The sequence below is a fragment of the Vanessa atalanta genome, chromosome 22 (genome assembly GCF_905147765.1).
Source record: "Vanessa atalanta chromosome 22, ilVanAtal1.2, whole genome shotgun sequence".
Taxonomy (NCBI): Eukaryota; Metazoa; Arthropoda; class Insecta; order Lepidoptera; family Nymphalidae; genus Vanessa; species Vanessa atalanta.
This window is the reverse complement of record NC_061892.1, coordinates 2,316,789-2,388,877: the sequence shown is the minus strand read 5'-3', so window position 1 is coordinate 2,388,877 and position 72,089 is coordinate 2,316,789. Positions and strand designations below refer to the sequence as shown.

Sequence of the window (72,089 nt, the reverse complement as noted above, 5' to 3'; positions counted from 1 at the left end):
AGTTTGTTCGAGATAACATTATAATATTCGTAAATTATATTGGGAATTATTGAGCAAGGAATCTGTCAAGGAATTAAATAATCAAAGATTAACCATTTTGCATTATATCTCCACGCAATGGTGGAGAAGTTTTGGCATCTCATCTAGAGGGAATACCAGGTGCAGGATTTCATGTTTTTTTTTAAGGCTAGAGTTTCATTGCAGTAAAATAAATATAACCAAATTATAGCAAACAAAAAGTATACAATAGCTTTTTTTGTATGTTTTGGCTCAATCAGAAATAAGTAATCCGGAGTCTCGCAAAAGAAAAGCAATTAAGAACATACAGAAAGCGTCACCGATTAGTAGGAAAATAAAGGCAATTTCAGGAATAGTTTTTAGTATTTTACCTTCTTTGTGATTAAAAATTGAATCAATCGATCGATTCTCCGCCTTCTGTCAAGTCTTGTAGAATACCTTATGAGTGGGTTATACTTACCTAGACTTGCACAAAGCCACAGGGTACCAAGTTCGTGGTACAATTATGCTGCAAGGAATAGTATAATAATAATTAAATATAATATATATATATATTATATCATATATATATATATATATATATATATATAAAAGTTATCATTCTTTAGAATCTTATGTATCAATCATCATAATTTCTACCTTGAATCACAAGAAGGAACGAATATAACTGTGACAGAATTATCCGTATAATTTTGTCAAAATAATATTCATCAGATTAGTTCTCGTATTCGGATAATTTATTTATGAGTTCATAACAATCAGGAATAGGAGCAATTATTTAAATAACCATAGCATCGTCATTTCCCAATGACAAGGCAATACGTGTAACTGAAATTCAATTATCGGAAACTAATTATACTTTATACGGGCTACTGTTGGTTGTGTGCGGTCAATTGGTGTGAAGTTTTACGGTTTGCGAACTTATTTCATGTTTGTGGAAGTTTTGTGCAATCGTAACATTTTATATGTACATTTATTATATTATATAGCTACTCAAATCAAACCAATCAAAATATACATTATTCAAGTAGGCTTTTACAAGCACTTTTGAATCGTCATTTAACAAACTATTTTAAGTAAAGCTACCACCTGTTCGGAATGTAGATTCTACCGAGTAGAACCTACAAGAAACTCAGTAGTTACTCTTTTTTAACATCTAAAAATACAGTCATGTTAGTTAAATACAATTATATATGTATGTATGTCTCCTCATTCAACGTCAACAATTCAGAAGTCAACAAGCATAGACATGGATCCTTTAAGAAATAATAATAATTTCTCACATCACTTATGCGCCGCCATCTTTTGGAACTAAGATGATATGTTCCTTGTACCTGTCAAACTGGTTATGAATTGTTCTATGGCAATAGAACATATTATGACATGTGGGTGGTGCTTAATCGACCTGACATGCACAATCCCTTCCACCAACTAAAATAAAAGTTTGTGTGGGTGTCTTTAATAAAACTGCACAGAACTTTAAATGATTCTATTGGAGGTTAAATATAGAGTGCGATAATAAGCCCCCTTCTCCCTAATTAACCAAATTACATGAATTCAATTTAATTTTAAATTATCTGTGTATTATAGAATCTCGGTTGCGTTATATAAAATAATGAACTTGTTTACACAATTAATATGTAATTAATAAATCATTATTTATACATATAAATATATCTTTATTTATTATAATTCTTATATATCTCAAGTATCTCTTTTAATTATTGATGAAAATTATGATTGCCATCTAAAATCAATGTTGACTGGATCATATATTATTCTCGGCTACGCTTTCTGAGCCGGTCAGCCAGAGTACAATTCCATGAATATATTACACTTTTATACTGAAGAGCTCAGTGAATAATTACGAGTTCAAATCGAGACAAACATTACACCAATAAATATGTACTTAATTTGTGCTCATAATTAACTTCCCGATGGTCGATGAAAGAAAACATTGTGAGGGATCTGCATGTATGTTTATCCACCAAGGCGTATTGGAGCAGAATGGTTGAGTAAGCTCCAAACCTTCTTCTAAAAGGGAGAAAGAACTAAAGAAAATTCACAGGCAGTTACTACTATTATACTTTTACCAGTATATTGTAACGTTAATATATTTATTTAAACTAGTTATGCTGGTCACCGCTGCTGATATAAATTGTATTATTATCAATACATCAAGTAATTTAGACTTTAAGAGGAACAGTTAAGTTCTGCGGCTTTGCAGGAGATCGAATATATCTCATGTATTGTAATTTAATTTCGAGCACCAAGCACTGTTCAATGTTCCTGCGTACATTGTACTTCATGCTAACAGCTGCATAGATTATGAATATGTATGTATTATTAATATTAGTACAGTATACGCTCATTTTAATTAGAAAGCAGAGATGGATATACTAGTGATAATTAATTGCTCACTTTTGTTCAAAGCATACAATATCAAAGGCTGGGCTTCTTGCGGTTCCTTCTCAGTAGCATACATTTAATCTGTAAAATGATGATTCGATTCATATACGGTTATAAGATCTTGATTAAATTGAGAATATTTTATCGTCGTTGTGTTTATGTCGTTACTTCTGATTTTCCATAACACAAGTGCTTAAGCTACTTACATTAGGATCAGATTAATGTATGTGATGTCCAATATTTATTTATTATTATTATTTAATATCTATGAGCGTTGGTTATTGGTAATGTTTCTTTGGTGTAAACAGCGAGGAAAAAAAACGTAGTAGTTGATACCATATATTTAAGGAAAATATCATTTAACTTTAAGCCTCCGTGGTCGAGTAGTGTGTACACAGGTTTTCATGGGTACGCCACTCTGAGGTCCCGGGTTCGATTCCCGGCCGAGTCGATGTAGAAAAAGTTCATTAGTTTTCTATGTTGTCTTGGGTCTGAGTGTCTGTGGTACCGTCGTTACTTCTGATTTTCCATAACACAAGTGCTTTAGCTACTCACATTGGGATCAGAGTAATGTATGTGATGTTGTCCAATATTTATTATTATTATTATTGCGTGTTAAAATCCAGGCTAGCACCACTGAATTTTCATGTGCTTAATTTGTGTTTATAATTCATCTCCTGCTCAACGGTAAAATAATTGTGAGGAAACCTGCATGTGTCTAATTTCAATGAAATTCTGACACATCCACCAATCCCCATTGGACCAGCGTGGTTGAATAAGCTCCAATCCTTCTCCTCAAAGGAGAGGAGTTCTTAGCCCAGGAGTGGGACATATATAGGCTGTTACTTTTATAAAGTATTAGGTTTAGTTGAAGTATAACATCAATAGAAAAGGATAACCATATACTACCAATAAATAGATTTTTACTAACGAAATAGAATAAAATAATCAAATGATAAGAATCTTTGTTCCGTTTTCACAGAACGTTCTCAATGTTTGAAGACGTTGAAATCTTAGGAACTCCTTCCTTAATGGTGCGGCTTCGGTAATGAAACGCGGGTACCTACACTTTCGGACTTCGATGATAAGACTACGTTTACATGGCAAGTAATTTCCGTCCAATTATTTTGTCGAAGCAAATAATTAAAACTTTGTTTTCAAGCTGAAAACCTTATCAGTTATTTATTATGCAATTCCGCATCGCTTTAGTTTGGATTCAATACATAAGGTGTTCGACAAAGAAAAACATTCCAGAACACATATCAATACAAATTTAATCAAAACTTGTTAAACTAAAAAGACAAATTCAATTACAATAAATTCAACTGATGTATCTATTTACTAGTAATATAAAATAGTTTTTTATATTCATTTATAAGAATTAAATGACGTCACGTGTTCGTTGCTTTATATTGGTAATTCCAAATTTAATTCAATTACATATGTCTTAAAGTAACTATTAATAATAATTATTATTACTTTATAATTAAAAGTAATTATATAAAAACATTCGCTACAATAACTTATGGTTATAATAATTAGTTAAACATTTTAACCTTAAGATTGTGACGTAGATACTTAGAAATTAAACAGTAGACCTTATTGCTTTTCAGGCCGGATATAGCATGATAGTCGTAACTTTGACATAACATCTGGAGTGTTGAAAAGGAACTGCGAAGATTCTAGCCGGTTCTTCACATTAGAATCTACCGATCTGGTGGTAGCTAAATAAACACAGTAATATGGAGTGTTTTGATGAGCCTACTTGAATTATGATTTTGATTTTAAGTATCAATTTATTACATAAATAACCATTACCAATTTAAATTAAACGCATAGGATGAAAATATTTATAAATTCGTGCTGATATAATCTAAATATGTATTTAAAAGCAGATTTAAATGAATGGAAACTTCACGTTTATTTAAATATATTTTTTTATTTATAACATGTGTCGGATATTTAATAGAATTAAACGAAATTTATTTGGAAATAGTAAATTATAAAAATATTTTTCAGTGGAGTTAATGCTTGCTGACTTCCAGGCAGGAGACATAACGTACATATATAATTGTATTTAACTAACATGACTGTATTTTTAGGTATTAAAAAAGAGTAAGTAAGTTTCTTGCCGGTTCTACTCGGTAGAATCTACATTCCGAACCGGTGGTAGCTTTACTTTAAATAGTTTGTTAAATGACGATTCAAAAGTGCTTGTAAAAGCCTACTTGAATAAAGTATATTTTGATTTGATTGAGTAGTAACGTATTTTAGAGTATAACGTACAAATAATATATGAATTTTAATAATTTTATTCAAATGCCTTGAAGAACAGCTCCTTTTTATTTAATTCATAGATGAGCGGTCGAATGTGCCAATGAATATTACATGTCGAGATGTTGAGTGGTCACCACGTATGCCCATAGATATCAGCGCTGCAAAAACTTTTAATGTCTTGTACATCGCCAATGTGGTACCAACCTTGGGAACTGAAATGCGTCTCTTGGTAAACTACGGCATAGTTACATTAACTCATTCATCCTTCAAACTGGAACACATTATACTTACCCTGGTAAGTGCACAACAACCCTAACGCGACTAGATAGACTAGACTAGGTAAACTGGAATATGCTCCACCTCATGAGGTGACATACAAATAAAATTTTAATAAAAATTATCTTAGCTTAGAAGCTATACAAAAATAATTGATTAGATAATACTAACTTTAATTATTGAAATAATTATGACTTCATAATATAAAACATTTAACAACAATTAAATCAAAACTCTGTTACGGTTTATTTCAAGATTTTTATATAAACAAATATCATTTGACGATGACGTTGCCTTGAGAGATTCAGATCGCGGCGATCAATTTTAAGGCATGTTATCCAACTACGCAGGACATATAAATAAATATATTTATATAATAGCATTTTCTATTTCTTCACTTTTATAATCCAAAGGGACAGCAGAGCGAATAACCGGATCAAATTTAGGTGCTCTACTAACAGCGGCGTAGCGTATACTGTCAATTTTCAAACTTTGGATTGTACTTGAACATTTATGAACAGAAAAACCTAGTAACTTTGTAGTGACTTAACTCGAAGATCTCTTATAAGCTAGCCTCTGGACTAACGATGCAGCTAGACTAGGCACGATATTTAAATGTACATTAAGACTTAAACGTCGTAAAAAAACTCCTTCTAAATGAAACAGTCCTAAGAAATTGGAGTCGTTACACCACGAACTCTTAGTTTCAGCCCATTTCGTTGCTACTAACGCGCTCTCTTTGTTTCTAATGTATTTTTTTCTTAGATAACGCTTTGTTTGGAAAGGAAAGTTTTTTTTATTATTTAGAAACACATTTCTTTCTGGAATCATTATTTTTCTGTACAAGGTCTTGGAAGGGTTAGTTAAGGATTCATTTTATTTAACTAGTGACCTAACTCTTTGGTAGATATCATCACATCCAATGTTACAAATGTGCGTTTGTTTAAAACCTACAAAAATAATTATTGTATAACTCAAGAAGTGCAATAAGATTTTTATCACAGCTCTGTTGTTATGACATTGACAAAATCTTCATGGTGTTATTGGTAGTAGGGCTTTTTTGTAAGTCCGTCTCTTTAGGCATTATACTACCCATTAAATAGTCTACCGCTAAATAGCAATACTTAGTCTTGTTGTGTTCCAGTTTGAAGGGTGAGTGAGCCATTGTAACTAGACACAAGAAATGTAACATAATTGTCAAAGTTGGTGGCGCATTGACGTTGTAAGTATTGGTTAATATATCTTACAGTATATGGATAGAGAGGTGACCAAATTTGCCAAGAAAAAAATGAAAATAAAACATTTTAGACTGTTTACTTCCAGAGTAGTAAGATTTTTATGAAATAGGCATAGTTTCTTCATTCCATCCATATTTATCATTATAAATAATATATACCTGTATGTAGTATGGCTATAAAGAAATCCAAATTAAAGCCAACATATATATATGTAAGAAGTTGAAATAACATTGTCATTAGCTACATATTTGTTTATGTGTATGTTATTATGAGCGCATATAATTATCTTACATTATCCATCATGGTAATAATAATAGTATTATTTAAAAAAAAACAAAAACATTATGATTATAGAGAGTGAGATGGTCCAGTGGTTAGAACGCGTGCATCTTAACCGATGTTTTCGGGTTCAAACCCAGGCAGGCACCACTGAATTTTCATGTGCTTAATTTGTGTTTATAATTCATCTCGTGCTCGGCGGTGAAGGAAAACATCGTGAGGAAACCTGCATGTGTCTAATTTCAACGAAATTCTGTCACATGTGTATTCCGCCAACCCGCATTGAAGCAGCGTGGTGGAATATGCTCCAAACCTTCTCCTCAAAGGGAGAGGAGGCCTTTATCCCAGCAGTGGGACATTTACGGGCTGCTAATGCTAATGCTAATTATGATTATTATTTATTAAGTCCTATGTAAATAAATTATCAATGATTGTACCATACAGTTGTAGCTGACTTAGAAGTACGAAACGGGGACACATAATAATAACTTAGAGCATTATAATACGTGGCGGTTAAACTAACTTTATCTTATGAGAATGTTAGGCTATTTGCTATTTAATGGGACCAGTGGGCTTTCTGAATGTAAGTATATTTCAGAGTAAGCTCGTGATTTCGTAAGTTAATTCTTAGAAAACAATATTTATTTAACCATCGTATATTGTGTCTAGTATATGCTGAGATGGCCCAGTGGTTAGAATTATGATTTCATTTTGAACATCGATTAATTTTCTTGCGCTTAATTTGTGTTTATAATTAATCTCGTGCTCGGTGGTGAATGGAATTGTAGCCTTTATGTGGTAGATGAGATTCTACCACGTGTATCTAATCCGCAAAAATTAGGGTAGCGTGGAGTAAGAGAAGGTTTGGCTTATCTATGATCTTTTCATAGACAATCTAATTACGAATTAAACTTAAGGTAATGATGATCTAAATCTTTGAATTAAATACAGTGTTCACACTTAAAGTTCTGTGTACTCTGTGTATGTACAACACAACTACGTATAGACACAAAAGAAAAAATAATGATATCTACTTAATACATTTTTAAGTAACACAGATATACGACGCACTAAGAGAGAATTTTTCAAAATACTTTTTGTATTGGAGTCGAAAGTTTGCATAGAAATTAGTCATATCTGATGTTAGAATATAAAAATTTATGTCTAAGCTTATGTTAAGATGTCAAACAGTTATAAAAGATATTTGGAAATTCATCACACGTGTGTTTAAAATTTATTTAGGTATGTTATGTAGTTGTATGTCATTTATATAAGTGAGAAATATTGATCTCAGTATTTAGACTCTGAATTGTAAGAGACAGTTGTTGGTTGCTGATTAGATATAACATTTTGTACAGAACTTCGTAATTTCTGAAATTAAAATCGGAAATCGACGATGGCTTCTATTTATGAGTTACGGTGTTTTCGATTAGAAATCGGAACACGAATAGTACCCTTATAAATTTTATGTAACTTGGAACTATGACATGGAAGAGTGGGAACTCTGACATGAGTATTTTCCTACACTCGCTAAAAGATCCCTTGTTATTACGTGTTTTTTTTTTTTGATGAAAAATAAAGACCTCTTTAGTTTCATCATTTCAAAGTAGAAGGGTAAAGGTAACATGTTATTATTTCTGCGAAATAGTTATAAGTTGAATAAGGACATGTTCGCTTCTGGGGCCGTGTATGCGTGAGGTGGGGGGCCTCGTGTCTCCTATTTCAGACGGCCCTGAGTGGGATGGCATCTGGGATGACCTCGCGCTGCTGTACACACTAGCAAGGTGTGCGGGGGTGGAGATCACGTTCGCCCCCTTAAGAAGAGCCCCGCCGAGCCAAGAGTGGAGCTCTGCATGGTATTCTGATGCGATAAATGGAAACGATACCGCAGCCTCTCCAATCTATGCCGAGGACGGCCATTGCATTGGTTTAAGTGAGTCTGAATCTCATATAACCCAAGGGGCCCGGGTGCCTTTCCCAAGCTTTCCACTTCATGCAAAAAGAACATGTTCGCTTAGTCGGAGAATCAAATGGAATATCAATTAAAAAAAGAATGTAGCCCGATATCCTAAATCGCTGCTAACTCTAACTACTTACTAAAATATTTATATTTCACTCACGATAATATTTTGACAGAAAAACGCCCATGACTTATATCGGCCCGATATAGGCCTTGAAAGCAGAACCTCGGGATCTGTGGCCTTATATCCAGCAACTACACCAACGAGTCAATCAGGTGCAGCATACTTCATGTATGACATATATGGATAGACTTTATAAAGACTCGACCAATTTAACCGTTATTTTAGACCTAATTTTCATCATATGGTTTGTATGAAAATAAATAAATACACTATGAAACTACGTATATTAAAAAATCTTATGCAATAATTTTTTAGTATGAGTTCTATATTATATTATAAACATATCACTAAAGGATTATGGGTTGGTTCTAGTATTGTTAACCAGATCACCTCTTACCACAATTATCATAATTAATATAAAGCTAATTAAGCTGTCTGAAATTTAATTAATTAATTATTATACCCTCCATTATCAATGACTAATGACCGTTGAAACGGCTAAAATCAATTGTAATGTAATATCGATATTTTCGTGTTATAAAACATTTCGGCTTACATATCATATTTGTTGAATAATATTATTTTAATCGAACTTTGGAAGCAACGTGATCACGTTCAGACCAAATTATGAAACCACAACAAAATTATTATATAAATTATTTATTCTGAGAAGGCAACTGCAAAATATGATTAAAGGTCACTTGCGATCGCCATGTTTATTGTTATTATTTAATAATAAATTATATCAATAACAAAAATAGATAAAAAGTTTATTTAAAACCAAAAAAAACGTATGCGCCTCGAGACGCCCGACAGAAATGATAATAAAAAAAAAAAAGTTAAGTTTAATTAGGCTGTGGGTTAATAGAGGAAGAGCCTATCTACCGCTGCCGTAAGCGTAAGAAAAAGGGTAGCCAGACAGACTGGCGACATAACGCGTTACATAACGAAGCGGTTTAGCCGTTTAGTTTAAGAAGTTATCACTTCAAAAATAAAAAAAATTAACAAAGTACTTAATTTAAAAAAAAAAACAACAATAATGTAAAGAATACCAAAAAATTTTTGATAAGCAATGTCAGCAATCGTGTCTTAAATAGGTGTACTCCTACCATTCATCTTCAAAGTTGATTTCCAAAATCTAACGCTGATTTTCAATGGTACCCTAATTAGCAAAGACGGGTTGTGACAATGTCTTTGTTAATATTCAATGTAAATATTTAAATATCTTAATTTAAATATTTCTTATCTGGTCATCCGTGACGGTTACATTATTTTAAACTTTTGGATGTTATACAAAGAAGTATTTATCCGTCCCGGCTTCGTTCGGTCAGAATAGGGGTGACATAAATTATTTGTATCGTAACACTTTTATAAAACAAACGCGACGAACACCAGTAAAGTCGGCACGATCTTCAACAATAATCTTCATATTTACACAATGCCATATGGATTATACACCTCAACCTTTCTCGTGAATCGATTGGTCCATTGGCGAAAAATTAATGAAAATCCGGTCGGTGGTTTTTGAATGTATCACGTTCGTAGATGACATACACGATACACATAAACTTTTATTCTTATAATTAGCATCAGAAATAAATCATCCTAAACAAAAATATGTTAATAAACATTCTTTGAAATTCAATACTCGTATAAAAACTCATTCCTTTGAAATTCGCTTCACGATTTTTCTCATTTCCTCGTACGTTATAAAAAATGTATGGATTATATCTCAGACTTACACGAGAAAAAAAAAAGTGTAAAGATGAATAATTTCCTTTGCTTGCGAATGCACAAAGACCAAATAAATGATCAGCGGGTGGGCTGGAACACGGCTTATGCGGATATTACACCGAGACGATAAAAAATTGGACGCAAATTTATATGGTTGCTAGCCGACATGTGAGCTGTGTGGAGATGTGGTTAGGAGTACGTGAAATTTAATCGATGGTTGTCAATTCAAACTTTGGTGAAAAGAAAACAAAGCGTGATTGATATATTTGTGATTAAGAAAAAGAGACCGAGGAAACCTGTATATATCGGATGTGAATACCTTTGTGCAAGCCTATCTGGGTAGTAACCACCCACTCATCAGATATTATATACCGCCATGCAGCAGTACTCATCATTGTTGTGTTCCGGTTCCACAAGGGACAATCTTTGTTCTCAAGCTTGGTGTCGCAGTGGTTATGTAAGGAGTGGATAATATTTCTTACAGCGCCATTGTCTATGGGCTGTGTTGACCACTTACCATCAGGTGGCTCATTTGCTCGTCCTCCTATCTATATCAAAAGAAGCGTCTTGTAATAAGCTTCTAACCTTGTCTTCAAATGGAGAACAGGACTTTGCCCAGCTGTGGGACATTTAGAGATTGTTACTTTACTTTTGTATTTTTTACAAAATATTATACCATACTGTTAAATAAATAATTATTTTTTCATTTCTTATGTAGAATAGAATAATATATAATAATAAATAGAAGTGATTACTTTAAATATTCTAAAAAAAATAAATTAAAATTGAATATGTGTCTTTTCAAATATATCGACAATAGTTTTTTTTTTTATCAAATTCGACAATCTTAAAGTTATCTCTTCAATAAAAATACAGTCGTGAGTAATTTGAGTATTGTATGGAAATTTGTTCTTTATTTAAAACTATAAGTAATAATTATATATAAATAAGAACAGACTGACCGAATACCATCCAGACTGACTTAGTAATCTAGAAACCTAAACGAACACCTCTTCATGGACACATTCCAAGGCAAGAATATGTTGTCTAGATTCTACGACTTTTTATGGAATCAGATACTTATATTGACAGACATTTTTATTGCATATAAATACCATATACCAACAACCACCAAAAAATATGATGCAAAAAATATTAATAAAAATACGCAGGCACACAAAAAAAAAAGATACCAAAGGTACGGTTTACATGTCTATAGAGTAAAGATTAAAAAAAAAAAAAAACACACGCTATATATAAATACAAATTAAAAAAAGGTTTCTGTTTTTTATTTATGGCAATTGCCGCTTAAAAAATAAACGCACCGCTGTTTATAACAGTGAAAATTTAAAGTGATATCGGTAGTGAACGCTACGTTCGAATGCATGCTTGTGTTTGACAGCTTTTCATCAAACGTTAAAGTTTGAGAAAGCTATTCAAACTAGGCGTGCAACATACAGTTTGAATAGCTTAGTGCAGCTTGAATTAAATTGAATAGAAAAATGCTGTTTCGAATGATTGAATAGAACTTTTCGTAGGTACAATGCATTTGATATTTATTTATTACCCGTTTCGGGAACGTATTTGCGTTTATTGTAAACACATGATTCAAGATTTCGATGCAGAAAATAATTGCCTTGTATCAAATATGCTGAACGACTTTTTAAATTCTTATTGTTACTTCTATTGGATGTTTTGAATTTTGCCGTGAATATCGTTAACCAGCCCGTACGGTAATGGATTGGAATAAGCTTTAAGTCATCTCCATAAGGTTGAGGAACGCAGAAACAACCCTTTTTGCACAGGAATCATAAAAGTAGCATACATAGCTTGTCATCCTAATTCCGTGTACATCTGTTTGTCGTATAAATATTTAGTGAATTATGGACGACTAGTTTATATTTGCGGGTTCGCCTGTGTTGAACAGCTGAACGGATCTGCACTCAGCAGATTGAGTAACAAACATCCACTAATCCATCCAAATTCACGTAACCTTTTTTTGCGTAACCGTGCCGTAATTTATTCGGTTATTGAAGACTCGATGGTAACTTATCCACAGCACAGTATAAATCAACGTTTATAGAAAAAAGTTGTATTTCATATGGAAAGTAAAAGATAAATTTGTTTAGTGTTATTTATTTAACCCGAGCGAAGCCGGGTTTACATCTAGTAACATATATGCGAGCCGAGATGGCCCAGTGGTTAGAACACGTGCATCTTAACCGATGATTTCGGGTTCAAACCCAGGCAGGAATCACTGAATTTTCATGTGCTTAATTTGTGTTTATAATTCATCTCGTGCTCGGCGTGAGGAAACCTGCATGTGTCTAATTTCAACGAAATTCTGCCACATGTGTATTCCACCAACCCGCATTGGAGCAGCGTGGTGTAATATGCTCCAAACCTTCTCCTCAAAGGGAGAGAAGGGCTTAGCCCAGCAATGGGAAATTTACAGGCTGCTAATGTAATGTAATAAATGTAAAAAATATATGAAGCATTCGTTAGAAGATATAATGAGGATTACGTCAGACTAAAAGGCGCCTGTAAAATTCATCAAACAAAATCACTTGAAACACTCTCTCAAGTTAACCTACTCAACTTTGTTTACCTTATATTACAATATACAAAATGTTTACACTATAAACACTTTAACGTAAAGCCGGTGCTCTTCCGTGAAATCAATTTTCTTTGAAAACATTCCTTCATCCCAAGGTGTTGCCAACGCACAACACATTATATTATATAAGCGATATAAAAACAATAATATAATATACATAAAATATTACAAGAAATATTGTACCATAAACATCCGAGCGCGGTTAACTTCGACGTAAATTCAACGGGAAAAATGAGTGGTACGCTAATGAATGGGAAATTTTCATCTCTCAGTACTTGAAAGGTTTATTTGAAATTAAATTTTAATGCTGTAATTGCATTCCTGTTCATAAACTATGAATAGTGAAGGCTGCTGTTCGGTTCATTTTTTTTTTTGTAGTTATTCTCGAAGCGGTAAAGTTACGGCTGATAAAAAAATCTGTATAGCGTTTTGTTTTCGTAAATACAGTAAAATAAACGACTTAGTTTTTTATCGAACTAGTCAACGCCTGCAGCTTCACTTGCATTTAAGTGGTTGGTCGACAGGACACATCAAAATAGCTTGTCCTTCCTTGGAATTCAAGCTCGCTTTATAATAAACTTCATCAATAGTGGTTTGGCTGTGAATGAGCAACAGACAGACAAATAGTTAGTTACTTTCGCATTTATAATATTAATATACATACATATATGTAGTTACTACACTAAACAGTAAAATAAGCGACTATGTTTTATTTCGAATATTTTGTAAAAGTATTTTTTCTTATATATTTGTGAAATAAATTTAATGTTATATGCAGCTTAATAAATGTCGGCCTAAGTGTGATGGCTTAATTAAAAAATGATTCTCTAACTAAAATGCAAGTGTAATAAATTCTTGTGGAAAATTAGACATTTCTAGCAAGTCGTAGCAGTAAGATTGAAAGTTTATGACGCATGAAAGGGTACCGAGTCACACAACGCTTGAAACTCTCCCGTAGAAAACAAAATAGGAAGTTAAGCAGGCTTAGCATCTACAATACAAATGAATTATACCGAAGTTAAATATAATGGAGAACCTTAACAAGATTTTCTATACGTACATAGGTAACTTTTGTTTGTAAATTTGTGAACGATTAATGTTCAAATCGTCGAATGAATAATACGTTTACCTTTGTAAAACTTATGAAGTAAATTTAAAATACGAAAATGGAATAACGAAATTACTGATATCCTGAATATATTAATTTAATTATATTTATACTAATTAAGATTTTTAAATGGCAATATTTCTTATTTCACGTGAAAATAATGATGGTGTTGCAATTAGCATTAGCAGTAAATTTTCCCATTGCTGGGCTAAAGGCCTCCTCTCCCTTTGATGAGAAGGTTTGGTACATATTCCACCACGCTGCTCCAATGCGGGTTGACGGAATACACATGTGGCAGAATTTCGTTGAAATTAGACACATGCAGGTTTCCTCACGATGTTTTCCTTCACCGTCGAGCACGAGATGAATTATAAACACAAATTAAGTACATGAAAATTCAGTGGTGCCTGCGTGGGTTTGAACCCGAAATCGTCGGTTAAGATGCACGCGTTCTAACCACTGGGCCATCTCAGCTCTACGGTGTTGCAATATTTACTTTATTTAAATAGGTGTTTACAATATCTTCCAAATTATCATGTTGTTATATAATGTTAATTTAAATGTGATAATGCTAGCGCCGGTTCGGAATAAGCATGCTACCAAGAACTAACAAAAAATTGTGTGGTTACTCTTTTTTACATTAAAGTGTAAAACTTACCTATAAAACAACGAATTCTTATTTCAAACTCTTTTATTAACATAGTCTTGTGTTGATTAAAGTGAAAGTTAAGTGATTGTCCACTGCTGGGCAAACCTCTCCTCTCGTCCTCTTTAGGAATTTGTTACACAACGCTGATACAATTTTCATACTATGTTTTCCTTCACCACCGAGAACAATTTATACACATGAATACTCACTGGTGCTTGCCCGGACTTGAACACGCAGTCTTTGGATAAGATTCGTTAATTTTTCTTACCATTGATCTCGACTTCATTTTGTGTTGAGTAATATGCCATTTTTATTAATGATGTTTTAACAAACCACACCTAGATGTCCGAAAATCCACAACAGCGCGACTTTTAAGACATTTTCTCCTTCGCACAACCACTCTGTGAAACCAGCTTTCGCCGGCGGTTTTTCCGAACCGATACGACTTGGACCTTCAAGAAAAGAGCGTACTCTTTCCTGAAAGGCCGGCAACGCACCTGCAAGCCCCCCGGTGTTGCAGATGTCCATGGGCGGTGGTAGTCACTTTCTATGAGGTGAGCCTCCTGCTCGTTTGCCACCTCTGACATAAAAAAAAACAAAATCGACAAAGTTATAAATAAATACTTCATCGATCCTTCAAAGCATTTTCCTTTATTTTTCCATACATTGTGTAACTATAGATTGAAAAACCAGTTCGAATACATAATTCTAAGTTTTAATGATGTTTTCAGCTTGTTCTGTTTTTGTTCATTTCGATCGGCGACCTCGTTAAGGGAAACTTTAAACGATTTTATACTTTATACCTTATGATATAAAGTTATAATTCGGATACTCGTGTAAGAAATATTAGCATTTGTTTCCTGCACTAATACTTTATACTGACCCTGGTTTACTTAGTAAGCATATAATGATCATCATTTTATTATGAGTATTTTTTACACAAAAATATTACGAATATTAGTTTTCGAAAAAAAAATCCGATGAATATTTTTAAATGTTTTTGGGTATTAAAATATATTATGTAGTTCTAGAGCTTTGTGCAAGAATGTCTAAAGAAGTACCACCCTGTATTCTCACTAAGCATTAGTCTACGGCCAAACACCAATACTTAGTATTGGTGTGTTCTGATCTGGTGACTGAATCAGTCTAAATATACAGAAATAAGGGTCATCAAATCTTAGTTCCCAAGGTTGGTGGCGTAACAGCGTTTGGTCAAGTGGGTATTAGCCTGTTCACCTAAATATATCATAGAAAAAAAAAACATTTGAGGTTTAATGCAATTAGTTTAATTATATTATAGATTAAAATAATAATCAATCTATAATCTTTGGATTTAAAATAAAAAAAAAATCATCCAGGTTCATCACATTCGGAAGGATAAATAAAAATAAATCCGTCAATTAACACAAAAATCTTTTTTGACAAGATAATTATCTGTTCATGTCGGGTCGTAGATCGGACGGATCACCGATCGGCCGTTTTTGTATAAAAACTTCAATTTGTGAGTTTTAAAAACTTATCGAACGATTTTGTCGACGAAAATACTACTTCGCCGTTGTTTTAAATATATTTTTAGGAGATATAAAATTATTTATTTAAAAAAAAAAAGACACACCATTGACTTATATTTATTAACAATAAAACAAATTACAAAATTAAAATCAAACAAAAAATAACAACTTAAATTAAACTTTAATTTAAATGCAAAAATGATTGAAACGCTCGTCATGAAACGACGTCTATACGTTACGAAAGCCAAGGAGCAAAAGCCCCTTGAGCGGGTGCAGACAACTATTTTTATAGTTGCTTTTGTATGACGTCACGGCAAAGTATTCAAATTATTGAGGTATGCTGATAATATTTTTTTTTACAATTAATTAATGTCGCATTTGTAATAGAAAGCATTTCGAAATGTAACTATCTGTCAATACTTTAAACTATTAGTCAGCTTTTTGTGAACGGGATCAAATGTGAGATACAGTAATTACAGTTATAATGAACGTAGCTATTTTACCTTAAAGTGCTTTAAGCCAAAATTTAAATGATCATTTAAAGTTTAGGTGAAAAATCAAAGTCAAAAATCAGCCACCGGTTCGGAAGGAAACGTCTTAAACTTGAGAAGAACTCGCGAAGGAAACTTGGCGGAATTGTATATTTAAGAATTGTTTTGTACAATTAAATATTTCTATACCTTTATTTGAATCAGACGAGGCGTAATCGTTCTATGTCAAACGAGTGTTTTCAACAAAAAGTCGATATTTTTTATAGGATTTATCTTTGTAACCTTCCTCTTCAGCGTTTTTTACCTTGTGTCATATAATAAAGATAAGTAATATAGTAACGTGCGACACAATTTCAAGACATAAGTTATTTTTTTGCGAACATTCATCACTGTGGCAATAACAAGTAAAAGAAATAACCTTTACTTGGTGGTAGGTCTTTTTGCAAGTCCGTCTTGGTAGGTACCATCCCTTCATCATAAATATGCTATCACCAAGCAGCAATACTTAGGACTGTTGTGTTTCGGTTTGAAGGATGAGTAAGTCTAACTACAGACACAAGGGATAGTATCTCAGTTATCAAGAGTGGTGGCACATTGTAGATGTAAGGAATTGTTAAAATTTCTTACGGTACCAATTTCTATGGGCAATTTCACATACTTACCATCTACATATACCATCAGTTGGCCGATCTGACAGTCTGCTTACCCATGCTTAAAAAAAACAAAAGAAATAACAATGAAATCCATTGACTTTTTTGTTTTTCATAAAGTATTAGAAACTCACAAAACCGGAGTAAATTTATAATCTGTCTTGGTTTTACCTTTCTGTTAAAAAGATCCAAGTACGAGACATAACAATTTCGTAAATTGTGGCTCTAAACGTTCTACTCGAAGTTTCTAACAGTTGTGTACAATTGTGTGAGCAAATTAACTGAAGCCGAGGTGCGAGGGAAACTGTTCTAGTCTTTGCCGTAATCTGGGTCGACGTAGTTAGAAAGTGGATTGATGGACGTGTGAATGTGGTATGAGCTATCTTGACTGTTAATGAACTTTTTGTTCTTGTATTTTACCACCTCTTTGACTTTAAATGCGCTAGCCATTTTTACTAACAACGAAGTCTTGGCCTTATTAAAAATTAGATGTTTGATAAAATATACCATTATAACCGTAAGGAATGATCGAATCAAACTTTTCTCGGGACGATATTTTTGCCTGTTGATGGAGATTTATATATTTTTATTCAGTAATAAAAAATAATTACAGCTTCAAATACGCCCGTAAAAGTTATTTTATCGAACCAGTCGCAAAAAAACTCCATTCGTTCATAATGTTCCTTCGTTCAAGACTTCATAGCTACCATACCATGTTTCAGAGTAACTAAAATTCAGCGCTACTAATTCGCGAAGGTAGATACCGCTCACATATTATTTATTTTGGTACCAAGCATCAATACTTTGTACATATTTCCTTTCTACAGAAAACAAAAAAAGATCACATATCACAAAATAATATTGCGTAAACTACGTTGTAATATTTACAAGATAATATAGATGATAAAAAAGCGCGGAATTAATGCTTGTTGACTTCCAGGCAGGAGACATAACATACATATATTGTATTTAACTAACATGACTGTATATTTAGATGTTGAAAAAGACTAACTACTGAGTTTCTTGCCGGATCTTCTTGGGAAAATCTACATTTCGAACCGGTGGTAGCTTTACTTAAAATAGTTTGTTAAATGACGATTCAAAAGTGCTTGTAAAAGCCTACTAGAATAAAGTGTATTTTGATTTGATTTGATTAGGCTACTTGAGATGAACGTAACTATTAATATTGTCGTCTGCATATTAAGCTGAAGTGTTGTCTGGTTTCACTTAAGTTATTTATGGAGGAACGCTCGACATATTCCAGGAAGACTACGTTCGCCATCTTATGCTACGAAGTACGAGGCGGATGACGAGTTTTTTAATATTACTTTATGACTTAATTGACCAAAGTCAAAATGAGAAATTCTAATTTCAGTAAGATTGTACTTTAGTAAAACTATCGATTATTTCTTGACAAATTTAAAGGTATAAATATCTAGAAGCGTCATGAATATCAAGAGTAAAGCTGAAATAATGACTGTAAAGTGGACTTGTCACTTTCTCCGAGTATTTTAATGTCGATATAATTCAGTGACCGAGAACAAATTTCAATAATTTTATTAAAAAGATTAACGTTTCGATAATTAAAAGATTCGTTGACACTTTTTTTTTTGTATTTTACACGATTATTGATATTTGCGAGAGATCATCCATCTGAATAAAATTTTAATTTATGTACGCACACGGCTTTGTAAATAGCATTCTCGCTGAACTTACAAAGCATATGGAACCTACGAGTCAAATTATAAGCGATACGCTTAACATCATGACATATTCGATCGAAATTTTATCAACATATTGATATCAAAAATATAAATGAAATAAAAAGGTTTGTAAGTTAATATCCACAAAAAATTTAGAAGGTCGTAAGCATATTTAAGAGCCGAGATGGCCCAGAGGTTAGAACACGTGCATCTTAACCGATGATTTCGAGTGCAAACCCCGGCAAGCACCATGAATTTTCATGTGCTTAATTTGTGTTTATAATTCATCTCGTGCACGTGAAGGAAAACATCGCGAGGAAACCTGCATGTGTCTAATTTCAACGAAATTCTGCCACATGTGTATTCCGCCAATCCGCATTGGTTCAGGGTGGTGGAATATGCTGCAATCCTTCTCTTCAAAGGGAGAAGAGGGCTTAGCCCAACAGTGAGAAATTTATAGGCTGTTAATCTTTATGTAAAGCATATTTTATTAGTTATAATATAGCTGATATATGCTTTGTTTGGCTTGAAAATATGAAACAGGGAGAGTCCGATAGGCTTTAGTTGTACAATAAAAAGTTATTTAAATTAGAAGTTCGGTATTTTTTTTTTATTTATCATAATTATTCATTTACATTTAAACTAGCGTATTATTAATTGATTTACTTGTCGGTACTGTTAGTACAAAATATGGTTTGTATCAATTAAATTAAATGAATATTTAACAACTTCAAATGTTATTGGGTCAGTGGTAAGAACACGAGAATCTTAACTGAAGATAGCAGGGTCACATCAGGGCATAACATGGTATCAAATCATCGACCATACACATTAGCGTAGTAATGACAACCATCCTTAACTTCGCCAATGCGCCGCTAACCTTGGAAGGCTTTATAGCCGAGAGAAAGTTACGTTCGAAAACAACACATACATAAGGAAACGAAATATTTTATCTTAAAATACACTTCCCTTCGCCCTATTAACTACTAGAGCAATAAAAGAGGTCGTAGTTTACGCCCAGTACTTAGAGAGCTCAATATAATTGTTACTAATGACAACATCGTTAGTGGCAAATGTTGCAAGCGTAATGTCGGCCATTTTGGATATCAAACTGCAATTAGGAGTATCTTCTTTGAAATACTGAGTCATAATTGTAAGTGAAATTATAAGTACATTTATTGTTAAGTAATTTTTAATGTAGTTCTATATTATTTTGTTTAATTGTTATATATGTATTTTTGTAGAACGATTCCGAGTTGATTGATGTAAAATAGAGTTTCATACTTTAGAGGTTTTAACTATTTTTAATTACATAGTAATACCAGATGGACCAGTGGTTAGAACGCGTGTATCTTAACCGATGATTGCGGGCTCAAACCCAGGCAAGCACCACTGAATTCTCATGTGCTTAATTTGTGTTTATAATTCATCTCGTGCTCAGTGATAAAGGAAAACTTCGTCAGGAAACCTACATGTGTCTTATTTCAACGATATTCGGCCATTGAAATAAAACTAGTTTTTAACGGATTTAATCGCGTATATTAATTCAGACTGGGCAGGTCTGCCCGTGACCACGAACACTGCAAAGTGCTCGAAACGTCGGGATGTTAAAAAAATTAATATACGCGATTAAATCCGTTAAAAACTAGTTTTATTTCAATGTGTAATAATCGCGAAAATCTAAGACAACATGATATTCGGCCACATGTTAATTCATCAACCCGCATTGGAGCAGGGTGGTGGAATATGCTGCAAACCTTCTCCCAAGGAGAGGAGGCCTAAGCCCAGTGGGAAATTTAGAGGCTGTTAATGTATGTAATGTATGAAGTAAGATGAAAAGAGACGTTAGTCTATTTTCGTCACTAGTATTACAATACACGTTCGTAACTAGTATTGCATTTATTTATTTTTATTATTATTTACATAAATAATGAGCCATTAATATTGGAGCTTAGATGTATGACACTCGTCCCTGTAATTACTTTCGTTCACTCAACCTTTAAATCAGAACACAGGAATACAAATTATTGCTGATTGACGATAGCATAAATAAAAGGTATGTGATCCATACCACCCAGTAAATCAGTGGCGTACCTAGTTAATTTTTTACCCAGGATTGCGTTTCAATGAACAATACTGCTTTTTCATTTATCAAAGATATTAAATATACAAATCACGTGGTGATTACTTATACAGTTTTTGTTTTAGATCTATATAGGTATACTTATTTATATCCTCAACGTTAAGTAATTCTTCTGTTATGTTAGTTTATTTTATTTATAAATATAAATAAATATTGGACAACATCACATACACTACTCTGATCTCAATGTAAGTAGCTAAAGCACTTGTGTTATGGAAATCAGAAGTAACGACGGTACCACAGACACCCAGACCCAAGACAACATAGAAAACTAAATCGAATCGGAATCGAACCCGGGACCTCAGAGTGGCGTACCCATGAAAACCGGTATACACACTACTCGACCACGGAGGTTTAAAGTTAAATGATATTTTCCTTAAATATATGGTATCAACTACTACGTTTTTTTCCCTCGCTGTTTACACCAAAGAAACATTAATTTATTCCGAAACGTGCAAAGGGAACTAAAAAACCTTTAGAAATTAAAATTTAAAATACTTCTTTTATCATGAATATAATATTATTATTACGTATTTATTGGAAAACATTCGGTGCTTTAAATTGCATTTGTAATTAGGGGGCTTCTTGTTTATACTTTAATACAAATTGACCACAGATAATAAATGACAATTAATTATAACAAGCTTTACTATTGTCTATTTATTACAGGGCAAAGCTAACAAAACCAAAGCCAACATTAAAACAATTACGCTCACCTAGGTCATTGAACTTAAATTCGTCGAAATGATGAAATAAATAAACATTTTCAACCGACGTGACGGTTTCGACAATAAATTGCAATTTGCGACGGCATCGCGTTTAATGAGGCTTCATTCAGCGCGGTTGAAACTCAACACTGAAAATTTCAATTTTCGTGGTACCAAGTAACAACTTGTGCAGAACGTTGAATACTATATTTTGCAGCGCTTTCATCCCTGGAAACAGCTGGAACGGCCAAATCGGTTGAATGTGTTTGATAGTTTTGAAAATAGAATACATGTTAGCCTCATTTCGGCTTAAATTTATTTATACTTAAATAAATAATAGTAATTTCAATTTGTCATATTAATATACGTAATGTGGGTTCATATACATGTGTACTGAGATTTAAAATGATTGTATAGTTAAAAACGATCGTAGGGTTTCGTGGTTAAAAATGAAACCCTTACCGTGTAATTATATTTTCAGTTCTTTGAACATAATATCTCTTGTAATTATTGTATGTATATATTCTTACTAAAATAATAAATTACTAGAATAATAATTATATAATATTTATTTATTGATTCCTTAAAAAGAAAAAAAAAGGTCGATTTTTATTAATTGTATATAAATAACAACAATAAATCATACGTACAGCACCAATGACAGCTGCAGCTTTTTTAGAAGTATGCCCTAAATCCCCCACCATTCTGTACTAACGGCAGTCGAATTCGCAAACTAAGCTACGAAAGCGCCAAATAGTCCTTTAAATTCGAAGTCATCTAGGATGATAAACATCCTCCATACTATTCTAGGTTTTTAGTTTCGTATGATTCTTTTACCTCGGCAATCAAAAGACACCAGAAACTAATTTCTGTTAAGACTTAGATATAAAATAATGTTTTGCTAAAAAATTCAATAATTATTTAGTATTTTTGTATTCCGGATTGAAGGGTGAAGGAGCCAGTGTAACTACAGGCACAATAGACATAACATCTTAGTCATTGTGATATGAGTATTCTATATTAATATTATAAAAGGGAAAGTAATTCTGTCCGACGGAAAATAAGTTGTGTCTAACCGGAGAACCGAATTCGATTAAGTTTGATGTGAAGCAAGCTATGACAACAAAGACGGACTTAGGTACTATACTTTACTCATTATGTCTAAAGTACTCATACATTTAAAATGTGGCTTTTGTTTCATGATTATTAATACATAATGTTCCTTAGAAAACCTTTAAAATCTAGGTAAACGCTTTTTAAATATTATCTATGGAAAATAAAAATAAAGTGTGTAGAAACCAGCAGAATATGTGACAGAAGTGTTACCTTTTATCGTCACAAAAGTTTCGACCAAATCTTATACGAGTACATACGTTGGCCCAAATTAAGTTTCACTTTAGAAATCTGGAAATTCTATGAAATGAAATGTAACAACATTTAAAATTGTTTTCATTGCAGGATACAATATCCGAGTTCCACAGAAATGTGAAATATATGAAATTTGATCCACAAACAGCTGCTGTTTCATATCTGTGAATATCTGAAGAAAAAAAAAAATCTGCATTCAATTCGGCTTAAAAGAAATTTCGAATCATTTAAAATTCTATCATTCTTAGTCCACATAGTCAGTTCCCAAAGTCATCTGGCTGATGCAACTCGTAAAAAAGCAGAAGTCTATTATTTTCTTAACACTATATTTGAATTCCTCTATTCGTCTATCCAGGTCTATCTAATACAAAAACGGTTGCTTCAATGTTGTTGAAGAAACCCTGTCAGACTTGTGAGTTGAGCTTAATGTTAATAAATCAAACCTTATATTTTAATTATTACGTCAGAAAAATACATTCATCGGTGTAGGCTTATTACCTACCCAAGTGGTTGAGCCGAGATGTCCAGTGGTTATAAGGCGTACATCTTAAGCGACGATTTTAGGTTCAAACTCAGGCAAGGACCACTGAATTTTCATGGGCTAAATTTGTGATTGTAATTCATCTTGTGCTCGGCGTTGAAGGAAAACATCGTGAGGTCTTAGTCTTATTTCAATGAAACTCTACCACGTCGGTATCCAACAACAGGGGAGAGGTGACCTTAGCCCTGCAGTGTGACATTTTAAACAAAATTTTAAACAGTGAAAATATTAAGCAAATTAAATGTTATATCATAAGACTTCTAATACGAACTGTAATACCCTCCGAACTTTCTTTAACAGCTCCATAAAATAAAAGTACTTTATATATCCTTTTCGAGGAACTAAATCTGCTTTTGTAGACCACTTCCAGCAGAGAGAATTAAATAAACGTGTAGGAAATTTCATGTCAGACATAATATTGGTTATAGTCACGGTGATGGAATCTTGCGTAAATCTATCTGGAATTCAAGCATCATTTAGTCATATATAAAAATCGTTATATAAAGATCACCAAGTACCAATTCTTTTCTTTATATATTTCCAAGAAAGGTTAATACCTTTAACAGTTTCTAACAGTTTAAAACTAATAATGAATGCTCTTGGTAACATAATTTTGTTAACGATTTAGCGAAATGTGTGCAAATTGTAAATGTGTGAGTGAACCACACAAATAACGAATACACATACACTTGATATTCCATTTAGTTCTGATTACCGGAACTTGTACCCATCACGAGAATGTACCACTATACATGTGAGATGGACCGTGCTAATGGTAACGCGTCATTAGCTAATGGGCAAGAAACCACCGCATTCAAAGGGTTTTTATAGCCATTCGTTTTGTTCCACCATGAAGTTTTCCACCCTATATTACGGACGGACTAATTAATTTTTTCATATATTCCATACCCAATGAAAATGAAGTTAATTTATTGAAATTTGATATATTTTTAATATTTACGCAATTCTTTTACTTTTTATTAATGTATTTATGACTTTATTGCTCATCGATTGACTTAAATTGATTGCTATATTAGTAATGAGACTGCGTCTTGATTATATTGTTTACATAATACTTTTTTCTCATATTTTTTAGTACAATAAATATATTTGTAGTAAGTTATTTGTAAATTGTGCGATTGAAATTCTAAAAATATCCGAATTGAATCTTCGAATAAATAAAACGCTGTATTTATGCTTTTTCCTTCGATATTCGGTTTAATATTTGACCCTGTTCGGGCGCCAATTACAAAAAAAATCAACATTTTCAACATGTACTTGTTTTTGCAACTACACGATATATCGATGCCAATATTCGAGAATCTAATTTTCACCCAGTTCTAAAATTCAAAATATTATTAAATAATGATTTTATTTAGTAAAGACTAAGTCTAATGTATGTACTATACATTGGATACATAGTCTTATTACTTTAAGGAATGGTAACAGTCACAGCTTCGAAGCTTTTATAAAAATATGTTTCGGTTATTTTATTACTGATGGCTACTTCACGGTGAGGTTATCCGGCCAGATTCTTATTTTTTTTTTTATGAAATCGATAGGCCATCTCATGGTAAATGGTAATCACTGCCCATAGATGGCGCTGTCAGAAATTTTAATCATTCCTTACATCTCAAACGCTCCACCAAACTTGAGAACCATGTTATTATGTCTCTTGTTCCTGTATTTACACTGGCTCACTCATCCTTTAAACCGGAACCCAAGAATATAAAATATTGCCTCTTGGCAGTAGAATATATGATTAATATCTACCCAGATGGGGTTGCACAAAACCCTACTACCAAATGTTTAAATATTTCATAGTATATTTCAAAGAATAAGGTATGACGATATAATATTATTTGCACCTGAGCGAAAGTGCATTGTGGATACTAATTGTTATTTTTTTTTTGTTTCAGTTGCTGCCATCAGTATTATATATCCGTCAGAGAAACAAGAGGAACATCATTTTCTCTACAGGCAATTTCACAGGTAAAAATGAAATATACATAAATTATAGAAAATAATCCGAAAAAGTTTATTAATAACAATAAATAACCGTCTAAGTGCCCTCAGACTGTTATTACCCATTCATCAATTATTTTAACGATCAATACTCTGTCTGATGGCCCGGTGGATAGAAAACGTCAATCTTAATAGAAAATTGCTGAGTCAGGTATTAGGTACCTTAGACATTTTCTGTGTTCTGAAAAAGTGTATGCGAAATTTTATCATGATATATACATATACTCAAATATTTTATATTTAACATTGTACATTACATTAACAGCCTGTAAATTTCCCACTGCTGGGCTAAGGCCTCATCTCCCTTTGAGGAGAAGGCTTGGAGCATATTCCCCCACGCTCCTCCAATGCGGGTTGGTTACATGGTTGGTTGTTGGTTACATATACATGTGAAATTAGACAAATTAGAAATCTAATCGCATTTAAATCAGCAATAACGGGATTTTTCAATTTAACTTTATTATATATATGAGAACGCTAGAAAGTACGTACTTGTACAAATCTAAAATGAGTACAATCAAAGCGAAGAGTGTTCAGTAATGTTGGACAGTTAAATAAAAAACAGCTTATCAGCTGTTACAGCGAATGCTCGTATTTTTATTGGCTTTAAAGTTTTATGTCTGACTGTACATTATAAAGCTGGGGGTGCACTTGGTTTGTTTATTCAGTAAGATTTATAATATTTTATTCCTTTTAAATTTGATTTTAAAAATTTAATTTTTTGTAGTTAATACATTAAATTTATATATGTGTCACTGGAATAAAACATTTCTGATGTCTGTTGAGTGGTCTCATATATTATATAATTTTTTTTAATCGTTGACAATCGCTTATTGGTTTTTTATTTATATCACTTTATAAATAAGAGTGTTTCATAATAAAGATATAGTTGATAAATGGTGATGATGATTGATGATTCTTTTTTATATATAAGAAATAACAGTTTACTTTTAATAGCAGTTAACGAAGCCAGCGACTCTTATGAAATGCAGTAAAGTAAGATACAAATATTCAAGTAGATTAAATGATGCTAAGTTTTATGTATAGCCAACCATATTGTTATATTACCTTTTTGATAAAAATCATAATTAGTCCAATAAAATTTAAAATAAATATACATCATTTATTTGTTTAACTTATTAAATTAAGATGAAAAAACAATAAAAGATGTACATGGAGTTATAATGATTATTAATATTACTTTTAATTATTTTATATCACATTCATTCCTCGATCTTGTTCTACGTTGTATTTTGAGTTCTTTGTAGTAACAGGATTACTGTACTGTAAAAAAAAGTTAAGTGGGTGGTACACTTGTAAAACAATAATAGCTTGTCATAGATATAACTAGTCTCTTATAAAATATATTGTTGTATAAACGTATGATATAATATGATTGGTTATGGATGATTAAGTTCAATAATTTTTATATTATTCTCTCATTGTGCTAACAACCTAATTATTTAATGTGTTAGCAGTGTCAAAGTAACAACAAGATTTTAGGGCTTGTTTTATTTCCTTCTTTGGCATTAAGATGTGAAATTGAATTCATTTTATGAGTCATTATGAATGACAATTATTATTATCTATTGCAAGGGAAATATCGACTTCAATTTTTAGAATTATCTATGATATATTTAAAGAATGGTGCCTTTTTACGGGCATACTAGGGCATCGGGCATTTAATGCTTCTACTCGTAAAGAGACTAAGTTTTTTGCCAGTTCTACTCAGTATATTCAAGCCTATACCAATCCAAAAACGGATGAAGATAAACTAACATTAGATTTGCTAATCTTTGCTATATTTTGAACTACTAACAGTTCTTTATTAAACACAACTTATATTTACTTTAATTTTAATTCTAAAGTTCTGATAACTGCTTCGTCTCCATTCGAAACGTAATTTGTTTGCGTATTCATAATAAATATTCAAGTTTTAGAATTGTCAAATATTTTGAATTTGGCGGAAAGATAGATAACACTCTGGTATAGCAGATAGAGTATTTTTTTATTGCTAACGCCTGTACTTCTCCCATTTGCAGGTGAAGCTGCGTATAGGAACTAGTTAGCCATTAATCCGCCACTATTATACCGGTACTAGGCATTAATTATAAGTCAAATATCTGTGCTTTTGTATAATTGCATGTAGAATATATTTATTTATTTTTTATGGAAGATGGACGAACAAATGGGTCACCTGATGGGAAGTGGTTACCACTGTCTATAAAATTTGGCGCCGTATGAAAATTAAATCATTTCTTCCATATCCAATCGCCACCAACTTCGAAAACTAATGTTATGCTTGTAGTTACACTGGCTCACTCACCATTTAAACCGGAACACAACATTATTAAAAAAATACTGTTTGCCGGTAAAAAATATGATTATATGGTTACGACAATGTACATAACATTGTACAGTTGGAAAGGTCAAGCATATTACCCTACTTGGTGCTAGGGCTTTTTACAAGCCCGCCAGATTAGGTACCACCTACTCATCAGATATTCTACCGCCAAACAACATTACTCAGTATTGTTGTGTTACGGTTTGAAGGGTGAGTGAGCCAGTGTAACAACAGGCACAAGGGACATAACATCTTAGTTCCCAAGGTGTCGTATTGGCGATTTAAAAAATGGTTAATATTTCTTACAGCTCCATTGTCTATAGACGGTGGTGACCACTTACCATCAAGTGGCCCATATGCTCGTCCGCCAAACTATACCATACAAAATAACAGTATATTTTCATCTCAAATTATATAACAATATGTTAAGAAACTCGAAACTCAGCGAACGACACGAACGTGAAATGTCAAAATGTGTCATACAATGTTGACTATCTTAATTGACGTATCAAAATGGCGTATCACCGTTATCCGGTGTCAACATTTGTCACGAATGAGAAACGAAGTGAATTCTTACAGAATCGCAACGCGTATTGTATAATCATTTTCATATCTAGGCGATCCATCAGTTCCTGATTACAATCCATTGTTGTGTCGATATAAAAAACAAATTAATTTATGTCTCATCGGTAATCTCGCTTGTTCACAGGGATCCCGCATCCCATCCCGGGGCCGGGATTAGTGAAGATAACGCGCTTGACAGACGGGATTATGGTGAGTGATATTTATCTATATTTCTATCCAATGCATAAGCTCTTGATCAATTGTACAAATTGTTTACGATTTCCGTACATTAAGAAATATCGCTCCAGAACAATTTATATACGGAACAATTCGTTATGTCTTTGTATTTTTATAGATTCTTTATCATACCAATGGTTGACGTAAGGCTACTGAATATTCTGGTAGCTTCTCTTAAGTCTAAGAGAGGTAATATTTATGGATATTCTTGGTTGGCGGACGAGCATATGTGCCACCTGATGGTAAGTCGTCACCACCGCCCATAGATAAAGACGTTGTAAGAAATATTAACCATTCCTTACATCACGTATACACCAACCTCGGGAACTAAGATGTTATGTCCCTTGTGCCTGTAATTACACTGGCTCACTCACCCTTCTAATCGGAACACAAAAATACAGAGTACTATTATTTGGCGGTTGAATATCTGATGAGTGGGTGGTACCTACCCAGGTGGGCTTTCACAAAGCCCTACCACCAAGTGCAATTATAGTCATTTGTATATGAATTAGTCATAGCCTTCTGTGACACTCATAATCATAATCCGGTCTCTTGGTGGTAAGGCTTTCTGGAAGCCCCGTAGGTACCAGGTCTTTCGGAACATGTGTATATACGAAATCGGTTAGGACGACATCATCATTACATGATGTGTGTATGAATCATCACTTGATAATTAATTCAATAGTTTTCTAAACTTAAAACTATTCAGAAGTAAAGGAGATGTTTATTGAGCCTGTAGTTACACTGACTCACTTTACCTTCAAATCGGAACACAAAAATACTAAGTATCGCTGTTTGGTGATAAAAAATCAGCTGATGACTGGATGGTACCTACCCATACGGGTTTTGCACAAAGCCCCACCACCATCACTACCACTAGCTAATATAAATTCATAAATATATAAATAAAAATGGTAAACGATATGACGTTCTAATTTCAAATTTATTGCTACTATATATTTAGATGTACAAAAACCGTGTAAAAAGTTGGGACGAAGCCAGGAATTCTAGACTTTTACAAACAAGTAACACGCAGGCGATAAACTAGTTGAAAAAAAAAACGCTTTAACGCAACAACAATAGATGCAGCGACTACAACGTTTTGGTAAATATATTTTAAGCTAAACGTTCATAGTTCGATTATTACTTAAAAAAAATAGTTTTTCGCTACTGATATAAATATCATACAATGCGATTCAATTTAAACCATACATCACTACAGCGGAATGTGCTCATTCAAGTATCTTGCAACTTGAAATTAATTACTAATTTTGCTAATATTATAATTGCGAAAGTTTGGATGGATGTTTGTTGCTCATTCACTCCAGAATGGCTGAATGGAACTGAATGAAATTTGACACAGAGATAGATTATAGTATGGAATAGTACAAACGTTAGTTTATATTCCGAAAAAATGTATTTAAGGTCTGCCATCATGCCTGTGAAGTCACGGCTGGAAACTACTTTAAGTAAAGTTTTTATTTATTACGATGAACACTGAATGAAAATGTATTGAACAAAGCTATCGTTTATTTTTTAAGCAATATAATTATGTATTTTAAATCAATATACTATAAAGCTTTTATATCTTCCTTTTCAGAACATTAAATGATAAGCTTATTTAAAAAAAAAGACTTTTCGTTTAATTTATTGTTTATCGCCGAACAAAAAAGCTTTCAATTTTTATAAAAAATTTTAATTGGATTAGAAGCAAAAAAATTATATGAGCCAAAATATGAATAATAATATTTATTATAATTAAATTAAAAAAGATACATATTAGATATGTATCTTTTTTTAATTTAATTATGTATATATTAGATAAACATTACTCTACAAGATTTTTAGTTACATGTTGTGTATAGAATAATATAACGATTGACTCCTCACCGTTACCATATTATTATTTAAAAAAAAAACGCACACATACATACATAAATACAAACACATGACGTATTTTATATATAATAGACATTTCATATAATATAAAACGGGCATTGTCATCGCAGATAACTTTCGTATCGGTCGCGTTCGAAAAGAAAAAAATAAGTTGTAAGATAAAAGTGTTTTCAAAAACTCGGAACTAACTTCGACGCTCCGACAGAAACTTCTAGGTTAGTTCCGAACATTTTGTGGTACTCGGTATCGGTACACCCCGGAGCAGAAAAACTGGAAAGCTCTTTTTGTTTTACGAAGTTATTTCCATGTCGTATTTCATTAAAAATATTGTTGATGTTATGTTGTCTAAGATTTTCGCGATTATTACACATTGAAATAAAACTAGTTTTTAACGGATTTAATCGCGTATATTAATTATTTTAACATCCCGACGTTTCGAGCACTTAACACTTAAATCCGTTAAATACTAGTTTTATTTCAATTGTTGATGTTTATATAGTCTGCGAGCAAATCGACTGGACTAAAAATCTTATTCACGATCTTTAAATAAAATAACAGTGGATCTGTTCCATCACATACATATATGTATATGAAAAATCTGCCTTCGTATGTTTGTAAAACTGATAAAGTAGGGGATTGATTGATTTGAATTCATATCGACACAATGTTCCATTTCAATATTTATGATATAACTAGCTATTCCTGCGACTTTGTGCACATCAAAAAAGTTATTGATGTAGCCTAAGCCTTATTACATATGCTATCGGCCAGTGAAAGTCCCGTCAAAATCTGTCCAGTCGGAATAAACAGACAGACAGACAAAAATTTAAAAATATGTTGTTTGGTATATGAACCGTGTATGCATACATAACACATATTATCCATTTAGTAAAAAGCAATTATTTTAATATTACAAACAGACACTTCAATTTTAGTATATGTACGGATAAAATCTGTCAGTTGAACTATTCTGTAAACTGTAACTCACCGCAGAATACAAGTTTGAAATGATACTCGTATTGAAATGGCTTATCACCGTAAGTCGATTGACAAAATTTTACGAGTGAGATACGAAGTGAGTTTATACATAATCTCATGGCATATCCCGATAACCGCTGAGCATAATAACATTGTATCTCATTTTCTGCTAAAATAAATCACATGATTTAATCGATAACGTAATATTTGTCAAATTACTCAAACCGATATAATTGACACCCCAATTTAATATCCCATTCACACTCTTAAAAAAAAAATTGTTGTTTCGTGTTTCATCAAGATGTTACCTTCACTGCAAGATGAATTCTAAACACAAATTAAGCACATGAAATTTAAGTGGTGCTTGCTTGGGATTAAACCCGCAATCATCAATTAAGATGCAAGCGTTCCAATCAATGCATCATCTTGGATTATTACTCATAAAATCTTTGTAATATAAATATGAATGATATGGATTTAAAATTGAAAGTGTTCAAGTCTTTTGTGAATATACTACATATATATAACCCTTATATATAAATGTATACGAGTTATAATATTATGGATACAATTTTTAAAACAATTAATTGATAAAAAGATTTATTTAAACTCGTAATCCGATATGACACAAACAAATTTGATAAATAAAAACTTGAATGATACACATTTCTATACTTTACACCTAAAATTAAATTTCGTTTGAAATGTCTTTACTCGACAAGAGTAATCCTTGTAAAAGTAAAATTTATTTATTGGTAAAAAAAGTTGAAGAATAAGTGTATATCAATTCCTATTTGCTTAGATCTGGTCAAAGTATGTCACGAGTAGGGGTATATGTGTCTTTGTCTATGTGTGAGTTTATTGTTTAGAGTGTTGTTGGTTTACTATACTTTTTATGATATTGGTAGGAGTACGGGTAAGATGTCACTACCGCCTACATCCTACGCCTTACATCGCTAATGCGCCACCAACCTTGGGAGCTAAGATATTATATATCCCTTGTGCCTGTAGTTACACTGGCTTACTCACCCTTCAAACCGGTACAAAATAATACTGAGTATTGCAATTACGCGATAGAATACATGATGAGTGGGTGGTACCTACCCACACGGGCTTGCGCAAAACCCTACCACTAAGTTAACTTCGTCTATATCAATGTTAATTGTTAAATAAATTGTTAAATGTTTGAATTTATTATAGCTGTTTATTACATTGTACATTTTAACCAAAAAATAACTTAATATTAGTTATGAGTCATTATTTAAATAGGTGTACTCTTAAATAAACCGGTGGTGTAAAAACTTCATCTACTAGACGGGTAAAATTGTAGGATGTCGTTTTAATTTCGTTTTGCTGTGCCATTTAGATTTCTTTCATAAAATAATTTACTATTCAGTTAATTAAAACTAACAATTAGGACGTATTATGGTGGTTAATGGTAACATTTTCATAACGAAAAACAATAAGATTGCATAAAGCCTCAAAACCAGTAATGTAAACGTATGCTAAATCATTATCGACCCTTGTATACATTTGTTAAAGAACACAACACGTTAAATTATCAACAAACATAATATTTTTTTGTGTTTATTCTTATCATCTCACGCACACAAACACATCCTTTCAAGCCCAAGCGTCACTCATCTTAACCACGTCGATAATATTTGATTTAAATATTCAATTGTAAAATTTAAAAGAATCGTTAAAGAGTGTTTGTTTGTTAAAGCATATTACAACGCTAATGACTTCAAAGTTGATTCAACACCTTGGGAATGAGATGTTTGCCTCCAGGCTGTTTCAAATAAGGATAATATATTTTTATAGTATGAAAACTATAGTTGTAAAAAGGACTTAAAAAAAAATAATCCCGCTGAGTTTCTTTCGCCGGTTCTTCTCTTTTGACTTTGATTTTGACTATAATATGTTAAATATATGATGCCTTTCACAGTAAATTACATTCAAATCATACAATCAATCAAAGTTATTTTTTCTTTGTGTGTATAAATGAAAGTGTTTTTTTTTTATATAATGGACATTATTTTATGTTCAATTTCCGTGCCAACTAAGTTTTACTGGTTTGAGGATTCTCTCGTTTATATAAGACTGTAATTTAAATTCTGGGTTTAACCCTTAGGTCACAGAGTGCAATATATCCTGAGCAGTTGGTGGAAACATCCACGATGACAAAACTGATTAGCAAGACTAGGACGAGGCTATCATACAATATACATATGTATGTTATTCTACGTATATCTTAATTACAGCAACGTGTGGCCAGGTCTGCTAGCAGAATATAATATTTCAAAGCCCAGTTTGGGGCAGGGTTATGGAGCTCTAAACATCCTCCTCAGAAGCAGGAGTGGCATTTTTTGAGGACTTATCACTGTATAGCCCAAAGCATTTCTAACTTGACGACCTCCGTGGTCGAGTAGTGTGTATACCGGTTTTCATGGGTACGCCACTCCGAGGTCCCGGGTTCGATTCCCGGCCGAGTCGATGTAGAAAAAGTTCATTAGTTTTCTACGTTGTCTTGGGTCTGGGTGTTTGTGGTACCGTCGTTACTTCTGATTTACATAACAAAAGTGCTTTAGCTACTTACATTGGGATCAGAGTAATGTATGTGATGTTGTCCAATATTTATTAATATTTAATATTTATAATAATACATTACACCAATATCATATTTTAAATCACGTCACAGTTTCAATTTTATATAATAAAGTAATAAATACACATAAAACAATAAACTCATTTGTTAATACAGTAACTGCAAAACTTCTATGTCAATATGGCTGTAGTTGTGAATCATAATCGTGCCCATGCGTACAACTTTGAAGCAACTCTAAAAAACGTTATCAAACGGGTTCCGTAGCGCAATTTCCACGCGGTTTAGTTCTGTAGTGCAGCGAACTAACTCCACTCCAAAACTTGCACGGCCCACAAAGTTACTCAGTGCCTAGGGTTGCCAACAAACTCACTCATAAATACTTAACTGTAATTATTTATTACAGTAATTTTATTTTTTTATTTTTTTTTAAATAATTGTATATGAAATCAGTATATAATCTTTTTTTAGGAAGAAAAATAATTGATACATATTTAATTAAAAGTAGCAACCCTATAACAACGTAACTGAGTAATCTCTATCAAAGCTAATTCCAACTTTATCCTCTCTCAATAAAGTTTAATTTCATTTGCGGGCACTTCCAACTTTCCAGTGCACTTTTATTTTTCAATTTAAAAGACCGTCCTGTTTCGTTCTCAAGATAAAGTTCCGAAGTAGAGCCGCAGTGTTCGGAATTTATTAACATGACGGTCGCTTGTAATTATGATTTTTTTACGCGTTTTCCTTTTTTCATTTTTATTACCGTTTGCATAAAATTACACGATACAACTAAAAGTTTGTTTTATGAACGGATTTGTAATTGAAAAGGTTAACTTGGGATAAATATTTTTTACTCGAATTATCATAATTGGGAGTTTGCATATTTTGAGACTTTTACTATATTTTTTTTAATTAAAAATAAATAAAGGGAGGGGCAAATAAGTCAAGTGGTAATGTTGTGCAAATGTTGTCAATGTGGGCGGTGGCAAGAGGTTACCGCGGCCCGCCGCCCATAGACATTGACGATTTAAGTAATAATTCACCATGACATACATCATCAAAGCACCGCCAACCTTGGGAACTAGGATATTATGTCCTTAGTGACTGTAATTATACTGGCTCACGGAACTTTTAAGCCGGAATACAACAACGCTAATTGGTTTTGCTGTTTGGCGGTAGCCCTACCACCAAGTACCAGGGCTTGGTGGTAGGACTTGTGGCGTTAGATAGTACCTACCATTAGGTGGTCCGATTCCCCACCTGCCTATATATTTTGTATAAAAAAAAATATATGTAATAAGTAAAAAATACATTGTATATTCAAAAATACGAACAAAATTAATACTTCCAAAACCGATCGCATTACAATAACTTCCAAGGGAAGTCGTAAAAGTATGATTGATTGTTATTATTAATCAAAACTTTGATTGATATTTACTTTTTGTTTGGATATAGCTTTTGTACATTGGTGTGACGTCAGCACTTGTAATAACAGAATTGGATGCTCGGCAGAAGTTTCTGACATGAATTGAGAATTGATTGTGAACGATTACCTTTTTTCTACATAACATAAGTTTATACAACGCTAGGAGTAATAAAAATGGTTATTTACTTTCTTTTAATTATAAAATCACATAATTAAATTAATTAACCACAAAATTATTTGAGGTCATAACACTGCACGACATATTTGAATTTAACCTGCCCAAGTTTATTTAACGTACAGAAAATCTTCTCAGATTTCCGGGAAACCAATAAACTCCTGTGATAACTGTTTCTGACACGGTTCAGATAACTTCTTAATGCGTACGACATGCCGGCTGACGTCTTTCTCAGAGCCATCTGATACACGACACGGGACACAGATACCTTTTAAGCCCCGGACGAGCTAGGTGTCGGATCATGATATTAAACGTTTTTATATGTTGCTGGAATTTATAAAATAAATATATGACTTTATGATAATTTGAATATAAATGTGAAACTAATATCTAAGCAAAAATATGGTAAGCTAAGCTGACTGAGTGGAAATTTTAAATAAAACACTCCCCACGTCCATTTAATTTAAATCTTCTAAAACAAAGATTGTCTAGTAGTAAACTCTAGTGGCGAACGCGACAAGATTTACGTTGACGATCTTTTGTTCTGAACATATTATATCAGTTAATAGCTGCTGATATGCTTTCGGGAAACCCACCGAGTTTTTCATGTATTAAGTTCAAATACGACGAATCAATAAACCACTTCCAATAATATTTTTCATGCCCAATTATTTTAAAAATGATTTTTCGTAATTTACTATAAAAACGCCCAATACTGATTCCTAAATATCCAACTTCAAAAAATTATGGACATCCATATAAACTTTCAATTTAAATTCAGCTTCTTAGATGTTTAACTGTATATAATTCCTTAATAGAAGCTTTAATACTGATTTCCATAAATTTAACATCAGAAATTACAAATTCCCATACATGATTTAACTCCCTTAGGAGTTGGATGAACGAAAAACAGTTACACTTTTTTCAAAATAAATACATTGTATGGAAATTAACGAAATCAAATTTTATCCCTACACTGCCTCGTTGGTCTAGTGGCTAGATGTAAGGTCACAGATCCTGAGGTTCTAGGTTCAAACTCCAGGTTGGGCCGATAACGATTTATTGGGTTTCTCTATTAAAAGATTCTCAAAAACACTCTCACTCAACAGCACTTTGCACTTAACACACAGCACAACAACTCCCGAGCCTTTGAAAGGACGTAGATCCGTTGGTCCTTCGCCTGAACTCTCTGGTCGTGTCGGATGGGCTTCCATCGGATTATGAGACTGGTACAAAGTTAAACTGCATTTGTGCACACTCTTGTGGTATATCTAGGGAATCTATGGTATATATAGGGAAGTTGAAGAGCCATCGTCTCACTTGAGTTTGGCCGTAACCGAAGTCAGTCAGGGTGCCTTTATCATCAAACACCCTCATATCTGACACACATTAAAGCAATAAATTCAATACGCATTATTTTCTATCTTAAAACCAATCTTTGATCTAATATAGAATACCATAATGAAGATGAATTAAACAGATTATATATAATAGATACTAATTAAATTATTAATATTATAATACCTTAATCTTTGATGATTGATGGATGACGTGCTGTCACGTACTCCTAGTTATATGTTTACTTAAATCATACCACGTTTTGATTACACAAGGTGAAACAGTCTGAATGTAGCGTTGGACAAAGATCTTATATTTAAGATTCCGTACTGTACTGTACTGTAAGACTTTACTCAAGCACGTTTGAATATTTTGGAAAATTAAATCAAATTTATATGAAATCCGGTTTCGAATGTAAATTCTTCTGAGAAGGATCGACAAGAAATTGCATGTACTCTTTTTTTCCAATTAAATTTCAAACGTATGTTAATTATTGAAGTAAATAAAATTAATTGCGTTTGAGTCTCATAATATTATGTTACACATTCATTTATATTATAAGGCGAGAATATTTTTTATCAGTTGCTGAGACTAAAAACAATACAGATTTTATCACATAGTAACAATATTAGATCTTTTTTGGAGGTCCCAACTCGTATGGATAAATTGAACGTCATTTCGTCTGCAAAATTTGAAGTCAATCGGACATATAGTATTAAAGCTCTCATGAGGAGTCCATCAGTGGTATTTCGCTTATATAAATACAAAATGTGACAAGTTTGAATTGAATTTAATTCAAGAAAATAAATGAGTACATATATAATGTCAGGTCACCTTTGCCAAATTGACTTTTTCAGAAATATCTATATGTGTAAACTGTTAATATATTGCTAAACATTAAAATGAAGATATCACTAGTATATCCCTTGTAGCTGTAATCACACTGGGACTTTCCACTGTCGACACGAATCACAGCAATATTGACGTTGTCTATATTAGAAGTTGCAATAAGATATCACCTATCGAGACAACCATGATTTTATTGCGAAAGTAAATTGGTCTGTCTAGAAAATTTTGATACGATTACTAATATTCTAAATGCGAAAATAACTTGGTCTGTCTATTGCTCTTTCGCGGCCATACCACTAAATCAAATTTGATGTCATTTGGTAAGAAGTAAGCTTGAACTTCAAGGACAGACATAGGCTGGTTTTTATTTGCCTAACACCTGACGACCAAACCCTAAAGCCGCGGGCCATAGCTAGTTAAAATAAATTTCTAGTTGCCTTTTGTTTTTGCTTGTTTTAGTCCAAACTATAAAATATGAAATATTAACTTTTCTTAGAATTTTTCTTAAAACGTCAAGACAAAATCGGTAATGCCCCAGCTATATTTGTAGACCAGTTAGCTCAGTCAAGCAAGCAGCAAAAAGTCTTAACACTATGTTGGCTACTTAGTACAAAGCTTAAGTTTTTTCTCCACTAAGAAGATGAAGTAAAACAAAAACAATGCGACTATGTTTCATTGTAAGCTCTCAAGCAGCGTCAACTACATGTACGCGAAACTGTGCAATGTTAAAAACAGATTTTAATGAGTTATGATAAAAACTAATTGTTTCCAATTATTGTTTCAGGTATTAGAGATTTTCATCAAATTATGCACAAACCAAAAATCACAAGGTAAGCTATTTCCATATTTTATAACGGGCATTTCCCCAATAATAATTATTTAAATTATGCTTATTATGAATGAGTTCGTTTATCAATAGATAAAAATACGAATACATAAAATAAAAAATAAAAAACATTACAATAAACAGTATTAGTAAAAAATTTTCATCTAACTTATTGCTATTTGAATCTTTCAAAAGACGTCCACTATTTTTATCAAGCTTTCTTTGATAACTTGATATGATGCATATGGTCAGTAGATGCATTTTCAATTTTAGACCATTGGTCATAATTTCAATGAAAAAAAAAGTTTTCGCCACAAGGATTCACTTACGACCTTTTGGGTGATAAAACGTTCAACCAAAATATGTAAATATTCTGTATGTGTCTATGTCATTGAACTTTTCCTAAATTGCTGAATCTATTTAGATTTTTGGGTCGTTTAGTTTAGACACGGTAGGGGGTCCTGCGATGAAGAATAAGTCTCAATTTACATATTATAATAAGGATAATAATAAAACAAAATAATTAACATTACTCGTAATATATTATGTTCTGCATTGAATAGATGTTGTCGTATGTAAATTTGTAGGACTTGAGTTAGACTGAATTTTCAAATTAAATTTGGACAACAGCCAAAATGGAACTATACTTCAAGCTGTTGCTAGATCTGAATAATTTACTATATCGGATAACTGATATCGTCTGTCGGTTGCAAAAACGTCATATATGAAATATTTTAATCGTGTAAAAGGCAAACAGTAAACTTTTATGAGTCGACATAATTCAGTGAGTAGAACTCATGTAGATATACTTTTTTCAATTTTAATTTAACATATTGGAGGGGGACGAGGAAATGGGCTGGTGGTAAGTAAGTACAATATACGTTTAAATATGGCCATTTCTTGGATTGCCAATGTCCCAGCAATCTTGGGAACTAAGATGTTATTGATTGTGCGGGTAGCTACACTGGCTCACTCAATCTTCGAACCGGAACACAACGTTACTGAATATTGTTGTTGGAATATCTGATGAGTGGGTGGTACCAAGCCTTGCACAAAGCTCTACCACCAAGTAAATATTAATCGACAATTAAGAAATCAAACGTAAGAAAACACTAGTAAATTTTAATTTTAATTTTCATTTGGACCGTCTTGTGCAGAAATGATTCAAGTCACTACATTTGTTAATATGAGTAAGTGGTCCTATTTAAGTATCATCTCTTGATAGTATTTAAATTCTGTGATTGGCAATTTTTAGAGAAGTCTGTTACACACACTCACAGCACAGCACACTCTCTAAAGATATTGTTGTTGTTGTTGACACTCTATAAAAATATTATTGTTCTTCTTGTTATTGACTTAAAACGATTATTGCCAGACATTTTTTATGTCTTGGAATATCAAACCCAGACGTATCAATTGTACCTTTGGTGTCTTTTCAAGTATTTGTATTTTTTTTTTTTGTTTTATTTTTTTATATTTTCAATTCTTATCTCAATCCAAATTTACATTTATGGATGACGATACAAATTTTTATTGGAGTAGGACGAAGGCCACTTTTTTAAATCAAAATTAAAATATACTTTATTCAAGTTGGTAGGAGTCATCATTTTACAGAGTTTTAAACGTAAGGATTTCGGAACGTTTCGGAATATAGATTCTACTTAGTAGAACCGGCAAGAAACAGTAGCTACTTTTTTCCAACATTTGAGACATATAACAAAATTGGAGTGTCTGTTTGTTATACTAAAATAACCGTTTTTTACTTAATGCATATGTATGTATGCATGGTATATTTACCAAAATAACATTATTTACAATTTTTGTATGTCTCTCTGTCCGTCTGTTTGTTCCAGCTAATCTCTGGAACGGCTGGACCGATTTTGACAGTACTTTCACTGGCAGATAGCTGATGTAATAAGGAGTAATTAAGGCTTTTATTTTAAAATTATATATAAAATAATAATAAAGTCACCGTGCAATGTCCAAATACTGCCCAGTACTTCGTCACCAACGACTGAATATCATAAAAGCTGCCTAATACAGAATGAATAAGTTTGAACAATAACTATTTTGTTAAAATCAAACGCGCACGAAGTAGCGGGTACAGCTTGTATATAATATATCCCGCCTTTATAAACTTTAATGTCGTGTAACAGTGGTCGTCCTTCTTAATTATTCGTAGCCTTTTGTTTTTCTTGTTACTATTTTTACATTATACAACTTAGAGCCTGTAAACTGTTTTCTTTTGAAACTGATAAACATATTTTCATTTATTTCATTTTCAACCGTGCGATGTTGAAGGACGTTGCTAGTATGCAGCACGTTGTTGTAGGTTACGTATATTAAGTTAATTGTTTCGCTACGTCTGACAATTGGTCCCGTTGCTAATTGGACGAGCATCTTGGATGGATTGCTACGTTGCTTCTGATGTAAGATTAAAAATCAGACCATAATAAAATGTTACAATTCATTCAATCATGTAAATGGGTGAAATATTATATATTAAAACTTTCTTCAAATGCATCGTTTCTTATCGCTTAAGTTATATCGATATTTGTTCAATAGATTTTTTCAGTGAGACATGACAAAAAATTTTCGTCTTTAGCCTTATTAACTACTTAAGCGTCTGGACTTCATTGCTATTATTTAATCAGTCATAAATATCCATTAACATCCATCTCGTCATATGTTCTAAACTACTGGTTAGACTTTCAAAGTGTAAAAATCAATACGTATCTGCTGAAGTTTAAAATCAATGGTATTCCTTTTAATAAGGATTCATAAAATGTGAAAATTAAATGAAACTTTAATACACTGCAGTTAAAATACTTGGACCGTGGATGAATAGTGAAATGTCACATTATTGTCTCTACTGGTGACATAAGGGCTTCATATCTGCCCATAGGATCACTCCTGCCAACGTTCAGTAACTATTTTAAATTTTTATTTATGTACAATTAGTCTTAATGTTAATATTTCTTAGGTAAATAATTTTATCTTAATGACTTGATACAGAGCCGAGATGGCCCAGTGGTTAGAACGCGTGCATCTTAACCGATGATTTCGGGTTCAAACCCAGGCAGGCACCACTGAAATTTCATGTGCTTATTTTGTGTTTATAATTCATCTCGTGCTCGGCGGTGAAGGAAAACATCGTGAGGAAACCTGCATGTGTCTAATTTCAACGAAATTCTGCCACATGTGTATTCCGCCAACCCGCATTGGAGCAGCGTGGTGGAATATGCTCCAAACCTTCTCCTCAAAGGGAGAGGAGGCCTTTATCCCAGCAGTGGGACATCTACGGGCTGCTAATGCTAAAAAAAAATGCTAATGACTTGATACACAAATTTATATTTAAACTTACATGTTACAATGAAACGGCATCAAGATATTTTCAAGTCCATAAATATATTGTGGTGTGTGTTGTGTTATCTATAATTAGAAAATCTGTTGATTTAATACTTTCACTTATCATACATTTTATTTTTCATTACAGTATTATATATGACGTCATGTTCATTTTTTATTTAATTGCTCAAAAAAGGTAGAGGTTTTACTTGTTAGTTAGGACATAATTACTACTCATTAAGGTAGGATTATACGTTGAACATTCTTAGAAAAGGCTGCAAGGAGAAGCCGAGTTAGTTCCTAAACTATACATAGCTCAGTTGAATTCAGTAGAATTCTAAGACGCGTATACTGAGCAATTTTGGAGACGTATGAATTGTTCCGTTAATTAGAAAATATGTATTTTGTCGTATAATATGTTTGTTGTTAAGCTTAATTTGTGTTTATAATTAATCTCGTGCTCGGCGGTGAAGGAAAACATCGCGAGGAAACCTGCATATGTCGAAATTCTGCAACATGTGTATTCCACCAACCCGCATTGGAGCAGCGTGGTGGAATACGCTCCAAACCTTCTCCTCAAAGGGAGGCCTAAGCCCAGCAGTGGGAAACAGGCTGCTAATGTAAAAAATATACAACCATAGATTATGTAAAATCATTAAAAAGCAAACACTACATGCTAATTAAACTATTAATTACTATTATCTAGAAAAAAAATGTGTACAGTTTCGGCTTAAATGTTCCTCTGATATATAAACATACATAATAATATTAACCTTACATCGCCAAGCCATCAAGGTACCAAGACCAACCTTGGAAACAAAGATGCGTTTTCCCATTTAGTTTGTACACTGACTCTCTCACACCAAACAGCAGTACTCAGTATTGTTGTGTTCCAGTTTGAAGGGTGAATGAGCCAGTAACTACAGGCACAAGGGACATAACATCTTAGTTCCTGAGGTTGGTGGCGCATTGGTGATGTAAGGAATGTTTAATATTGCTTACAGCGCCATTGTCTATGGGCGGTGGTGACCACTTACCATCAGGAGACCAATTTCCTGTCCAGAAGTTCATATAAAAAATAACAGCATGATGTTGAACTTAGTTGCAAGACGATAGAATATCATAATATAATTTGGTATATTATAATTGCCCGATAGTACGAGTAAACACATCACAAAACTCAGATAACATCTCCAATCTAATTACACTAGAGTAAACAGAGCCGTAGTTACCGGTTAACTGTGCATAAATTAAACTGAGATTAATGAAATTACCAGACAGTGGTTGTTCGTGGTTATGCATTAATGTATGTTCAATTTGAATTTACGGCATATGCAGGAGCAACGGCGTTGTGGCTTTGATATGTGTACCTATATCGCTTGTATAGATTGGTAATATGATCGAATTTATGTGTTCAAAATGATAATGTAGACTTTATTAAGTAGACTCTTGTAAGCATTTCAATAATGTAATATAAAACGCCGACAGTCGATTTGTTTGGACGGCGAGTACTGTCATATTTTACATTGTATGCTTTTATATCAAGCACGATATTAAATCCTATTGAAATATATATATATATATATATATATATAGGATTGAAACAAACATTTATTTTTTTTAGTTTGCTTTGATATTTATATATTCTATCCAATTCCACGCAAAAGAGCTTAAATATTTGTTGAGTACTCTTTTGATGCTCGAGACAATACAATCCAGTGCATTATATTACTTCCATCTTTTGAAACAAAGTAATAATAACTAATTTTACTTTAATTTAATCTGTAATTGGCCGATGATAGCCAGTGACGTAATAGCGACCAATGGACATCCAGTATTAAATAAGTAAAACTTCAAAAAATATTTTTGCCTATACTGTCTAATACGAGATAACACTGTTTAAAAATCCTTGTTAATATTAATATGAACGTAGATCCTTAAATTTCGTTGTAATATTAAATGAGAATGTACTATGAATAAATTTGTCGTAGCTCATGCATCAACGCTACGAAAACAACTGTGTGGCTACGATAAACATAACGTAGCTTCGTGATTCGCGCCTCGCGCTTTCATGTTTTGAAAATAATAAGCGGTTATTATATTTCGGAACGCTTATCCCGTATTTTGCCATTTCGTAGCTCTTTATTGCAAGCCACGAAAACTAATTAATAGCAGCAGTAAGATCAATCGCTACGTATATGCTGGCTGATAAGAGTTATTATTCTAATTTCAAATAATACTTTTCAAATCAAAATATACTTTTACAAGCACTTTTGAATCGTCATTTTACAAACGACGAATAGTTACTCTTTTTTAACATGATACAAAGTTATGTTAGTTAAAAACAATTATATATGTATATAACATATCCTGCCTGGAAGTCAACAAGTATTAATTCCACGCGTTTCTATCATCTATATAATCCTTTATTGGATAATATGCTTTTTTTATTAATGTATTTTTTTACAAATGATTTGAATTTATAAATCGGTAAAGTTAAAAATGATTTCTATTAATCAAATATAACTTATGTTTATGAGATGTTATTCTTTAATGTAAATCTAGATATACAATATACTTACGGTGTCCATGCCGTGCCAGTGAACTAAGATTAGGAGGGTAAAAAAATTGAATGGCTCCTGTTCCTCCTCTCACAGATTCACACTCCCTACATACATTAGAATCTAAGAAATATTACCTAGTACCCATCTCTTACAACTCCAATGTACCACCAACTTTGGGATGTCCTTTTTGCCTATAGTTATACTTTGTATATGGCGCACGTACCCAGTTGTACTTGCTCAAAGATCTACCTCTAAGTAAATAAAATCGTTTAAACAGGACGTTGATTGCAAGATACATTTTTTTAATTCAGCATTTATTTGTAACGAATATAACGCAGTAGTTATGATAGCTTTTACACTAAAAGCGATATTAAGTTAAGCGCCGGGTTCGGTTTTATTTTTAAGCGATGTTTTACGAGGTCATGTTCTAGTTCTGATTTCGATCACATAATTTTCGTCGTTAAGTGCTGCGAAAACTATTTAGTAACTAAATATATTGATATTATGTAACCACAACTCCGAACTAGTTCCGTTTAATCGATCGTTATATTCATTTATTATAATCATGTTGAGCCGAGATGGCCCAGTGGTTAGAACGCGTGCATCTTAACCGATGATTTCGGGTTCAAACCCAGGCAGGCACCACTGAAATTTCATGTGCTTAATTTGTGTTTATAATTCATCTCGTTCTCGGCGGTGAAGGAAAACATCGTGAGGAAACCTGTATGTGTCTAATTTCAACGAAATTCAGCCACATGTGTATTCCGCCAACCCGCATTGGAGCAGCGTGGTGGAATATGCTCCAAACCTTCTCCTCAAAGGGAGAGGAGGCCTTTATCCCAGCAGTGGGACATTTACGGGCTGCTTATGTAATCATGTTTGTTTTGAAAATATTTTTTATCTATCATTTATATAAATTATTATACTTCCAGAGCGATGGATCACAAGAAAAACAAGAGAAAAAACGATGGGGGATCTTTTCAATCTGTTAGTTTTGGTAAGTTTCACGTTAGAATACGTCTGAATTAATCCTGCATTGATGATAAGACTCAATAATTAACAAAAACTAGTCGTTCAAAATAGCAAAAAATCAGTAACTTTGGCACCAGAGCTGAACGTACATATTAATTGCTGTTCAATGAATTATAATTATTATATCATATATAATAAAAATCAAAAATAAAATCGAAATATTCTTTATTCAAATAGGCTCATATAAGCAATGTTTAAATATTTAATCGACACGTGACAGTGTTGAATTAAATTTAAAGCTACCACCGGTTCGGAAATTTGATTCCACCGAGAACCGGCAAAAACTTAGTATTCTTTTCCACCAAATTAGCTACGGATTGTCAGTAAAGTAAAATGAAACTTTTATATATTCTACTTAGAAATTAATTAATACAAAATCCATGCTTTTTTATCTCTGATATAATCTTGTATTGTGTAATAAAAAATATCAAAATCAAAATATACTGTATTCAAGTAGCCTTTACAAGCACTTTTGAATCGTCATTTAACAATTTATATTAAGTGACGCCACCACCGGTTCGGAATTAAATTGATGTTCTGTCTCTAAAATATTTTTTTTTTTCATTCATTTCAGTACTGAGATATAAAAGAGATATCGGATCAGGCAACATTTTGATAACCCAACATTTTAACGAAAAGATAATCTCCCCTGGTGAAGATGTAAGTTACGATCTATATATTTTTAAGATAGATAATATCTCTTACTTGTTAATCTGTATTTTTAATTGGTTTGTGTATAAGCGCAAGATATTTTAACAAGTTGATTAATCTATCTATATTAATAAATTGCACCCAAGCAACCCACCCCTTTTGCAAACTTTGCTTGGGTGCAATTTAGTTACCTGTGTTTGTTTTTGTTCCTGAATTTACCCCTTACAGACAAACAAACAAATTTTACCTTTTTATACTTATAGTTGAAAAAAAATGTTTGCATAATTAATTTATTTACATGAAAGAAAATATTTGACTTAATTGAAGAAATTTATTTAATTTTATCAATAAAAAATTATACAGTAACTATTTATTTTACACGAATTAAAATACGTAGAATTATGATAATGTTCAAAGGGAGGACTTTTCACTTATTAAAATAGATAATTATATATCACGAACTTCATAGAATAATAATGAATTTCATTTAGAAAAAGTTCATTTTAGAAAAAAGTGTACCACAGTCTCCCCATTAATTTTTCCTCCACGTACCTGTTTCTGCGTACAGCGTAACAAACCGCATGTTTGGTTTGAAGTTTTATAATTTATGATATTAGCTAGTTAATCATAGTTAAGCTCGCGTATATATCCACTAACGAGGAAAGTTTTTAATTAATAAATGTTATTATACCTTTCATAGGTAAGCCTACAGTGTACTGCAACTTCAGATAGACCACCTCGATTCATTTGGGAGAGAGACGGTGTCGTGATCTCGTCGAATACGGATTCCAGGTTTTAATTGAATTTTAATTAAAAAAAAAATTCAAAGTAAATTAACTTCAAGTAAACTTTTGCTTCGATTAACCAATTGAATTATATTTAAAAAAAAATGCCTTCATAATTATTTAAAGTTGTACACAATTGTTTTTTTTTTATGTAATAGGTTGACGGACAGACAAATGGGCCACCAGATGGTAAGTGGTCACCACCGCCCATAGATAATGGCGATGTAAGAAATATTAACCATTCCAATGCGCCACCAATCTTGGAAACTAAGATGTTATGTCCCTTGTGCCAAAGTGTAACTATGGTTGCATTTAAGAGAATTGCCCTTTTAGCTATATAGCTAATTTTTTATTTATGTGTGTGTCTATATATATGAATGTGTTATGTAAAGTATAATTTTATAGAAAAAAATTGTAATCCATTTTAAAATATAATTATTTAAATTCCAGACATATTCTTGGTCAAATGATGTCTTCGACTGGTGTAGGTGTAATATCCCACTTAAACATATCACGGGCAAGAGTAGAAGACGGGGGCTTATATTCGTGTGTAGCGTTTGAAGGCGATTCCAGCACAAGACATACAGCTAGAATAGATGTATATGGTGAGTATTGGAACCAAGTTCTTCAACGCGACTTCAGGCGATCTTTCCCTCTCTTTCTCTATGTCTCATTCTGTGTACTGTTTTATATAATATTATTTGAACTTATGGTAGATTTGTCGAATCAAGGCACCTCGAAAGTGCTCCATTTTTTTCTCTATCGTTCTTTACCAGTAGTATGTAGTATCCTAAGTAATATTATGGAGGCGCCTGGTTTTGGAACCCTTAAAATAAATAAAAGTGCGGGTTAGATTTAGAATTATTTACAACGATTTTGGGGAAACAAAGTGTTGTATATAAATTCTATTAATTCTAACCCAATATGGTCTTGTCATTCCCCCTAGAGTGTTTTTAAGGCGAAAGTGCTGCACATCCAGTAGAGGATCTGGAGAATACCCATACCCTAGGGCCGAACATCAGGGCGTCACGGTAGCATGCAAAAGCGATCTCGTGGCGCTCGCCGATGAGACTAAGAGGGTAAAAAGGGTAAAATTAGGAGCACTTAGGAGGTGGAGCCGTGATTCGACAAACCTAACCTAACCTGATTAGGTAACACTTTTATAATTTTTAAGGGGTCCACAGCTATGCGCCTTTGTAATATTACTTAGGATACTACATACTACTGATAAAGAATGATAGAAAAAAAATTGGAGCATTTTCGAGGTGGAGCAGTGAATCGACAAATTTACCAAACTTATTCTTTCTTATTTTCTCAATTCACACAGGTTTTTTAATAAAAATGTTGATGTGTCTGTTATTACTTACTTTAATACATACGACACAAGTGATAACTTACACTAATCACTGCGGTATGCGTATGAGAAAGGGAAGCCAGACAGACTGGTGCCGTAACGCGTTACGTAACGAAGCGGTTTACCTTCCCATAAGAAGTTATCACTTCAAAAAATAATCAAATAGCTATCTATTTTCTATTATAACGATACACTGGTACTTATTGTTCAGGACCAATTGGAATCAAGGTCTAACTCATGGTGTCATCTTATACGACAACCACTACGGCAACGAATACACCTAAAGTAATATACATATTTATACAAATATATAATAATTTTAAAACCAATTTCATTGGATACTCGTTATGTATTTTTCAACTAAACCTGAATTAAAGGCCAATTATTCCAATTCTATCGTACATTGAAATCAGAATATAAATTTGAGTAACAATTTGTGGTTAATTCATATTTTGGATATGGATTTACTGTAGATATTATCTGATAAATTTAATAAAAGTCCAATTAACCTGCTCGTATAATTATTTGTTCTATATTAAATTATTGTTATCATTGACTATGGAATATTGAATTCATTTTAACATAATATATTGTTAATTTTAATATACATCTCTACATATAATAAAATTGGAGTGTCTGTTTGTAATATTAAAATAACCGCGTTTTACTAAATGCATATGTATGTATACACGGTACATATGCCTAAATAATATTTTTTACAATTTTTGTCTGTCCGTCTGTCAGTTTGTTCCGGCTAATCTCTGGAACGGCTTAACCGATTTGGACGGGACTTTCACTGGCACTGACTTTAGAATTATATGTAAAATAATAATAAAGTCACGCTTTTTTATTAAATTAAAATGCGCACGAAGTCGCGGGTACAGCTAGTTATACAATAAAAACCGCTATTTCCCTGCTTTTTAAATATGTAATAACATTGAAAATATTAATTTAAATTTCCTGCTGGAGGGCAATATTGATCTATATTAAATGCACAATGTATGTATTTAAGGAATAATGCTGTATTGCTTAAAATCACTTCGAAAATAAGCCATTATTTATCGTAGAAAGTAAAGAATAGAAAACGATTATTGTGGGTTACCCGTAAGAGATAGACATATACCATTCTGGACTTTTTTGGAGACCTTTTTAAGGTTTACAATACTGTAGAACATTATTTTGGTCTATCTCGTAGGGTTTAGCCAGCGTTTGCAATGTAAGCACAAAAAATGTAACGGTATCACTTTAGAAACGTCTAAAATTATCAGTGTTTCTCTACTATATTGTGCATCTATTATACATATAACCCTTTCCCTTGAATCAATCTGTCTATTAAAAAACGGCATCAAAATCTGTTGGGTAATTTTAAAGATTATTACAGATGATATTCTTCACGCGTTAAACTGTAAACCATACTGGAGCTGTCCAGCGTAGACTATATATATTTTTTTTATGATATCGGTTGACGGCCGAGCAAATAGGTAACATTATGGTTAGTGGTCACTACCGTCCATAGACAATGGCGCTGTGAAAAATATTAACCATTCCTTGCATCACCAATGAGCCACCAACCTCGGGAACTAAGATGTTATGTCCCTTGTGCCTGTAGTTATGCTGGCTCACTCACCCTTCAAACTGGAACACAATAATACTGAGTACTGCTGTTACAACAATAATGAGTACTGCTATTTGGCGGTGGTACTTACCCAGACGGGCTTGCACAAAGCCCGACCACCAAATGTTGAGCAGGTCAAGTTAAGCTTATTAAAACTACCCTTAACAGCGTCAAGTATTTTTGCTTGATATTTTATAAGTAATGATATAAATTATATTGATGTATTGAGAAGAAATTTGTACATACAGTTATCAATATATTATTTTCTTCCATCATAATAGGCTTAATTCGATTTTTCCTATGTGAAGTACTGAACCAAGTCTCGATCGAATTTCAGAAGCCATTTATGACGTAATGAAATTACTGTTACAGGAAGGGGTTGTTAATTTTATTAATTGACATCAGAACTTACACTTAAATGTATCACTTTAATATACCTATTCATTGTACGCATCTGACAATTTGATCTTAAAGTAAAACGTCTTTGACAGGGAAAAAAATTCAAGGTGCACATTTCATCGAAATTTGAGTCGAATATCTTTGAATTATAGAATTTTTAAATGCTTCACGCAATGAGATGCATATTCCTTTAGTTTTGGATGAGGCATCATATGTTGCTACTTTTCAACTAAGTTCGTACGTGCCTACGTTCTTTTCGCTAGATGAAACTAAATTCATATTGAATTTTCAATTACTTCGAGCATCATATGAATTGTTACAGTATGTTCTTTTTTTAAGTTGTAATTCTTTTTGCGATTTATCAAAACACGACCAGTGTTAAACGCACCGTTTTTCTTCACTTTCTAGATTTATCATTTCCGTTTTTTTTAATCTTCTAATATTTTTTAATTACATTTTTCAGGTCCACCTTACATCAGAACACTTCCACCAATCAAAGTTCAAAGCGGCGATTCTCTGAAACTAAAATGTCCATACTACGGTTTTCCCATCAGGTAGGAGCTATTCCACAATTAATAATACAAAAAGATTCTTTTTTTGGATAAGTATATTAAGAAATAATAGAATTTGGCTCATACTTATTTGATTGGAAAGCAAATAATTTATTACAACTAAATATTATTATTATTATAACCTTCTTCTAATAAACGTAGTATTTAAAGGATATTTTATCCAATAAATTAATGTTAGATGCAGACATTATTAGATTAATTCAGATGGCTGCGAACTTATTACATTTGGAAACATACTTTTGTCAATGTAAAGTAGGTCTTTGTCATTTGTCTAGTATATTAGAGACTTTAATAAAATAAAAAAAATATATATCATTATTAATTTAATTAACTTCGTTATTTTATACGATATAAAAAGTAACTTGAAGAAACTCAAGCAACTCGGCATAAAATAATAAAAGTAGGTCTCAAGCTTAGATGGCGTTATACAAAAAACATTTTTGCATACTCAAGACTCGTAAATTTAGATCGGGACTCACCCTAAGAATCTAAATGAGTGAACGTGACTTTGCATAATTGTTACGTAACATACTAACTCAGGAAAACTGTAGACTTACTTTTAAAGCTTAGGATTATAAAACCGAGCTTAAGTTAAATAATTATTTTGACGTAAATGAAGGTTAGGAAATCTGATGTTTTCCATTTCGATATAAAATTATAGCAAAACGAGTGCTATAATAATATAATCTAGATATTTAATTTTTTTAGCAAACTGGAATGGGAACATAAGGGCAAGAAAATTATGAGTTCAATGTTACCACAACACACGAGATATAAACGGACTTATGTAAACAATAAAAATCGTAAAAACACAAGAAAAAGACGAAGGAAACGACAATTATTGCAAAGCAGTGAAGATGGTGTGCTCAGTATAGAGAGAGTTGTCAAAGAGGAGAACGGTGAAATGTATACTTGTATAGTATATAGCCCATCAGGAGAAATGGCTAGAAGGTATGAGGCAACTTAGAGAAAAATTGACGATATCATATTAATATGCTTCAAGGTCTTTAAACATTTCAGTTGGTTAAGTCAATTCTAACATTATCTTGAAGAATGAAAAGCAATATAATACGTTAAGACAAAACAAAACTGATTAATAACTTATTTTGAAAATGGAATGTGGATGAATGTAATAGAAGTTTATATTACGTAATGTTTAGGATTTAAATGATTTATTTAGGGTTGTAACTCATTCTTAATTCGGAGGATTAATACGTAACGCAAAAATTTTACTTCAAACTTCAGGTCATTTGAAATTCAAGTAGTTGAAGCACCTGAATTAGACGAACTACGAGTCGGTTCAGGATTGAAGGAAGGACAGATTGTACAAATAACGTGCAACATAATCAGTGGAGATCCACCGATTTTTTTCTCTTGGCTGAAGGATGGGACGAAGATACCTGCTAGTTTGAAGGTAAGTTTTCGTTATATTTGTTATATTATTTAATTTTTAAGCATTCATACAATATGTAATAAGCATCGTTTTCAACTTCTAGAATCTCAGTTTTGAGGTAGTCAATGTTCTTTCAGATTTTTACAGATATTCAATAAAACAGTCTGGTATAATTTTTCCGTCATCAAGAATAGTAGGGCTATTCTGATAACAATTGAAACTATTGACATTCATATTGTGAAAATTACTAACAATCCCTTTAAAATATCAATTTGTGGTCTACTAATTATAATTACATTGAGTGTTTCTTAAAAGTTGGATTAGTTCTTGAGCGGCAGTTTGGCGTGAATCATACTAGATGACCTTTAAATTATTTTTTTAATTTACATTTACAATTTTTAAATATGACGACCTCCGTGGTCGAGTAGTGTGTACACCGGGTACTCCACTACGAGGTCCCGGGGTCGATTATTAGTTTTCTATGTTGTCTTGGGTCTGGGTGTATGTGGTACGGTCGTTACGTCTGATTTTCCATAACAAAAGTGCTTTAGCTACTTACGTTGGGATCAGAGTAAGTATGTGATGTTGTCCAATATTTATTTATTTATTATTATTTATTTTTCAGATAACCGAAAGGAGTTCAGAACTGTTCAGTGTTTTGATTATAAAGCGAGTGTCTCTCGAACACTGTGGTAGATATACTTGCATAGCCACCAACCACGTTGGAAAAGTTAATCAAACTACAGATTTGTACATAAATGGTTTGTTAATTAAAACTTTATTTGTTATTAAGTGAGCTAAATAAGCTAATGTATTATTGAGTCAAAACTTTTTGCATCCATAACTATAATTATATGATTAACGGTAATTTATATTTATGCATTTTTTATACAAAAATACCGTAGAAACTTATTAAAATAGCTTCATATTTAAATCTACACATATAATGAAATTTTACTAAATGCATGTGTAAATACCAATATAACACCTTTTTAAATTTTTGTCTGTCTGTCTGTTTGTTCCGGGTAACTTTGGACTGGCTGGCCCGATATTGACTTTAATTGGAAGAAAGCTGATGGCAGCGGCAGAAATATTCTTGTAGCCTAAGATACTCTTAATTACGGAATTAGGCGTAACTTATGCTACAACAATATTTTTTGTTAAATTCAAACGCGCACGAGTTCGTGGGCATATCTAATCAAAGATATTATCGTCATTTTAAAAGGATACATTTTCCTAATTCGTTCTGTATTATAGTCGCACCAAAATGGGTAGAGGAACCAACGAACACATCACTACTCTTGGGGCAACGCGGTATCGTAGATTGTAATGCTAATGGCTACCCCACACCACAGATACACTGGATGAAGAGAGATGGTAAGGCATTAAAACATACAATTATATTAAGTTAACACTACGATGATAATTATTTACATAGTGATGAAACATATCGTGATATAACTTACTAGCTTATATAACACTATCCTTATTACATCTAAAGCTACGGCAAGATCTAGTAATCAGCTTACGGTTTCTGTTTTGGAACAATATGATTTTTTAAATCTACTCATCAAAATTTTTATTTTTTTATATACATATATATGTTGGACTAGAATATATAATAAAAGATCATTTAATATTCCTACAAGATAGTTCTATTGTCGTATTAATGATATCGATACGTCATATAGTTTTAATAAGCAGATATACTGCTCTTTGAATTTTTCAATGTCTGGTTTTGTCTCAAAGGTTTTATATTCAACTATTATGCGTATGTTTGCTGGAGTAGATTGGAAATGATTTCAATTCAGCTTTAATTAACTCGCCATACTATATTTGTTTTCAATTTTCTAAATAAAAATGTCGTCAACATTCAGCTGCTCTTGGTATCTGGCGTCCAATCCTCGACTTAGCTGGTGGTGGTGTTTCAAGCTATCCCAATGGCTCGTTATCCTTGGAAGTGGTATCTTTAGGCGATGAAGGTGAATACGCCTGTCACGTAGACAACGGTGTTGGAGATCCGTTGCATAAGAATCTGTGGATAAGCGTTAATAGTAAGTTTCTTTTTGAAGTTTAAATAATGACATAAAAATACGTAAACAGAACGATACATATTTTATTATTATCATGAGTTATCAAATTTAGATTAATAATATAGATGACTAATATTTAATTCTCATTACATATATCCATGTTTGATGTTATGTCAGATACAAAAATATGGAATTCCTTTTTGTTACTAACACGTCACAAGAGTCTAAATTTAAACGAAATAGTTCAGCTTCTTATAAAGTAATATTACATACTTAAAACTTCTCCGAAAAGCGTTGTATCTTCTGGTAAAAGTTTTATGCACATTGATTTAGTTGTTTCTTTCGTTAGATAGGAAATACAAAAACTCCTCATTATCTTCTATCTAGATCATTCATTATATTCAATTTCAATAAATAATTTCAAATTATTTCTAGAGCCGGTGCACTTTGAGTCCGTGGGATTAAACCTAACTACCAAAATGGGGCTGCCGATGACTTTAACCTGCCAACCGTTGGGAGACAGTCCAATACGAATCAAGTGGAGTTTGGACGGGAATCCTGTAGAATTTACGTCTTCGAGGTATTTTCGTGTTTATTTATTTTCAAGTAATACATTGTATAAAATTTTATATTTAAAATAATGATATTGCTGGGTCTGTTTATGACATTGATTTATTTAATATTGTAACTGTTTCTTTGTATAAATTATTTAAGAATTAAGAATAATTGTAATATTTTATTATCCTAAAACTGAAAAGTAATTTTATTTTTGAAAACAAGTAGCGACATCTATATGAAATGCAGGAAGAAATTAAGAAGCATTGAAGGCGGCACTTTGAACGTATTCTTTGTTGTGACACAAGTAGTTCGATGTAAAAAACATAGATGGCGTTACTATGTTTACATAAAAAACACCTAGGTTTACTTTTTTTGTAACATTAGCGAGCTCAGTGCGTTAATACACGGAAGCGCCTATTATTATCATAAGCTTTATTGATTTAAATATTTATTCATTTAATTCGAAAATATTATCAATCTTTTTAATTACAGTAATAAATGTGCACGCCTCCTTATCCATATTACTCCCTTCTAAATTATGTTACAACCTTTGATAATTTATATTTATATAGTCCGAACTGTCAAGGCTGAGAACGCGTTGAAAAAAAAGTAGCCAACTGTTGGCTCCTAAGTACACGCACACTAGTGAAGTAGTATGACGTTTGGCGGTCATACTACCAACATAACAAAGTTGGCTCAGTTTTTGTAGTTATTTTGTAGTGTCATACTCTATTTAAATACATAAATAATTTAAGGTTATTTTGTGAGGCGTTTGTTTCTAAATCATTTTGTCCTCTTGTTTATAGGATAACAATATCAGAAAGTTCAACAACAAATGGTATGAAGAGTGTCATAAACATTAATTACGTTGAAGGTAGAGATGGGGGGACGTACGAGTGTAGAGCGAGTAATCCCTATGGTGTTGCTACATTCAATATTTACTTGAATATACTTGGTAAGTATTTTTAATTTAAGTATAATTAAATTGTAATACTTATTGAGTTCATATGTAGGTATAAAGTTTTACTTGGTGATAGGGCTTTGTTTAGATAGGTACCACTCAACATATATTTTACCGCCAAAAATCGTTGTTTAGTATTTATATGTTCCGGTTGGAAGTGACTACATGCTTGTTCCAATGTTGGTTCGCGTATCACCATGTGGCCCAATTGCCTGTCCACCTACCATACATCATATAAAATTAACGTTACGTATTAAAAAAATCTAAGAATAGATAGATTTTATTGATTAGGCTAATAATAGGCCAAGTTTAGACTTATAACAATTTTTTTCTAAATACTTAAAACGGTTTTAATTATAACTTCAAAGTCAAATTCAAAACTTAAAGGAATAATAGCAGATTGAATTAACAGGTAATTTATAGAAACGTCCTATGTGAAATTCAAATAACATTAAAAACTAACCTTTAATACGAAAGCAATAAAACAACCAAGAAATACATTCAAGTTTTTTTATTCAGAACCTCCGACCCCTCCAATGGATCTCCAAGTGGATTCCATCACAAGTTCATCAGTAAAATTATCGTGGCGTGACACGATCATGATTCACGTTCAATACTACAGTCTTCAGTATTCGTCAAACCACTATACTTTATGGGATACGGCTAAGACGATAAATATTACCAGGTAAATATAAGAAGTTTTAACTGAAAAATTTTATATATTCGTATATTGATGTAGCTTAGCATTGCATACCGGAGAATTAAATGTAATTTTAGAAAAACCTCCTCAAATAAATTATTTACAACTTTGGTACCCAAATTAATCTACACATCTACTTCCTCATGAAATAGAGTAGAGCCGTAATGGCAAGAAGGTTAGAAAAATGTGAATCTTAACCAATGATTCTGAATTCAAATCCGGCCAAGCACCACTGAATTCAGGTGTGATTTATTTTTTGTGAATTCATCCCGTGCTTGGTGGTGGAAGGAAAACTTCGCGAGGAAACATATGGCGAAATTTTGCCATACATATGTGTCCATTCACTCCATATTGTAGGAGGAGTAAATTCCAAAACTTTAAAAAAAAGGGGCGCCCTCAGCACACAATAACAGGCTGTAAAATAATAGTAAAATAAAAAAGAAGACGTTAAGTTTTATAAGATTGACAAATTTCTTGGTGGTAGGGCTTTGTGCTAGCCCATCTGGGTAGGTACCACTCACTCATTAGATATTCTACCGCCAAATAACAGTACTCTGTATGTTTGTGTTCCGGTTAAAAGGGTGAGTGAGCCAGCGAAATCGCAGGTACAAGGGACATAACCTCTTCCAAGGTTGGTGGTGCATAGGTGATGTGAGGAATGGCTAATTTTTCTTACAGCGCCTTTGTCCCATAGTGCCATGGTGGCCCATATGCTCGTCCGCCAACCAATGCCATAAAAATGAAAAAAAAAGAACCAGTTTTAAGAGGCTTAAATTTTCAACTATGCTTAGCAGTTATAACATTTAAGAAAACAAAACTTTCAGGCAAGACAATGATATCCGGCAAAGCATCGAGCTGCGTGATCTCCAGCCGGCAGTCGACTACAGAGTGCGGGTCGCATCGGGGAATCAAGTCGACTTGAGCCCTTACACTCAACCAGTTCACTTCACCACATTGCAAGAAGGTATTCATAGAGTCAAATCCATGAGATAATTTGTACACGTTTTACAACTGGCTTATATAAGCTTTTCATAAATTGAGACAGCTTTATTGCAGAATACATTGATTGATTGATCTTTGTAAAAATCCGTTGAAGTAGGTACCACCCATAAGTTATTCCAATCGTAAAAGAGAGTGACATTTTGAATTCTTTGTTAATACTTTTTCATAAAATATATTTTAATATTATTTTATAAAATAGGTCTATTGGGTCATTTTCGCCCCACTGAAAAAAAAAACATTTCCGAATACAACGATCTTCAACCAGGTCTGTAATCACAATTACATATCTTGTTGAAGGTTTTTATTAAACAACATATGTAAACATTATTAAAATCGCTGCCAAAAAAGTTATGGACATATACGGATTAACTATATCTTACCTACGGTACTAAAAACATATGATTTTTTAGCACCATCTTCAAGCCCTCTTGGAGTACAAGTACAACAGACAGACAACCCTGGTGAACTATTCGTATCATGGATACCACCAGCTCGGGAGACTCACAATGGTGCACTACAAGGATATCACGTTAAAGCTGTACCTAGAATTAATGGAGAATCGGGTAAAGATTATTGATAATAACATTTATTAAAATTTCAGTACTGATTACGAAAACCATGTAAATAAATATGACAGCTTCATAAGTCGTTAAATGTCATAACGTCAGTATCAGAATCTAAAACATTTCTTCACTTTAAGGCAGGAATTAGGTACATTCTAAATAAATTTTAAACAAATTATTACTCAGGATTGTCTAACCTATGGGAAACCTATTTGTACACCTTGGGAATCGCCCAGTCTGTTTCAAATTAAAAAAAAATGTTAGTGTAATAAAAATAATAATTGATTAAGATAAGAAATTAGGATAATCCATCTGAGTTTCTTTCATGTGTTCTTCTCACGTGTAACGTGTTATTTCCAAATAGGTGGTAGATTTTGGACAGTCAATAAGCTAGTGTAACGCTTCTATATTCAATAATAGTTTTAAATGGATTTCCATGGAACGAGATTTTTGGATGGATTCAACCATCTCGATTTTCTTAAATATAATTAATTAAAATCAAAGTTTACCACTTATAAGCATAACTTGAGATTATTTTATTAGATGATATTATGATCTATTTAAATATATTATTAATATTATAAAGAATTAAAATTTGTTTGTTTATATGTAGGAGATAATTTCCGGAAAAAAAGAAAAAAATATTCCTGGTTTCTATTGGATACTGTATGCACCCGGAACGTATAAATTGAAGGCGTGCAAAGCCGGGGTGGGTTGCTAATTAAATATAAAGCAGGGTATCCAAGTTAAAAATAGTTTTTTGATAGTTTATTGCAATTTAACGAAACTATAAATCTAAGGTTATACTTAGTATTTAAAGTTATTAATTTTGGTATTACAGGTACAAACGACTCTCAAACGAAAATTGTGAAAGTAGTTTCTAGGAAAGGAAAGCAGGAGACTGTCTTGAGTGGGCTTTTAAAAAACGCCAGGTGAGTTGATCGGTGTTCCTCTGAGTAATATTTTAAGGCCATTTTTATTTCACGTGTATGTATGTAATTTTAAATAAGCATTACACATATATAAAAGTATTTTTTTTTAATAAGTTGTACGACATTTAGACTGAAAGTTATATTTTCCATAATTCAAGGTACGCGGTTTCTGTAAGTGCTTTCAACTCGGCTGGAAACGGACCATTTTCTTTACCAGTCTATCAGACTACGAGGGAAGGAGGTAAACTTTCATATCTATATTAATTTTTAATAAATTTAATGATAAAAACATATAATTAAATTTTTATTATAAATAGCTCTAATACAGTTAGAATGATTTAAATCGATACTGCAGATATTACACATACATGTACTGTGTCGAGAGATTAGGATTCTTAATTGGCGTTACACGAATATCAATTAAGAACATAAAGTATTTGAATAATAAAGGCGAATGAATCGAATGTTTGGTGTTAACCGTTGGCTGTAATGACAATGATAAGCGCCCGAGCGCGCGCCGGCGGGCGTGGAGTGCGTGGGCGCGTCGTCGTCGGGCGTGCGCGCGGCGTGGCGGCCGCTGGCGCGCGCCGCGCTGCTCGGCTACGCGCTGCTCTACTGCGCCGACGGTGAGTGCCGCCGACGAACGAAATAATACTGCGCTATAGAGATCATTATTTAATATTATTGATTGACACTCTGCGAGCCCATCTGGATCACTACCCAGTCGTCGAGTATTCTGCTGGCAAACGGCGATACTTATTATGGATTTGTTCCGCATACGAGATGAGTGAGCCAGTGTAGTGGCACAGAGGATGTGATGTCATAGTTCCCGAGGTGGATGGCGCATCGGCGATCTAAGGAATGATTAATATTTCTAACAGTGCCAATTTCTATTGACGATGTGACCACTTAACATAAGGTCCACCAACGTTTTCTCATGACTCAAATCATGTAGCTTTTTAACAGTTAAATATAGAATTGAATCACTATTTCAAAAACCCCCTACAGACAAACGACCAAATTTTACCTCCTTATAATATTGGTATAGGTCATAACAAAATATAAAATACAGATTTGTATAAAGCATGCTGTTAAATTTATATTTCGTTTTTAAACAACTAATAGAATTTTATACGAATATTTGCAGATGGCCCTTGGCTGAATATCACAACACCACACACGGAGTTATATCTCCAGGGTCTCATGAAATACACAAACTATACGATAAAGGTCGCCGGATTTTCCAACTACGGTCTCGGACCGTTCTCCTATCCAGTTGTTTGCACAACTCTACAAGATGGTAAACAGTTGTCTTAAATTATTAACTAACATTCAATAATTTATATACATACATATCTGTAGAAATATTTATAAATAAGAAAAAGATTTTTGTGATTAATAACCAATTTTGAAAATCAAACCACTTTTGAATCGTCATTTAACAAACTATTTAAAGTAAAGCTACCACCGGTTCGGAATGTAAATTCTACCGAGAAGAAACTCAGTAGTTACTCTTTTTCAACATCTAAAAATACAGTCATGTTAGTTAAATACAATAATATATGTATGTTATGTCTCCTGTCTGGAAGTCAACAAGCATTAACTCCAAGCTTTTTTTTTATCATGAATATAATCTTGTATCGAATGATATGCCTTCTTTACCAATGTATTTTTTACAATTGTCTTCAATATATGAAACGGCAAAGTTAAAAATGTCTCAAGCAGATCATACAACAACTTCGATTAATACAACTTTAAACTGTTGATGGTATTATTGATGTAAATATATTTTTTCAGTTCCCGGACCTCCATCAGCTATAAAAGCCCTAGTGTCATCTTCCACTTCTGTTCTTGTGAGTTGGAAGAAACCTGATCAGCCCAATGGAGAAATTACTCATTATACCGTCTACGTGAAACCCGTTACGAGGTAACATATTTGTTTTTATCATTAACTTCACAGAATGATCTAAATGAAAAGAAACAATCAATGTTTTTATGTACTTAATTTTAAGCTAGTGGGTCTCCCACGAAGTTTGGCAACAAAATGATGAAACCTCTTTTAATTATTTTTTTTATATCAAATAGTATACCTTGGATCAGTTAGAATGTTACCGTTTTCATTTTTTTTTTTTCTTATACATCCGTAGACCCGCTCTCTAACCGGCCAGTAACTTATTTCCGCTCTCTAAAATTATTTCTTTGTTAAATCGTAACAATTTCGTAAATTGCAATCCTCTTTAATTTTGCACAGACTATAATAATTTTTTTATATGCAGCCATCGTCCTATCATTGGGACAAAAATCGGCTTACACTATTAATATAAAAGATAGATGTTATTAATTATGAAATTTACGAAATATTGAAATATTCAAGTAGGCTTTTATAAGCACTTTTGAATCATCATTTTACAAAACAATATTAATTAAAACTACCACCAATTCGGAATTTAGATTCTATCGTAAATAAACGGCAAGCAACTCAATAGTTACTCTTTTCCAACATGTTAGTTAAATACAATTATATATATCTTGCATTGATTAATATGTTTTATTTATTAATGTTTTTTAATAATAAATATAGTACAGAATACCATTATTGCTAACTACAAACCGCATTGTATGCGACCTGTATTTGAGTAACAGTCGAAGGGTTGAAGTAAAATATATTACCGCATATTGTATTAAATATAACCGCTTGTTTGTTAGGTATGAAAACCGAGCGTGCCGTCATTTTTTATACCGACGATCACGTCACCCCAACAACACTTGAATACCATTTTAAAATTAATCACAGCTATTTGAGCAACGACATTACACATTGAGGGAACGAAATAAGTCATTGACTCGACGAATTCCCTCAGAAGTGTTTTTACACAATCGAAAGTGGTAATTGATAAAGCTTTTTGAAATTAGTAGTACTTGTAACTTTACGCAAGTTTGGTCTTGAAAGTAACAATTTTTTACATTAACAGCTTGTAAATTTCCCACTGCTAGGCTAAGGCCTCCTCTCCCTTTGAGGAGAAGGTTTTGAAGCATATTCCACCACGCTGCTCCAATGCGGGTTGGTGCAATACGAATGTGGCAAAATTTCATTGAAATTAGATACATGCAGGTTTCCTCACGATGTTTTACTTCACCACCGAGCACGAGATGAATTATAAACACAAATTAAGCACATGAAAATTCAGTGGTGCTTGCCTGGGTTTTAACCCGTAATCATCGGTTAAAATGCACGCGTTCTAACCACTGGGGCATCTCGGCTCATACTGAGCCATCTCGGCTCACCCAAGTAACCAAAGGTTAAATTCATTCCAGCACCAACGCTCCACAGAGCTACAGAGTAGAGTCAACGCAGGAGGCCAACCTGTCCCGTCAGTTGACCTTCCCACTGTCAGGTCTCACGACTGGCATGCAATACGAAGTATTCGTCAGAGCGCACACTTCGGCTGGAGAAGGAGCCCCTAGTGGCAGAGTTCATGTAGAAGTCAGTGCCAGAGGTAATTGATGTTGTTAAATTCCAATGCTTTTGATTTGAATGAAATACCGCGATTGTGAAGTATTTTTTTATGATATCGGTAGGCGGACAAGCAAATGTGCCACCTGATGGTAAGTCGTCACCACCGCCCATAGACAATGGCGTTGTAAGAAATATTAACCATTGCTTACATCACCAATGCGCCACCAACCTTGGGAACTAAGATGTTACGTCCCTTATGCCTGTAATTACACAACAATACTGAGTACTGCTGTTTGGCGGTAGAATATCTGATGAGTGGGTAGTACCTACTCAGCCGTAACATCAACAACATTTTATAACTAGACATGAAAACCATGAACTTTTAAGTGCTAAATTGTTATTGAACCAGCATACTTTACCCTGCATTAAAAATACACACCTCTGAACTAATTAACCTGCAACTGCTTCTTTTAGATTAAAATGTATTTGTAAAACGAAAAACTAAATAAAAAAAAGTTCTTCAACGTGGGGTTACTCAGTCTTTTAAATACCAAGGAATATGAATTTCGACTGAATCATATGTTTCTTTGGGATCAATGATGCTTGCCTAGTTCTACAAGAGTAGGGGTAAGTGTGAACCGGGCGACTGGCGATGTCCGCAGTGGTGGCGGGCGTGTCGTCGCTGGGCGGCGCGGTGTCGGCGGGCGAGGGCCGCTCGCTGCTGCTCGTGTGTCAGTGCGTGGGTGTGCCGCCGCCGCGCACCGTGTGGTACCACAAGCACAACATCATCACGCACCATCCGCGCTTCACCAGGAACCACGACGACAGCCTGCTCATTAACAGTGAGATCACGTTACTGTTACCCAGTCACTCCCAATTTTATCATAAGAGTCTTCCGCTGCTTCGTGATAATGTTCCGATTATTAGTATTAATGGTATTCACATTGAAACACATTGAAATATGTTTCCGTATATATACTTAAATTGTACATGACAAAGACTCATTTTGTAAATATAATTCTAACCTATATAATATATATCAATTCTGAAGAATCACACTTATCTCTTTGCAGACATAGACCAATCTTTAAGCGGTAACTACACTTGTCTAGCCAAGAATTTATATGGATCTGACTCAGTTTCCTATGAAGTGTCAGTTCTACCGACCCCTGAACCTCCGATATTGAGAATCACTCCTCACAAAAACGCCTTACATTTACAATGGGACCAGCCGAGGAAAATTGCGGGCAAAAATCAAAAAATAAGTAAGTAGAACTATAAATGCAAAATTTTATTGATGAAACAGGTACCCTTTAAGTTATAAATCCTACGTTCTTAGTCAAACGATAACTTCTCCAAGCATTATAGAATACTAGTGGTTCGTCCGCGAAACTTCGTGTTTATTCAACAGATTTTTAGCAATTTCGAAACCTAGGACAGGTTTTGTTTTGATTTAATTACTTTGTAAACTGCAAGTGACTCATCTACATTTGGCGACAAAATGATGAAACCTCTTTTAAATGTTTTTTTAAATATCAAATAGTATACATTAGTTCAATTAGAAATTTGTTTACGTTTTTAATTTTTTTTACATCCATATTAATATAACCGGCCAGTAACTTTTTTCAAAATAAATTATTTGTTAATTCGTAACAATTTAGAAAAATGGCATTAAGATTCCTCTTTAATTTTCTGTACATCTAGGGATGGAGCTCTTCAAAATGCGACCATAACTGGATTTTTTGTGCAGCTATCGCCCCATAATCACTGGGACAAAATTCGGCTATCGATATAAATATATAAGATTTACAAGACACTAAACAAATTTTCTGAAATTGAAAATACCAAATTTCAGTTTACGATCTAACATGGAAAGAAGCAAATGGTCCCTGGCAAGAAACGTGGGCGGACAAGGGAACCACTATACAGGGGGTTCAGGAATATATGTTAGAGGGATTGAAGTGCGGCACGAAGTATTCATTGCGGATGACAGCGGCCAATAGCGTTGGTGCATCGCAACCAGCTTATGTCGATGCGATGACTTTAGGAGGAGGTAGATGTTAAATATTTAATTTAATTTTTCTATGGTATAGGTAGGTGTACAAGCGAATTGACAACCCAATATTAAGTAAATCAAATCAAATTTATTCAAGTAAACTTCACAACGAAGCATTTTTGAATCGTCGATATTAAAATACTACCGCCGTTTCGGAAAGCAGCCTCCAGCGAGAAGAAACGGCAAGAAACTCGCATAGTTGCTCTTTTCAAATAAACAGATTTACAATGCTATTTTTTACAATAATTAGTGTCCTGTGATGGAACCCGAGCCTAAATCCAGGTGTTTTTTTCTAAAAGTACTCTTTTAATGAATCATGAGATTTATTTATTAATTTAGTAAGTACGTAGTATCGATTTCCCATAGTCAGTGGCCCTGTAAGAAATATTAACCATCTCTTAAACCATTAATAAGCCAACCTTGGGAACAAAGATGCTATGACTCTTGTACCTGTAGTTACACTGGTTTATTCGCCCTTCAAAGTGGAATACAACAATGCGTATTGCGGTTTTAAGCAATAATATAAGATGACAAAGCCATACACCAAGTAAATTTCATTTGTGAATTGAAGTTTAACATAATTTGTATCACAAACTAAAAGACAAGCTATTATAGCTATTTAATTCCCTGTACAAACCTAGTTGTAGTTCATCATCCTCCTGCCCTTATCCCAATTTTACTTGAGGTCGGCGCAGCATGTCTTCTTCCACACTTCTCTGTCGGACGTCATCTCACAAGTAACATTCTTTCTAACCATATCGTGTTTCACATAATCCATCCATCGTTTCTTTTCACCCACCTTTTCACCCATTCTCAAAACCTTTCTCACAATAATGGTCCTCATTACTCCGCATAACATGCCCATACCATGACAGCCGGTTTCCACATAGCTTCTGGGTTACTGGTGCCACTTTCAAACTTCCTCATATGTACTCATTCTTTAGTCTATCCATGTATGTATGTAGTTAATATATGCAATAAAAAAAGTTTTTTTTAGTCACCGTTTTTTGGTTTTTGGGTCTTTTATTTGTTACAATGAAACCAATTTAAACAATATAAAAAAATTAAAATTAATAACAATTTTTAAGTACGACTTTCTCACCTCAACATTTTATTATTCTACCATTAAAAATATGTGTGATTATTTTCTTTCAGTTCCAATAGCTCCTACAACAACAGAGTGGTTCTGGAGTAATTCCAGCCACATCTACATTCAGCTCAGTGGGTGGGACGATAATGGCTGTGAGATCACGAGGTGGGAAGTGGACTACAAGGAATATGGAAGCAAAGTGTGGAAACGAGCTGAAAATAGATTGGTAAGCGTTGGAAAGAATAGAGGAAAAGTTACAGAATTGGTTTTCTTTGATATTGGTATAATTATATTATAATTTCAAATTAAAATAGCTGTTCGTTTGTGTCAACCAAAAAAGAACAATCATTTGACTCTTTTAGGTACATATGAACTTTAATACCTACGAAGTATTTAATGTTCATCTTATATCTAATACAGTAAGAATAAGTTCTGTTCACTTACAAACTGAATTATAACAGATATAAATTTGTATTTTCATCTTGTATTTATTCTATTATTTTATATGATGCGTCCGTTAGTCTGTGTTGGTGTGCATCAGATAATTATTTAACGCACGCTGTACAATATAACATAACGTGGATGATCTCGTCTTCAAGAGTGAACATTTCTATACCACTCATGACTACATTGACTGCCTCGTTTGTCTAGTGACTCGGTATTAGATCTCGAGGTTCTGGGCTCAAACTCCAGGTCGGGGCGATAAAAAGTTACTGGGTTTTGCTGTCGAAAAATTTTCAGTATCAGACTGGAAGTTGGAAGTTTGTACCTACACTCCCGTGCCTCGGAGTGCACGTAAAGCCGTCGGTCCGGAGCCTGAACTCTCTCCGGTCGTATAGGATTGGCCTTTCCATCAGATGATTAGAGTGATGGAATAGAGTATGCACCGGTGTCTGCGGACGCACTCGTGCACCAAATAAGTCCTGCATAGTAGGCGGGTCTCCCTCGAGACTGGCCGCCGTGACTCCACGCACATGTTCCAGCAGCCGGCGCCGGCGCCGTGGCCGTTCGCGCCGCAGCGCGGCTCGTTCGCGGCGGGCGCGCTGGCGGCGGCGCGCTGGTTCCGCTGGCGCGTGCGCGCCGACAACAGCGCCGGCACCACCACCGCGCTCTACGACTACGCCACCACCACCGAGCGCGGGGGTGAGTACGCCATATACACTATTCTCTGCGACGTCAATTTACCTTCAAACCGGACCATATCCATACCGAGTATTGCTATTTGGTGGTAGGAAATGTGATGAGTGTGTCAGGTAGGTGCGCTGCGGTTTTATATATCAGAATAGTACGCGCCTTCGACACTAGGGTGTTGTTTGTGCATGGCGCTTCTACGGAGATAATGAAAACAAAATAAAAACTTAGTTTAATTAATCAACATGTACAAGACATTTTGTTATTATTCGCTTGAATTTTATTTAATTGTATAGAAACACCATTAAGATTGAATTAAGCGAGTTGATACTTCGAAGTAACTAATTACTCTTTTTCCATTTAAAAAACATATCTCAAAGTCCCTCACAGATATTCTACTGTTGTGATCCGATTTGAAAGGTGAGTGAGCCAGGCAACTACAGCCACAAGGGATATAACATCTTAATTCCCAAAATTGGTGGCGCATTGGTAATCTAAGCAATTGTATTAACCATTTCCTAGACGCCTCTCCATTTCTTACACCGCCATCGCCATCCGTGCCGTCGTATTTTTTTTATGATACAGGTACAATATTTGTTTCATATAATAAAATCATTCGCGTCAATTAAAAAAAAAAACTATAAAAAAAAATGTTTTTCAGAAACGATTGGTCCACCGACGGACTACTTCGATATCAACTTGCTGGTGATCGTGTGCAGTTCCATATTACTGTTTCTGTGTTTGGTGACGTGTGTCTACATTCTAGTTAAGCGACACAAGTAAGTATGACACATATTACATTACAATACATTACATTAGCAGCCTGTAAATTTCCCACTGCGTGGCCAAGGCCTCCTCTACCTTTGAGGAGAATGTTTTGGAGCATATTCCACCACGCTGCTCCGATGCGGGTTGGTAAAACACATGTGGCAGAATTTTGTTGAAATTAAAAACATGCAGGTTTCCTCACGATGTTTTCCTTCACCGCCGAGCACGAGATGAATTATAAACATAAATTAAGCACATGAAAATTCAGTGGTGCCTGCCTGGATTGGAACCCAAAATCATCGGTTAAGATGCACGCGTTCTAACAACTGGGCCATCTCGGTTTGGCACATAAAAACAGCAATTATTATAATAAATTTTGGCAGAGCTATTCTATAAGAAGAAACTCAACGCTGAACACGATTTTATAAAGTCAGACTGTAAGCGACCTTGACTACCTATAATATTTGTTTGTTTGTATGTAGGGGTTAATATCCGGCACTAATGATCCAATTCTATTTTTTATAGTGTTATAGAGTTACATGATACCTGAGTGCTATATAAATCATATTTATATCAATATAATTTTCTTTATTAATAAATCGCAGTCAGGGGAAGCCGTATTGTCGATAGTATTATAATATTTCAAGGATACACGTATAAAAATAGCGTATCACCGTAAATCGGTTGTCAACATTTCACTCGTAAGATACAAAGTGAATTCTTATAGAATCGCACTGCTGGTGTCAATTATATAAATTATTATATTTAAGCGATTTTATTGTTTAATGAGTAATTTAATTTGTACGATTTTTTACATTTGATTATTTTTGAAACGTATGTATTATGTTACTGTAAAACCTCGAACTGCGGTAAAACTTAAATTTTTCCAGTAACCTAAGATTTACCGATTATGAGTGGTAATCGTTAACAACAATCAAATTGTAGGAAGTAATGTGATACGGAAATTTAATAAAAAAATATTTTTTAAGAAAACAACGGATAACCTTAAAGAAAAATGGTATTCTAAAATTGTTCGATTTGGAGCTTAATTCAATACTCTGACTTAGCAAAACGTGAAGTGACGTCACGCATTAATATCTCAAGCTGCAATACCCTTTCTAAATAATTGTATACAATTATAAAATTTTCAGTCACCAAAGACTAACAGAGTACAGGAACTCATTAACCGGAGAGTGTAAGTCGGAAAGAAGCGCCGCGACCGTCAACGCGCCGCAGAGCGCGCCGGCCGACGTCGCCAACCGCGTCTACAGCACGCCCGTGCACCTCACGGCCGACAGCAAGCACGGTGAGCCGCGCGCACACACATCACATCACATGATTTGACATGCATGACATACGTCGCATGACACACGTGACATGCCCGACATACATGTCAAACATGACCTGACATACTTTAAAACTATCAACTCATAAATCGAATTAAATTTAGATGACAATATAATAAAGAATGAGGTATATTATTTAGGAACTGATGTTTCTGTAGAATATTACATTATTTCTGTAGCTGTGTGGTATTTTCTATATCACAAACTTCACATGTATCTGAGTGGTGACGGCAACTCTATAAATCTATTATAATGCTTTTCTGGGTATTATTGAAATATGACATTTTTCAGTTCAAATTAATTTCAAACGAAAGTAGTAAGACTGAGTATTATAGTTGTGTGAGTAAAATGGAATTTATTTTCAGAACTATATGAGATAAGTCCGTACGCGCAGTTCGCGATCGGGTTCCGTACGTTCGGTCACGTGGACAACCAAGAAGCGCCGCGACGGGGGAAGCGATACGACAGCGGTGAGGACTCGTATAATTGTTTTTTTTTTATAATATAGGTAGACGTGCAAATGAGGCACCTCATGGTAAGGGGTCCCCATCGACCATTTACATTGCCACTGTAAGACAAATTATCGACCTTAAATTGTCAATCCTAAGCTAAGATGTTACTTCCCGTGTGCCTGTAGTTACACTGGCTCACTGATTCTTCAAACTTGCAACACATTTCGTATTGCTGTTTGAAACAACAACACAACAAAATACATCCACTCTACCACCAAGTAAATATTTTTATTGACAGTAAAATAATTGGTAAAATACATCACTTACAATAGCTTACAAGGGTACCACGTCATTTCGACGATCCAACCATTTCGGTAAAATACTACTAAATCCAAAATACTCGGGAGTGCCTTGTAATTTTGCATATTACCTAAACCTGTTACTTTTAATTGTAAGGTGCATAACAATATACGAAACATAATGTATAGTTGTTATTTTTCAGAAACAGCGTATTTTATAAGGATTCATTTGTTTTCATTTTAAAACGATACATCTGAATATCATACATCTGATACAATGAATATTTTATTTGATTTTGAAATCTTTAAAAATATTATAAACGCGAAAGTAATCTGTATTTCTGTCTAATTGTCTAACTGACTGATTGCCTGTCAGTTTGGCTGACTGACTGTCTGGTGTCTGTGAATCTGTCTGATTGTCTGTCTTTTGTTTCTTAACGGCCTAACCCCTGAACTGAATTTGTTGAAATTTGGTATGAAAAAAGTTACGTTTTTTTTGCCTTATACATGACGACCAACCCCTAATACTCAAGCGAATCCACGGGGATCTAATCTTTTATAATTTAATAAGTAATACTTACAAACTTAGTACATAGGCTACTTTTTATACCTGACGCCTGACCAACCAACCCCTTATACACGACAAGTAGTATTCTATATTTTGTTGATATTTTTAGAAACGAGTTTTCAAATGAGATCAGAGTCGGAGGAAAGCGATTGCGTGTCGCGAACCACCACACTGAAGAGCGCGCCGAGAAGTGAGTAACGCAATTATTTGTTATTATAGTAATATCGAGGAGCCGAGATGACCCAGTGGTTAGAAAGCGTACATCTCAACTGATGATTGACTTAACCGGGTTCAAACTCAAGCACCATTGAATTTTCATTTACTCAATTTGTATTTAAAATTAATATCGTGATCGTGAAGGAAAACATCGTGAGGAAACCTGCATGTGTCTAATTTAAATGAAATTCTGCTACAAGAGTGAATCTACCAACCCGCATTGGAGCAGCGTGGTGGAATATACTCTTAACATTCTCATTTTCTTAAAAGGAGAGGAGGTCTTAGCCCAACAGTGGGAAACAAAGGCTGTTACTATAAAAACTATTATAGTAACAGCTTTTTTTGCTAATAAAGTCAATTAAAAGATCTCACGGATCGGTTACGATTAAATCCAATTAGATATTCGACTAGAGAATTTAAATGATTAAGGGTCACTTACAGTAGTGTTCTTTGTAAACGAATTGTAAACACGATGTCAATATAATTAAATACGTACTTAAAATTATGTTAGAAAACATGACCTTACTTATAAACATTGATTAGCGGTTGCTGTTAAACGTTGCTATTTCTTTCTTTCATCATTGATTTGATATTAGAATGAAAGAGAGAGCATTATTTTATAAATCATAGCATGTAAATCGGTTTACTGATTGTAAATGAACACCAACGTCACGGTATTTTCATTTTGGTACACGGATAGTATAAGTATTTTGTATTTCATGACTTTTCATTTCAGAAGCATGCAGAGTCCCACATCACAGGTAGCCGTTGAATCTACGTATAGTATGAAAAAAATACGTTTATAATATTATAATATGTTAATTATGAAACAGTTTAGAGGCAGTGGAAGGACTTTTACTATGTTTTAAGTTAAGAGAATCATTTGGAATCAATTTCATAACTATTTGTACAAAATCTTTTGCAATAATGTTCACAATTGCTTAAAAATTGAAATGTTTTATTTATGTATAAAATGTATGCAATACAGTTACGTTATATAAGGTTTCATTAAAAAAAAAAATAATGCAAGTTCTATAATTACTAAGTAATGATGCTGCCACACTGGTTATAAAATATCATAATAAAATATATTGAACAATTATTGTTACTAACAATTATTTTATCTCGTAACAAACTTTATCTATGATATGTAACATTATATTTAATTAAAATTT

The 72,089-nt window shown here is 33.2% G+C and overlaps 1 protein-coding gene across 1 annotated transcript; it reads left to right on the top strand.

Moving 5' to 3' along the window:
• Nucleotides 1–39,038: 39,038 nt before the first annotated feature.
• Nucleotides 39,039–71,679, top strand: LOC125072740 (Down syndrome cell adhesion molecule-like protein Dscam2). The gene is made up of 32 exons (XM_047683421.1): nucleotides 39,039–39,073; nucleotides 45,914–45,978; nucleotides 46,588–46,673; nucleotides 47,365–47,456; nucleotides 47,900–48,054; nucleotides 51,281–51,371; nucleotides 52,098–52,340; nucleotides 52,635–52,803; nucleotides 53,408–53,543; nucleotides 54,040–54,159; nucleotides 54,660–54,836; nucleotides 55,251–55,395; nucleotides 56,180–56,328; nucleotides 56,854–57,019; nucleotides 57,859–57,998; nucleotides 58,447–58,599; nucleotides 59,441–59,531; nucleotides 59,690–59,772; nucleotides 60,035–60,157; nucleotides 60,679–60,831; nucleotides 61,329–61,458; nucleotides 62,847–63,028; nucleotides 63,651–63,830; nucleotides 64,062–64,253; nucleotides 64,844–65,041; nucleotides 66,200–66,360; nucleotides 67,118–67,277; nucleotides 67,927–68,044; nucleotides 69,185–69,339; nucleotides 69,745–69,849; nucleotides 70,808–70,888; nucleotides 71,651–71,679. Exons 1-32 carry the CDS (start codon nucleotides 39,051–39,053, stop codon nucleotides 71,677–71,679), a joined length of 4,251 nt encoding a protein of 1,416 aa, XP_047539377.1. The 5' UTR covers nucleotides 39,039–39,050.
• Nucleotides 71,680–72,089: the final 410 nt, after the last annotated feature.

Coding starts and splice junctions, on each gene's coding strand:
- LOC125072740 (XM_047683421.1), top strand. CDS start 39,051: ATGCACAAACCAAAAATCACAAG. Junction 51,372..52,097: donor TACTACGGTTTTCCCATCAG/GTAGGAGCTATT, acceptor TAATTTTTTTAG/CAAACTGGAATGGGAACATA. Junction 52,341..52,634: donor TCAGGAGAAATGGCTAGAAG/GTATGAGGCAAC, acceptor TTCAAACTTCAG/GTCATTTGAAATTCAAGTAG.